Here is a 72,089-nt window from a genome sequence, read left to right as displayed (position 1 = left end):
ATTGAATTACTAGAGTGAGGTGGTTACTTACGAGAAGCAGTAGTTGGTGTCCAGGGCTCTCTTGCGTCTGCGGGATGAGGACTGGGCGTCTAGCCTGTGAGGAGGCAGCATCATGAGGATGAGGTGAGGGAAGAGCTGCTCCTTCTGCTTCTTCAGTCTGCTGCCCAGGTCCCAGCGGCTCTCATCGTAGTCACCCTCCACACCTACAGGAGGAAGATACAGGAACGTCAGGTGTTTCAGAGGTAAGTGTCATCAGTGGATGAAACGGTACATAGGCCAAGACCATTCCATTGCAATATTCCATATTCAAATTGGACAAAATTGGATAATTTGGTTAATTCAAGCTGAAGTGCAGTCCTAGTCCATTAGAAAACAAAGTTCAGTTCAAATGTTAACCCAAATATTTCAACAGAATTGTGCATGAATGTGTCTGATTGAGTCAGTTATACAGAATTTTTATTAATCACTGCTGTTTTAGTCATAGTACTTTCTGTAACGTTTTAAAAGCATTGTCTTCACTGGTGAGAGGCTGGACTTCAGACATCACCCACTCAACCCCACTCCTCCTCCACCTCCACCAGTCAGAGCTGGTCCCTCTGTCCTCCCCCTGGGTTAGTGTCTGCTCATCCAATCTGCCCCTGATAGCAAAAGCAGTAGAGATCTCAGGAGAGACGCTGCCGGTGGATACGGACGCCCCTCTTAATTCGGGGCCAAGCATCTGAGCGCCGTGGAAGCACATTCCTTGTGGCCAAGCCAGTCAGGGGAGCGTTCCCAGGACCAGGGGGCCCCAATGCTAAGTGAGATACCAGACCAATGGTATTCCCATGATATTTTCTGTCTCTCTCTCCCGCTCTCTCTCTCATAAAAAAAGTGCCAAATAACTATCAACCATTGAGGCCCACTGGATAAGACTTCAGAGGGTCTTTTCCTAAATCAGAGCTCGTACGGAAAGAAAGAGGGGCTGTGATGAGCAGTGGAAAAGGCCAAAATGATTTTCATACAAAATGAGGCACCTCGTGTCATCTTACCTTTGAACTTGACATCTAGCACCTCGTTGACGTTTTCGATAATGTCACCATTGGGGTTGAAGGTGTGGCAGGGACAGTGCACACTGATCTCCAGGCCGAGGTTGGTCTCTGAGGGGAAAAAGAGGAAGTGGTATTTAACTTGAGGCCATTTTTCTTTGTCCAAATGAACTTGAGCTTCAAAATACCCTTTGCTCATGCTTTGATATGCAACATATGGTATGAGACAGGGACCATTAGGGCTTTGGTCCACTCACCTCGGTACATGAGCCATTCCCTGACTGTGTCTGTGACATCGAAGGAGACCCACTCTGGCATTCCTTTGGTCAGGGCGTTCTTGCCCCCGATGTAGCGCTGCTTGGCTATGTGGTCGTCTGGCCGCAAGATCTACCAGCCAGAGGTAAGAGAGTGACCCAGCTGCATATGCTCACTCTCTCTCCCACACACACACACACACACACACACACACACCAGACGGCAACCCAGCCAGCGCTGCCTGAGCCAGACACTCCAGGATGCCCTGGGCCAAACGTCTTCTCCTCACGGAAAAAGTGACTCCCTGTGTTGATATCCCCATTTTGCAAGTTAATGCCTGTGTGTAGCCGTACTGCCAATGAGAACCTGGCTGTCCCTCCCATCTGCATTTCAAACAATTGGGCTCTCAACATTTTGGGTTTCCTAACACTGGTCTAGTCAGGATGAGGCACTGCATATGTTGCTAGAGACGCCATTGATTCAGATCTCTGAGCGTCTCTGAGTATGTGCTGTATACCAGCATGAAAGTGTACTTTACGTCTCAAACTGAGGCATAGGATGTAGAGATCCACACTTTAAACAACACCTAAGGTTTCTGTGAACAGGTAGAGGCCAGTGAAGTGGGGGGCTCAGCGCCACAGCAGCACCTAGCCCCACAGCAGGCTGGATAACCAGGTCCCTGAACATTGTCAGCATCTAATCTGGCTTCCTGTGGAAACAGGGGACCCAGCGAGAGAGGGCGGCCAGTGCCAGCCCCTGCCAATCAGCTCCCAGCTATGTGTGGGGGCACCGCTCCATTTAATCCCCCAGTCAATCTGAGCTGAGCTCGGCCCTGGCTTGAGCAGAGCCCGCCTCAGAGGCGGTATGCGGGCCGGAGGCGCTTGTCTCCCTGGCAGGAAATGTTGGCACCTGATCATGGCTCCCAGTCTCTCACTGGAGATTAATGAGGAAACCGAGCAAAGATCCATCCCCGCCACTCCACATACACCCCACAATCCATGGACACACACAAACCACTCAGAAACACACATCATATAAACACACAAATCCAGGTGCAGATGTCTGAATCCCCTGTTGAAAACATCTAACTGAACTTGAAAAAAGGGTGGTTGGACAAAAGTTCGGAGATTGACAGCTGTGAAAGGAGAGATTGCAAAACGGTAATCTAGAGTTTCTCAGAGTCTGCTGTAGCACGCTCTTAAATTTTTTTACAAATGTACTTATGTAGAATCCATTTGACTTCAGGCACATGGAATAATGATCATCACTTAAAAAGCGGAGAGAGGAATTTGGGGACCTATATAAATGTTTTCTTCTTTCCATGTAGACCAACACTATCCCATGTGCATTGAGCCATATGGGAGAATTGGATCACTACCCCCCCCTGCATGCTTGAGTACAGTGGGAATTAAATAGTACATTCACACACCTGGTAGAGCTCAATCCTCTGCTCGTTCCTCTTGGCACTAGAGTTGGGGACACGAAGGGCTCGGAACTCGGCTCTGAAGAGGTTGGTGGAGTTCTTCTCCATGGCCGAGACATTGAAGCGGAACACCTTGGAGGTGATGCCCTTGGGGCAGTAGGGAAGGTCATCTGCAGAGCAGGATACAGAGACAAGGTGAGCCACCTTAAAACACAACTCTAATGATGTAATCCTCCCTGCTTACACACAGCAGGACTGTGACTAAAGTCCTCACTCTGTACACAGCCTAAACTCTGTATTGAAATATCTATATCTTCTGCATTTCGTAGTGTTTGACACTATAAACAAATGTTCATCACAACAGAAAAAATACAGTTAACCATTCTCCAACCATTGCCAGTGAATAAAACTAAGCTTTGGGCCATCTGTTTATGCTTTGTGCAGTCCGAGTTAGCAACAAGTTGAAGTCAAAACCAAATACCCCATGTGTTGGTGGAACTGAACAGGCTGGTCTAAGATGGCAGGGTGCTCCTCCTCCCTCCCTCCTGATCCAGAGCTCAACAGGTGCTCAGAAAGCTAGGACAGAAGCCAAGCATTCTCTGGAACAACCAACCAACCAGCTCAGCTCACAACATGTGCAATCACATGCAGGTAAATACAGAACACGAGTTCAATTGATGTGTTGTAAGGGAGAGAGACAGTCCTTTGGTGACTGTTTGTCAGAGGGGCTGAGTGTATAACTGAGAGTAGCACCTTAATGTTCTCTTAGCCATCAATTGAGTAATGAATTGGAAGGGGAACAAGCCCTGTCAACCTGTGTGGTGTGGTTGTGTAAGGCAGACAGTGAACGCCGCTTCAGTAGTACAGTACAGTAGTTACAGTAACAGCCACAGAACACTTCTCGATGGCCCTCTTCTGAAATACTTCCTGTTGCACTGCCAGTCAAGGAAGCGTTTTCTTTTTTTCCAACCCAAAATACCATTGAATCGTTTATTATTTTAACAGGCCGAGCGCATGCAGTGTTGAGCAAAACTGTTGAGCAAAACAAGAACACGGCAAGCATTTTACGAGCAAAGTGGAAACACTCATTTACAGCCAAGCCATCGCTAAGTTATTACCCCAAGCCTGAGCTTTAATAGAGACCCTGTGATTCGCTGGTGGTGGTTAACAAGGACATTGCACCTTTGATCTGTTTATAACAATGGAGAAGGATGTTTGTGTATAATGGATTGTGAGCTTACACGTCTACCTAAACTTCCTATGACCCATAATCCTATTCCACTGTGGCTTTGCCATTATCCAATATTTCCATTGACTGTTTTTTTCAAGTGACCTTTTCAGTCTTGACTCTTCACCCCCAGCCAAATATCTGTCCTGTGCTTCCTCACAATCTATAAGGGCTGAGTACTCCCTTGGCCTGTCCCTTTCTCTCTCTTCTCCTGTGTCCCTCTGTCTCCCCCACAGAAGGTGGAAAGCCCCACTTTGAGAGGAGATTTGAAATTCTAATCAAGTCTTTGGTTTCCTTTTGGATGACCTAATTTTTCCCATTGCAGTGGTTTTAGGTGGATTTCACATTAAGTCTTATTTTTGCCAAGGGTCTGAAGGTAATATGTTCCATGGCTGTGAGTGCAGGGGATTGCTAGTATAATTAGAGTGAAATACACAGCAGGCTAATTGACAGTCTCTCTCCTCTCCATTATCAGATCTGGTTCAGCAGCATGAGGATGCTGATATCAGCGGAATCTTGACCTGAACTTTATCTGGAACAACCAAAACATGTCCCAAAGAGCTTCTCTGGGCCCTCAAAATAGATTATTTGTCAATGCGACAAACTTTTATTACATTGTAGCCCTCCCCATTTCTCAAGGTTGTTCACTGTTCTTTCGAGATTCATTGTGAAAATTGTGAAAATAGTAACTTTTGTCAGCTGACCAAATGTGTCTGTTTGCAAAAATAATATATGTAATAACACCTGTGTGTAATGACACAAACCACAAACAGGTATCACAGTTACATACTACAAACTAAGTACTATGTAGAATTGTGTATCTACACTGTAATCACCTGCCTATGTAACTACTATGTAAATATATGGTTTTCATGGCACTTAATATGAATCTACACTGTAATATGAATGGCACTTAATATGAACCGACAAGTATATCTACACTGTAATTATAGTGTAATCACCTGCCTATGTAACTACTATGTAAATACATGGTTTTCAAGGCACTTAACATGAAGTGGTACAAACACCTCTCCCACTTTTCTCAAGGGACTGAAACTGAGGTCCTGCTTTTTGTAACCTTTCTCTTTTCTGTGGCTGTGTGTCTGCAATGACTTCCATGGAGTCCAGACTGTGGAGCTGAGAAAGCTGACTTCTGAGGACCAGTTGGAAACCATCCACCAACACCTTGACAGAAGTGTGATGTAGTCAAAATGTTGAGCAGTTGACCATATATATTTATGTTCTAAGTCAGTGGTACTCAACTCTTACCCTACGAAGTCCGGAGCCTGCTGGTTTTCTGTTCTACCTGATAATGAATTGCACCTACCTGGTGTCCCAGGTCTAAATCAGTCCCTGATTAGGGGGGACAATGAAGAAATGCAGTGGAACTGGCTTAGAGGTCCAGAGTTGAGTTTGAGGGTTCTAGGTCAATAGAAGAGTATTAGGTAAGGGTTGCAACAGTAGTGAAACCCTCCACATATGAACGCCTAGGGCCAGACTTTGAATATCTCTGCTCTAAAGCTTCTCATAAAGCTTCCACCCCAGACAGACACTGCTCCCCCTACGCCCCCCTCCACCCTCCACCCTCACCCTTCTGCTTCCTGTGTCTGTGATGCCCCACCACGCTAGCTCCTCTCCTCTCCCTGCCCTGGTAGGTGACATCACACAGAAGCTCCCATCAAACAATCCCAGCAATCAGCCTGTTCCCAGTGCCGTGATGTCAGTCTCTCCAAAGCAGGGAGCTATGTGAAGGTAAACAAAGGAAATGGGGAGCATAGAAAGCAGGTGCTGGTCAGCTGCTGAGGAGTCTGGACCTCGTTTACCAGTGAAAAATGGCAACGGTGCTGCAAAAACGGGTATTCTAGTATATTTAAATGACCTATCAAACTAATCTTATAAGACTTATCTGGCTTATCCAGAAGGCCATAAATATTACTTAGCATTTTTTCAACTAACGTTTCCATCTTTAAAAAATAAGTAACCAATCATGCTTTCTAATCTGTCAATAAAATAATATAGCTACCTCCAGATGACTAAACTTAATAACTTGAGCAGTAAATTCCAATCCAAATCCAATTCTTGCAACTGAAGTACTGATCATGCCCATAAAAACATACTGTTTTGTCAAAGATTTGATCACCTGTGTGAGGTACTATCATTTAAACACAATGCTCTAGTGTGGACCAAGCCAATCCTCTCCATTTCAAGCCCTCCTGTCCTGAGTAAGTCTCTACACATGGATCCTTTGGCTGACTGGCTGACTGCGTTAGATGAGATAATGTGATGGAGTTCTCTGCTGAAGTAAGACAGCTTTTTTCCACTTGATCAAGGATGAAGAGGGGAAAATGGCTGGGGGGGACGACGACTCTGTGTCTGTTTGCCTGGGATGACATCACTTTTCTGCCATTCCATATATCAGAAACACTGCTGTCCTCAGCGCCGGTCCACATATTTCTCCTTTCCTCCCGACGTTGAATCAATGATTGCCATATGCCAGACCGACCACTCACTACAAGCTTTTCTTCTAAAGAAACCTGTCTCTGCCTAATTTTCAGCTATGAGAGCCAACAGGTGGTTTTCTTAGATGGTTCAATGGTTGTCTTTGGACAGACTTACTAGTCAAAAGCAAACATAAAGACAATGAATGAGTGCTAATATATGTGGAGGAGTGAGTACAACTGGAGTTCATTCCCCAAACCAAACCTAGGACTGAGTGTTGTGGATTATGGAGACGCTTGGCCCTTGTGTCATTAGTTTGGCTCCTCTACCAGTGTTTGCCAAATGGCTACCATCTGCACTTGTCATATCCACAGCTTTACTGTTTATAAACACTGTTTATATTCAGAGACACCTAACTAGCGGTACCATGAGTATTTTGGAAAATTATTCTAGCTATTAAAGCATATGAGTCTGGGAGGGAAAGTCTCTGCTTCGTCTTACACAGCCCTGTAACTGAATAATAAAAAGAGTGAAAAAGCACCAATCTGACTATAATCCAAGACATTCCCACCTTCCAAAGAGAGTGTATGTATACCCCATTAGATTATGGAAATGGATTTAAAATATGCCTTACTGTATTACCGTGGTTGCTCGTTCTAATATTTCTTAATTCCTTTCTTTTTTGGGGGGGGGGATTTGCATGTATTGTTTTGTATTGTTAGATATTACTGCACTGTTGGAGCTAGGAACATAATACGTGACCAATAAAATTTAATTTTGGTGACAGACATTACACTTCTTATGAAAATGACTTAATGGAAAGTGAAGGGAAGAGAAAAGTGGTTATTCGACAACACTGCAGGCCTTGTTAATGAGGGGACAAACATTCTCCCTCCCTTACAATCTACTCTAGAGGGTGTAGCTGGACATTAACAAAGAAAATGATTTTTTTTTTAAAACAGTACAAAAAGTGCATTGTAGGCTACATTTACGTAAGTGTATGAAAAATAATTAGTCTAGTTCCTTGGCCAATGAGTGACAACTGTGGCCTATAGGCCCTGTTTATTTACTTTGATCATGACTGACAGGGTGATGTGACTAGGGCTCCTGGCCATGACTGGTGCAGCCCACAGCCCACACATCAGACCTCTGTTTGTTTTGCGGACTCTGACCAAGGCAGTGGCGTAGCCAGAAATTTGTTGGTGGGTTGGCCTGCAGAAATGTGGGTGGGCTCCAAAAAGCAGCTATCTTCGTGGAATTGTACACATTTTGCCATGGGGCAAAGAGAAAATGTTGAAGTTTTATAGCTAATCTCATGCTATTCTACACATTTTGCCATGAGGCTGAGAGAAAATGTTGCTGTTTTAAAGCTAATTTCCTACAATTATACACATTTTGCCATGGGGCAGAGAGGAAAATGTGTAGTTTTATAGCTCATCTCATGCTATTTTACACATTTTGCCATGAGGCTGATATTTTTATTTTGCATTTTTAAAGCTAATTAAAGACAAAATATAGGTGAGTTGACTGTGATAAAGGCACTGGATTATGAGCTGTCTTGTTTGCTAAATGAACAAATTAAATAGGCAATGGCATGGTGTATATAGCCATAGAAGCACTGTGACATGCCTCAATGAAGTCATATTCGTGGCTTATTAGGGATGTGGCTTTCAGTTCGTTTTTTTTGGCAACCCATCCTGTGAGAGTGAATGTCATTCCAGGTCATCTGTTCTGTTATATATAAATCTGACTAACCCAGTGCATTGCTTGCTATGAATTTGATCTGATGGTGTTTGCTTGTTTAGATAAAAAGACAAATAATTGGAACACTGACAAGTAAAGAGCACCTGTCCCTACACCCCTAGACCAAGGTGGTTGTAGTAGTTATTATTTTGAGAGTCAGAAGCACTCGTGGGACCCAATAAACAGATTTGACACAGGGGCCTGAGCTGTTGCCAGAGGAAGCTCTGCTCTGTCTTTGAATAGCATGAAACACCTGCCATGTTGATCTTAAAGCAGTAACATGATGCAATGATCCAGCCCCTGAACAGTGAATAGGACTGCTTCCAAGTCTTCCACTTAGTAAACAATTCCCTTCCTGAGAAAATTCACTGCAATAGAGAGAGAAGCTTCCAATAAACTTCTCACTCTGATCAGACTGGAACAATCAGTTGTGGGCGGTTTATACAGGTAATTGGGATGAGCAATTTTGCTCTAGTGCACAAGCCAATCTGCAGCTGAATTAGCTGTGTTTGAACTTTTAAATAGTGCCAATAAAAAAAAAACGTTGTTTTATTATGTATTGTGCACACTTCAGCAATGTATCAACAAAGGTTTTGGAGAAATGTATATTTGGAGTTGGGAAAGAAAGGATAATTGGAGCAGTGGTTGGAGGAATGCTAAAATCGATGGAGTCCCTGAATTTTTTTTTTTTTTCCAATGGAATCTCAGACGGTCGTGTGCTGGGTCCGCTATTGGGAGTTCCCATGGCTTTTGAGTGAGGTATGAGGGAGGAATGGCGCTTATTCCAATTAGACTGTTTTCTTTGCCCTCTCCATTGCGCGTGGTCTTTCCACTGCTCAGACGCGACCATGCGTTTAAGTTGTGTTGGCCAATTCATCTCCGGCTGATGGAACGCACCCCAAGCGAAGGCGTTCTTGCGTTCTTTGATTAGTATAATTTGTTAACATTTCCTCTACATTTTTACAGTATTTAGCCTACGCTGCAGATCTACGGATGCTTTTATAATTTAATTCAGCTGGAATTAACATATGGCCAGTTGAAGGGAGCCAATGACAAATTCTATAAAATAAATCACAGACAAGTTGCATTGCACACAGACATGTATAACATACGAAAATAAACTGGACACGGGGCTTAACTCTGCAGGGGAGTCAGAATAATTATATTTTAAAGCGGAGTCAAAAATTGGCTTTATTGGCTTCTTCTACAGGAAATTATAAAAAAGTTGCTGTCTTATTTCAGTATTGGAGAGGTATGCTTAGTTTCAATCATTTTCATGGCAAACCACCATAAATTGATATTACATCCATGCGCTGCTCACCAGCTGTGACATTCAGATTAAGAAATTAAGCATCATCAGACCTGGACTGCTTAGACTTTCTACATGGAGAAATTGGCTATTTACATGTAATAATCAGGCTTTTGATCAGTAGGATACCTAACATAATAGAAGCCACGGTGGCAACACGATCAGCTGTTTGGTAGGATCATGATTTATTGACAAAACGAACAAAGGGCATGGATAGAAAAGTGGCCTTCATGCGTAAAACGCGTAAAATAGATACATGAACAGTACTTACTGTTTTCTGGTGGTCCATTAATCATATTGAACTTGTAAATCTCTTTGGCGTAATATTCAGTCTCCGTGTTATCCTGTCCACAACTTTGCTGTCTGTCTCTCCCCAACTCCTCGATCAGCTCCTTCGTACTGTTATAGAGCGCCAGCACCTGAAACGGTACCTGATTCGGACCCACTGTTTGCGGCGGGCTGGTTAGTCGAAGTTTACTGAGAATCTGTCCTCGGATTGCCTCTACTCTCTTTTTCTTTATGTGGTCTATGTCCACAGTGGTGCAAGTGGATAGTGACAAAGTCATTGTCACACAGTTCAACAGGAGGAAAAACAGAAGTGCTTTGCCCAAATGCATATTTCTATCTGCCCTTGCTTAGCTAATAAGATGCTTTTTATTTATTTTTGTAAGTATGGTAAAGGGTCAACAGAAAGACACCAAATAATTTGGACTAAATTCCAGGAGAAATGTTACCCTCTATCTCTTTGCATTCAAGTGGTCAATGAGTTCTTTCCCCCGAGGAATCCCATCTTGTCAAGATAGGGCTAGTGTCATCTGGGTGCTATCCGGCTGTGCATTCCAAGAATAGTCCAGATCATTCTTGAAAATGTATTCTATCTGAGACCCCTTTTGGTTCAACCTGTTGTCTTTCTGTTCTTCCTTCAAATGTCACACCCTTGACATCTTCAGTTTTCCCTCTTCATTAGTTAATCATGACAAAATTCATTTTCTCCATTCTTTATTTTTATTTTCCATCATCTGTTGCTGGTATTAACTCAGTGCCGGTCTCCCTCACGTTCCTGCCCGCTTTGAACAACCAGAGTCTCGTACTCAATGGGCGCGCTGTGCTTTCACTGATATTTTATAGTAAACGGTAGTTGTGACGTTTGAGAAGGAGGGACTGCAGATTTTCACTGCACAGGGACATTTCGGGGAGAAGCATTTCACACTATATGATCATATCTTTCTATCTGGAGGCCATGTGCCAAGTATTACAGATAAATAAACAACTTGTATTGTTTGCAATTGGACTTTGTACTATTTATCCAATTTAAACAAACAATTGCCTAGGCGTGCACGTCAGGTCACAAAATAGTTCGGGTCACACAAGAGCTGTGGACATTTTCAAGAAGTGAGAGTATGCCCCCTAGTGGATATGCGAAGCTAATGTGGAAAACATTTTACATTTTAGTCATTTAGCAGACGCTCTTATCCAGAGCGACTTACAGTAGTGAGTGCATACATTTTCTTATTTGTTCGTACTGGTCCCCTGTCGGAATCGAACCCACAACCCTGGCGTTGCAAGTGCCATGCTCTACCAACTGAGCCACTCGGAACCATTGAAAATGAGATCCTGGCCTCAATTGGGATTCTCTGTATAAATAAAATACAAGTTTGAGATATTGGGTCTGAGACATAATAAATGTCCAACAAGTGCCTATGTCCTTCAATTTTGCTAAAGTTATTTATCCAATGATTTACACAATATGTCAGCAATGTCGCTTTTAGTGTAAAACTATACTCAGCATGCTTCCCTAGGAACTGCATTATATTTTCCATTGAAGACATTATGGAAAATGTATTGAGATGTAGCATGATATTTTTTTAGGTCATGAATGACATGAACATAGTGGTATGAAGTCACTGGTGTAGTTGCAGGGAGAGGTTCCATATCAGTATCTCTATATATGGAACTCCAAGGGGCTTAAATCAACATCCACTGGAAATAATATAGTAAACAATACTGAACCTCCAGTTGCTGGCATGCACCCAACTATCCATTGACTAACAAAAATAAACTCTGCGGTTCGGATGCCATAAACTCAAATGAGCTATACCAAAACGTTTACAGCGATGCCAGACTACAGGGTATGTAAGGCTAAGGATAACAAAGCTAATTCAGGCTCTTTAACGGACTGATGTTTGGCTCAAATTATGACGATGAAAAAGACAATGCAAGCCTACATAGCATGTTTCCATATTATTTCCCCTGTAACTGGGCTAGTTAGCTGACGTTAACTAGCTAGTTACATTTCATTTGGATGCTAGCTTGCTAGCTACATAACTTGCTGTCCGACATTGTATTGTTGCTAGGTAACCTTAGCTAGTGTTTATAGACCTTTTCAACTGTTAAAACAATAACACGTTCTAATGCAAGCGCAACCAAGACGTTCCCCAGTCTACATCCTGTGCTGCAGCGCGCCATAATTTCTAACTAGCTAGTTAGTTGGCTAGCTAGCACAAAATGATAAATTCGTATTTCTTGATCCAACCAAAACAATTAACAAATTAATTATATACACACTTGTTGCTACCAGATCCACTAAACAAAATCATCAGACAACGTTTATTTCCCGTGTATTATCAGTTTGCTCTGGTGGTGTTACATTTGGCTAGCACAGCAAATAACCACAGTCGAGCTAGCATAATGTGAAGAAGTAGAGAAATATTATTTGACCTTGATAGCCAGCTAGACTCATTTCTCTCACGACAGCCAATATAACTAAACTAAACGTAGCTACCATACGAGTCCAATGTTTGACGGCCATATTGTTTACGTCAAAGTTAGCTAGCAGCAGTAATTACCCCACTATCAACCTCTCTCCCCCCTCACTAATCTGTCTCTCCTAGCTCTTCGTCTGCTTCCTCCAAAACACAACTATATTTTACCCAGGTTTATTGCCCACTTGGCTAGTTTCAATTAAGAAACATACTGTCGTATGAACCACTAGCTTGTGCTAGGCATTTATTATTGACCTTACGTTATGAGACCAAGCTAGTGGTTTGTTAACATGTAGTATAACAAACGCTAGTGCCGACACCTTGTGGTCGTAATGTTGAACTGCATATTAATTATACCAGGATGATACATTTTACATTACATTTTCGTCATTTAGCAGACGCTCTTATCCAGAGCGACTTACAAATTGGTGCATTCACCTTATGATAGCCAGTTTTAATTTTAATTTTATATCATACAAAGAACGCCTATGTAAATGGTTAGTGGGTTAAGACATTCATCTTACTCCAAAACAAGAGATGATTGAATAGTTAAATGAATAGTGTCTAATACAAATACTAAGGAGAATGTCAGGGCTGGAAGAGAAACCTGCATAACCATTAGCTAGATCTCTAGAAGCAAGGTTCACCATGCATGTTCTAGGTCTATGTATTGTTACTTGTGACATTATTTTTGTAGTCCTACAACCAATTCTAACAGTAAACCAGTAGCATATAACCCACTGGCAATATACCCTTCAGCAGTGGCGCAACTTTGTTTTTTTATCCAGTCGGATAAACACTCCAAACAGCCTACCCGAACGCTCGGAGGCGTCCGCATGGTCCTAAAGCACAGCGTTGCCTCGTTTTGTATCACATTCCAATGATAAAACTGGGGGGGATAAAAATGCAATTTCAGAATGTGGGGGGGACATGTCCGTCCGTCCCCTCCCAGTGAAGGTTCTGCCCCTGCCCTTAAGTCTCTCCAGGACTTGGGACTTTCTTTGGGACCTTCATCCACAGAGGGTTTAGCAGCTTTCACAAGTCTCTGTATCTGAGATTAGAAGCATAGAAATTAGACCAGGACTTGCTTCATTAGCTAGTTCGCTTAGCTACTAGCTAGGTAGCTAACTTGTCATTTTTAGCAGATCAAGCTAACATTTGTGTCATAAAAAAAACAACATTGGATGGCTGTCAATCCTATTTATATGTAGCTAGCTAGCTACCTGACATTACCTAGAATAGATTATTAACTTGATAAACACATCATGATGCTACACATCATCCTGGCACCGCCACCTCCTCTGCTGCTAACGTTACTATCCATACAGGCAATTCAGGCCGCTGCGATGCTTCTTTGGGAAATCTAGCTATACCTTTTAATTTTCCCAGGACGTAAGGACAATCCCACCCGCGAATACTATGGTCAAAAATGCTAATTCTGACTGTTAGCTTAGCAATCTAGCTGTTTACAGCCGCAACGGAAACTGCTCTTTTTTCAAACGCACCGGAAGTTCTTTGGGGTTCCAGGGTTCACTTAAGCTCCTCCAAAAAAGCTGTTAAAAAGGTCTATATGAGAAATGTTAATAATTTGCAGAAAACCAACACCAGAGCTGTTTATCCAGCCAAGTTCGTTTGCTCTATCTAGCTAGCACCCCTCATGTTGCAGTGATGGGATTCAGGCCAGGCAGGTTTTGATTTACAGTGGGGGGAAAAAAAGTATTTAGTCAGCCACCAATTGTGCAAGTTCTCCCACTTAAAAAGATGAGAGAGGCCTGTAATTTTCATCATAGGTACACTTCAACTATGTCAGACAAAATGAGAGAAAAAAAATCCAGAAAATCACATTGTAGGATTTTAAATTAATTAATTTGCAAATTATGGTGGAAAATAAGTATTTGGTCAATAACAAAAGTTTCTCAATACTTTGTTATATACCCTTTGTTGGCAATGACACAGGTCAAACGTTTTCTGTAAGTCTTCACAAGGTTTTCACACACTGTTGCTGGTATTTTGGCCCATTCCTCCATGCAGATCTCCTCTAGAGCAATGATGTTTTGGGGCTGTCGCTGGGCAACACGGACTTTCAACTCCCTCCAAAGATTTTCTATGGGGTTGAGATCTGGAGACTGGCTAGGCCACTCCAGTACCTTGAAATGCTTCTTACGAAGCCACTCCTTCGTTGCCCGGGCGGTGTGTTTGGGATCATTGTCATGCTGAAAGACCCAGCCACGTTTCATCTTCAATGCCCTTGCTGATGGAAGGAGGTTTTCACTAAAAATCTCACAATACATGGCCCCATTCATTCTTTCCTTTACACGGATCAGTCGTCCTGGTCCCTTTGCAGAAAAACAGCCCCAAAGCATGATGTTTCCACCCCCATGCTTCCCAGTAGGTATGGTGTTCTTTGGATGCAACTCAGCATTCTTTGTCCTCCAAACACGACGAGTTGAGTTTTTACCAAAAAGTTATATTTTGGTTTCATCTGACCATATGACATTCTCCCAATCCTCTTCTGGATCATCCAAATGCACTCTAGCAAACTTCAGACGGGCCTGGACATGTACTGGCTTAAGCAGGGGGACACGTCTGGCACTGCAGGATTTGAGTCCCTGGCGGCGTAGTGTGTTACTGATGGTAGGCTTTGTTACTTTGGTCCCAGCTCTCTGCAGGTCATTTACTAGGTCCCCCGTGTGGTTCTGGGATTTTTGCTCACCGTTCTTGTGATCATTTTGACCCCACGGGGTGAGATCTTGCGTGGAGCCCCAGATCGAGGGAGATTATCAGTGGTCTTGTATGTCTTCCATTTCCTAATAATTGCTCCCACAGTTGATTTCTTCAAACCAAGCTGCTTACCTATTGCAGATTCAGTCTTCCCAGCCTGGTGCAGGTCTACAATTTTGTTTCTGGTGTCCTTTGACAGCTCTTTGGTCTTGGCCATAGTGGAGTTTGGAGTGTGACTGTTTGAGGTTGTGGACAGGTGTCTTTTATACTGATAACAAGTTCAAACAGGTGCCATTAATACAGGTAACGAGTGGAGGACAGAGGAGCCTCTTAAAGAAGAAGTTACAGGTCTATGAGAGCCAGAAATCTTGCTTGTTTGTAGGTGACCAAATACTTATTTTCCACCATAATTTGCAAATAAATTCATTAAAAATCCTACAATGTGATTTTCTGGATTTTTTTTCTCAATTTGTCTGTCATAGTTGACGTTTTTTTTTACAGGCCTCTCTCATCTTTTTAAGTGGGAGAACTTGCACAATTGGTGGCTGACTAAATACTTTTTTTCCCCACTGTAGGTGCCCAGCCATGTAGCTACATGTATCTGTGTTAAATCTAGCTACTGCACACAGCTTTAACTAGCTATCATTTCCCATTTGCATTTAAAATGTATACTGAAGAAAAATATAAACACAACATGCAACAATTTCAAAGATTTTACTGAGTTACAGCTCATATAAGGAAATCAGTCAATTTAAATAAATTCATTAGACTCTAATCTATGCATTTCACATGACTGGGCAGGGGTGCAGCCATGGCCGGACCTCTGGGGAGCCAGGCCCAGCTAATCACCACCACATGGTCTGCGGTTGTGAGGCCAGTTGGACTTACTGCCAAATTCTCTAAAACGATGTTAGAGGTGGCTTATGGTAGAGAAATAACATTAAATTCTCTGGCAACAGCTCTGGTGGACATTCCTGCAGTCAGCATGCCAATTACACGCTCCCTCAAAACTTGAGACATCTGTGGCATTGTGTTGTGTGACAAAGCTGCACATTTTAAAGTGGCCTTTTATTGTCCCCAGCACAAGGTGCACCTGTGTAATGATATGCCACACCTGTCAGGTGGATGGATTATCTTGGTGAAAGAGAAATGCTCACTAACAGGGATGTAAACAAATTTGTGCACAAATTTAGGGATTTTATATTTCAGCTCATGAAACATGGGACCAACACTACATGTTACGTTTATATTTTTGTTCAATGTAGTTAATTGTTGATGATTAGCTGAATGGCATAGATAACGTTCAACCCCTTATTGCTCCTCACAGAAGTTTTTCAACAGACTGCTCCCTGCAAGTGCTGCAGAATTGTCAGGGTTTTCAGTCCTTTCCTCAACCTGCAAAACTGCCAGCCTCACTGGCAGATACCAGGTCTGGGCAAGCAACGTGGATGAGGAAATGAGGATAATCCGACAGATAATTCAAAGCTACAACTTCATTGCCATGGTAATCTATCTTCCTAAATATGCCTTATTGCTAACTGTTTTCATTGATTCTTAGTAGATCTGTGAAGGTTTTGATATTCATTGCATCAAGACTTTATTTTGTCATTAATGATGTCTTACTTGTTCCAACAGGACACAGACTTTTTTGGAGTGGTGGTTCGACCCATTGGCGAGTTTTGCAGCACGGTAGACTAACAGTACCAGCTCTTGAGGTGCAACGTGGACCTTCTGAAAACCATCCAACTGGGACTGTCATTTATGAACGAGGATGGAGACACTCCCACTGGAACGACGACATGGAAGTTCAATTTCTAATTTAATTTAAAGTGGGTGTTAATCCTTCCCAATAGGCACAGCTCGGTTGTAAAGATGTCATAATGACGTCTTTTCCCGATGTCGTATGGCGGTCAGATTTTGGTTGAATTTGAAAGGTTTTTAGACATCTTTTTTAGACGTCAATATGACGTCTTCTAGGAGACGTCTAAAACGTGTTCATATACAACCAGAATCTGACCAGAATCCAACCTGTCTAAGATGTCTTATTTCTGAAGTCCTTATAAATCAAATCCAACCAAAATATGACCAGTTTATGACCTCCAAATATTAATAATGTAATGCTGTGCTCATGCATCTCACAGCAGCAATGGCCACTGCAAATCAATCCATATGAATGGTACTTTACCACTATATCATAATATCCAGCTACTATGACAATGGTGAGATGATCTACAAATATGAAATAGGCTTTTTAAAATAGCTAACATATCCTAGGGTCTCATTAACAATAACTGTTGAACATTTATTTTTACCACCATATAAAATCACATCAGTAACATAAATAACATGTATTTATTAACTGGGGGAGATAATATACTTTCTAAATGAACACAACCAAACAATAACTAATGTTTGTGGCCATCCTCCACTCCAGCGTCTGTCCGGTGCATACTTTAGCACGAGTCCGAGGTCCCTTTACACCTGCACCTCCAGAGGGGTCGGGTCTCTTTGCCATCCGGCGGAGGAAATCAGTCATTTTGGTTCCGACCTGTCTATTAGAGAATATGTTTATATGTGCGTATACACACACACAAAATGTACCTTTTCTATTTCTCAGAACATGCTATACTCATTAGTCTATTACTGTGTGCAGGATGTTCATCTGCATGGTGTTGAGTCTCTGCCACTTTGTCCGTGGTTTACAGTTTAAGACATACACTACATTACCAAAAGTATGTGGACACCTGCTCGTTGAACATCTCATTCCAAAATCATGGGCATTAATATGGAGATGGTCCCCCCTTTGCTGCTATAACAGCCTCCAATCTTCTGGGAAGGCTTTCCACTAGATGTTGGAACATTGCTGCGGGGAATTGCTTCCATTCAGCCACACGAGCATTAGTGAGGTCGGGCACTGATGTTGGGCGATTAGGCCTGGCTCGCAGTCTGCGTTCCAATTCATCCCAAAGGTCAGTCAAGCTCTTCCACACCGATCTCGACAAACCATTTCTGTATGGACCTCACTTTGTGCACGGGGGCATTGTCATGCTGAAACAGGAAAGGGCCTTCCCCAAACTGTTGCCACAAAGTTGGAAGCACAGAATCGTCTAGAATGCCATTGTATGCGGTAGCGTTAAGATTTCCCTTCACTGGAACTAAGGGACCTAGTCTGAACCGTTTAAAAAAACAGCCCCAGACCATTATTCCTCCTCCACCAAACTACAGTTGGCACTATGCATTAGGGCAGGTAGCTTTCTCCTGGCATCCGCTAAACCCAGATTCGCCCATTGGACTGCCAGATGGTGAATCGTGATTCATCACTCCAGAGAACGCGTTTCCACTGCTCCAGAGTCCAATGGCGGCGAGCTTTAGACCACTCCAACCGACGCTTGGCATTGCGCATGGTGATCTTAGGCTTGTGTGCGCCTGCTCGGCCATGGAAACCAATTTCATGAAGCTCCCAACGAACAGTTCTTGTGCTGACGTTGCTTCCTGTCACGCCCTGGCTCTGGGGACTCTTATATGTTGAGCCAGGGTGTGTAGGGTCTATGTTTTGTGTTCTATGTTCAGTTTCTAGTTCATGTGTTTTGTAGGTTGGCCGGGGTGGTTCTCAATCAGAGGCAACGAGAATCAGCTGTAGCTTGTTGTCTCTGATTGGGAACCATACTTAGGCAGCCTGTTGTGCACTTGTGTTTTGTGGGATCTGTTCCGTGTTGGTTTGTGTTCATGACCGAGGACTTCACGTTTCGTTTTGTTGTTTTGTATTTTTAAATCGTGTTGCTAGTACACTATTAAAGAGATGTACGCATATCACGCTGCGCCTTGGTCCGCTTCTTACGACGATCGTGACAGAAGATCCCACCAAAACAGGACCAAGCAGCGTGTCCAGGAGCAGACAGCCTGGACTTGGGAGGAGATCTTGGACGGGCAGGGGTCCTGGACTTGGGAGGAAATCCAGGCCGGTATGGATCGCCGTCCGTGGGAGGAGACGGTGGAGGCGCGCCATAGAGAGGAGCAGCGGCGCCAACCGGGCCGACGTCGGACACGCAAGAGGCAACCCCAAGACATTTTTTGGGGGGGGCACACGGCATGGACGACGGGGCTGCTGGAGGCAGCTACTGGGCGAGTTTGTGGATTAGGAGAGGAGGCCACCAGGTTTGGGGGGCTGGAAGGGAGGTTGGCGGAGCCTAGAGGTAGAGCAGAGCCAACTCCCCGTACTCAGGCTAGGCAGCGTGAGACTGGGCAGGTTCCGAGGTATGCGGAGCTGCGTACTGTGCCGCGAGTGGTCCGGCACAGTCCGGTACGTCCTGTGCGAGCACCACGCACGTGTCGTGCTAAGGTGGGCATGCAGCCAGGACGGAGTGTGCCGGCTCAACGCTCGTGGCCTCCAGTACCCCTCCTCGGTCCCGGATATCCTGCGCCAGTGTCACGTGCTGTAGTGCCAATACGAGTACACAGCCCTGTACGTCCTGTGCTGATGCCGCACACAGTGTGTGTAAAAATAGGCATTCAGCCAGGACAGGTTGTGTCAGCTCTTCGCTCCAGACCTCCAGTCCGTCTCGCCAGCCCGGCCCGGCCTGTTCCTTCTCCCCGTACCAAGCCTATGGTGCGCGTCGCCAGCCCGGCCCGGCCTGTGCCTGCTCCCCGCACCAAGCCTGTGGTGCGCGTCGCCAGCCCGGCCCGGCCTGTTCCTGCCCCTCGCACCAAGCCAATGGTGCGCGTCGCCAGCCCGGCCCGGCCTGTTCCTGCCCCTCGCACCAAGCCAATGGTGCGCGTCGCCAGCCCGGCCCCGCCTGTTCCTGCCCCTCGCACCAAGCCAATGGTGCGCGTCGCCAGCCCGGCCCGGCCTGTTCCTGCTCCCCGCACCAAGCCTGTGGTGCGCGTCGTCAGCCCGGCCCCGCCTGTTCCTGCCCCTCGCACCAAGCCAATGGTGCGCGTCGCCAGCCCGGCCCGGCCTGTTCCTGCTCCCCGCACCAAGCCTGTGGTGCGCGTCGCCAGCCCTGCCCGGCCTGTTCCTGCTCCCCGCACCAAGCCTGTGGTGCGCGTCGTCAGCCCGGTCCGGCCCGTTCCTGCTCCCCGCACCAAGCCAGTGGTGCGCGACGTCAGCCCGGTCCGGCCCGTTCCTGCTCCCCGCACCAAGCCAGTGGTGCGCGACGTCAGCCCGGTCCGGCCCGTTCCTGCTTCCGGCACCAAGCCTGTGGTGCGCGTCGCCAGCACGGTCCGGCCCGTACCTGCTCCCCGCACCAAGCCTGCGGTCAGCTGCTCCACACCGGAGCCTAAGCAATCCGCTCCACCGATGTCCAGTCCAGCTCCAGCCAGCGGGGCCAGACCAGACCAGGGGCGCTACGGGGGGGTTGTTAAAGGGTGGTGGTCACGCCCGGAGCCGGATCCGCCTCCGAGGCGGAATGCCCACCCGGCCCCTCCCCTGTTGGGTTTATGTTGGGGGGGGTACTGTCACGCCCTGGCTCTGGGGACTCTTATATGTTGAGCCAGGGTGTGTAGGGTCTATGTTTTGTGTTCTATGTTCAGTTTCTAGTTCGTGTTTTTTCTAGGTTGGCCGGGGTGCTTCTCAATCAGAGGCAACGAGAATCAGCTGTTGCTTGTTGTCTCTGATTGGGAACCATACTTAGGCAGCCTGTTGTGCACTTGTGTTTTGTGGGATCTGTTCCGTGTTGGTTTGTGTTCATGACCGAGGACTTCACGTTTCGTTTTGTTGTTTTGTATTTTTGTATCGTGTTGCTAGTACACTATTAAAGAGATGTACGCATATCACGCTGCGCCTTGGTCCGCTTCTTACGACGATCGTGACACTTCCAGAGGCAGCTTGGAACTTGGTAGTGAGTGTTGCAACCGAGGACAGACGATTTTTACGTCCTACCTGTTTCAGATTTTTCAAATACATTGAGGAACTATTGTCAGACTTCGGCTAGATATGTAGGTCTGGCCGTCCTGGCAGAAAGGTAGGTCCGTATTCTAAAATTGATTAAATACACTTTTTTAATCTACACACAACACCCCATAATGACAAAGCGAAAACTGGTTTTTAGACATTTCTGCACATTTATTAAAAAGTAAAAACAGAAATACCTTATTTACATAAGTATTCAGACCCTTTGCTATGAGACTCGAAATTGAGCTCAGGTGCATCCTGTTTCCATTGATCATCCTTGAGATGTTTCTACAACTTGATTGGAGTCCACCTGTGGTAAGTTCAATTGATTTGACATGATTTGAAAAAGGCACACACCTGTTTATATAAGGTCCCACAGTTGGCAATGCATATCAGAGCAAAACCCAAGCCATGAGGTCGAAGGAATTGTCCGTAGAGCTCCGAGACAGGATTGGGTCGAGGCACAGACCTGGGGAAGGGTACCAACACATTTCTACAGCATTGAAGGTCCCCAAGAACACAGTGGCCTCCATCATTCTTAAATGGAAGAAGTATGGAACCACCAAGACACTTCCTAGAGCTGGCCGCCTGGCCAAACTGAGCAATCGGGGGAGAAGGGCCTTGGTCAGGGAGGTGACCAAGAACCCGATGATCACTCTGAAAGAGCTCCAGAGTTCCTCTGTGGAGATGGGAGAACCTTCCAGGAGGACAACCATCTCTGCAGCACTCCACCAATCAGGCCTTTATGGTAGAGTGGCCAGACGGAAGCCAGCTTGGAGTTTGCCAAAAGGCACCTAAAGGACTCTCAGACCATGAGAAACAAGATTCTCTACTTTGATGAAACCAAGATTGAAGTCTTTGGCCTGAATACCAAGCGTCACGTCTGGAGGAAACCTGGCACCATCTCTACGGTGAAGCATGGGGGTGGCAGCATCATGCTGTTTTTCAGCGGCAGGGACTGGGAGACTAGTCAGGATCGAGGGAAAGATGAACAGAGCAAAGTAAAGAGAGATACTTGATGAAACACTCAGGACCTCAGACTGGGGTGAAGGTTCACCTTCCAACAGGACAACGACCCTAAGCACACAGCCAAGACAACGCAGGAGTGGCTTCGGGACAAGTCTCTGAATGTCCTTGAGTGACCCAGCCACAGCCTGGACTTGAATCCGATCGAACATCTCTGGAGACACCTGAAAATAGCTTTGCAGCGACGCTCCCCATCCAACCTGACAGAGCCTGCAGAGAAGAATGGGAGAAACTCCCCAAATACAGGTGTGCCAAGCCTGTAGCATCATACCCAAGAAGACTTGAGGCTGTAACCACTGCCAAAGGTGCTTCAACAAAGTACTGAGTAAAGCGTCTGAATAGTTATGTAAATGTGGTATTTCAGTGTTTTATTTTATTTAAATTTGCAAAGATTTAATAAATTTTAGAATAAGGTTGTAATGTAACAAAATGTGGAAAAAGTCAAGGGGTCTGAATACTTTCCGAATGCACTGTAGGTAGCTAGGTCCGGCCTGCCAGATAGGTAGCTAGGTCCGGCCAGCCCGATAGCTTGGTCCCGCCAGCCAGATAGTTAGTTCCAGCCAGATAGCTTGGTCCCACCAGCCGGCCGGCCAGATAGTTAGTTTCATCTGGCCAAATAGGTAGGTCCGGCCAGCCAGATAGGTAGGTACAGCTGGCCAGATACTTTAGGTAGGTCTGACCAGATACTGTAGGTAGGTCCCGCCAGCCAGCCAGACTGACAGCTAGGTCCGGCCTGACAGATGGGTCCGGCAGGCCGGCCAGATATGTCCGGCAGGCCGGCCAGATAGCTAGGTCCATCCGGCCAGATAGATGGGTAGGTCCGGCCGTCCGGCCAGATAGGTAGGTAGGTTTGGCCAGCCGGCCAGCCAGATAGGTAGGTCCGGCCGGCCAGATAGGTAGGTAGGTCTGGCCAGATAGGTAGGTAGGTAGGTAGGTCCGGCCAGATAGCTTAGTTCCATCCGGCCAAATAGGTACATAGGTAGGTCCGGCCAGATAGGTAGGTCCGGCCGGCCAGATAGGTAGGTCCGGCCAGCCAGATAGGTAGGTAGATAGACCAGATAGGTTAGTTCCATCCGGCCAAATAGGTACATAGGTAGGTCCAGCCAGATAGGTAGGTAGGTAGGTAGGTCGGTCCGGCCGGCCGGCCAGCCAGATGGGTAGGTCCGTCCGTCCGGCCAGATACGTAGGTAGGTAGGTCCGGCCAGATAGGTAGGTAGGTCCGGAAGGCCAGATAGCTAGGTCCGGCCGGCCAGCCAGATAGGTAGGTAGATAGACCAGAAAGGTAGGTAGGCCGGCAGATAGGTAGGTAGGTCCAGCCAGATACATAGGTAGATAGCTTAGTTCCATCCGGCCAGATAGGTAGGTAGGTCCGGCCAGAAACGTAGGTATCTGGCCCGTGTAGCTCAGTTGGTAGAGCATGGCGCTTGCAACGCCAGGGTTGTGGGTTCGTTTCCAGTATGAAAAAATTTATGCACTCACTAACTGTAAGTCGCTCTGGATAAGAGCGTCTGCTAAATGACTAAAATGTCAATGTAAAAATGTAGATAAACCAGATAGCTTAGTTCCATCCGGCCAGATAGCTAGGTCCAGCCGGCCAGATAGGTAGGTAGGTAGACCAGATAGCTTAGTTCCATCCGGCCAAATAGGTACATAGGTAGGTCCGGCCGGCCGGCCAGATAGATAGGTAGGTAGGTCCGGCCGGCCAGCCAGCCAGATAGGTAGGTAGGTCCGGCCAGATATGTAGGTAGATAGCTTAGTTCCATCCGGCCAGATAGTTAGGTAGGTCTGGCCGGCCGGCCGGCCAGCCAGATAGGTAGGTCCGGCCAGATAGCTTGTAGGTAGGTCCGGCTGGCCAGATAGCTATGTAGGTGGGTAGGTCCGGCTGGCCAGATAGGTAGGTTTGACAGGCCGGCCAGATACTGTAGCTAGGTCCGGCCAACAGTCCAGCCAGACAGGTAGGTCCGGCCATCCAGGTAGGTCCGGCCAGTGACCTGAAGGCTGCATTACACAAAAATTAGACAGCCCTGAATATTATGTTGCTATTTTACATTTTAGTCATTTTATCCAGAGCAACTTACAGTTAGTGCATACCTTTTTTTTTTTATACACTATCACTCTCAGTCTTTAGTTTTTCTCGCTAGGGACTGGAACTGGAGAATATTTTCATAATGTCTTCCCACAAAGGTACCTGCCCTATCCAGAATAGCCTACTCTCCCTTCTCTGACAGCTGGAACTGCTAGCTAATCCTTTCACCCTCTTCCATGGTTTTTAGCTAGCTACCTACCTACTGTAGCTAAAATGTATTTAGTTACAATGATAAATACATCAAGATAGCTAGCTAACTATCTAATATGAAGTTTGCAAGCTGGTGATATTTAATTCAATTAGCTAACTATACAGTATGCCGTTACAAAAATATACCATCGTAGTACAATGAAAAAAGTACCATGTTTTTTTTGGTCACTACCATGGCAGGAAAATACCATGGTACTGGTGCAAATACCATGGTATTTTTCTGCCATGGTAGTGACCAAAAAAAACATGATATTTGTTTCATTTTATTAGCTACCATGGTACACAAATGAACCATGGTAGTACAAAAAAAAATAAAAACATGTTTTGTACTAGCAGCATGTAGTGAAACATGAAAGCATGGTAGTTTACAATGTATTATGATGGTCTGTCTCCCACCGCTTTTTGGGTAAAGTGACCAAAAACATAGTAATTTACGGTACTCACATAATGCAACATTGACTACTCGCTCTGCAATGGCAAAGCATAGAGTGGCGCAGCGGTCTAAGGCACTGCATCTCAGTGCTTGAGGCGTCACTACAGACCCCCTGGTTTGATTCCAAGCTGTATCACAACTGGCCGTGATTGGGAGTCCCGTAAGGCGGCGAACAATTGGCCCAGCATCGTCCGGGTTTGGCCGGTGTAGGCCATCATTGTAGATAAGAATTTGTTCTTAACTGACTTGCCTAGTTAAATAAAGGTAAAACAAAAATAAAAATATAGGCCTAGTACCCTCTTAAACCCCTTTAGCTCATAGTGAAAAACCACAACACACATGGTCTAGTAGTGTACTGTACCCTCTTAAACCTTGGGACCTGGATAGAGTATGGTGAAAAGGGAGTCAAACCTTGAAGACTTAAAATAGTTAGTTTATCTGGTGCGCCTCTCTTCAATACAGTTTTCAATTGTCTCTCTCTCATTCAACTGACTTGGCTACTCTTATACAATTCAAAATAGCCAACATACTAAAAAAAACGATTTGTAAAAAGGTATTAATTATCATCTTATTGATACATTTTCATAATGTAATTCTCAACATATCCCTAAAAACAGCAAGTTACCACGTTTCCCTTTGTTTACACTCTGTGTGAACGTTCGTTGGTCTTGTTGCCATGACTACGACAGGCTAGCTTGACTGGAGCTAACTTTAGCCCACGTTAGCTTCTATGCAAACAGAACTTTTATAAATGAATTTAACTATCAAAACATCATTAAAAAATTGTCACGCCCTGACTCAGGGGACGGTTATTTGTTGAGTCAGGGTGTGTATATTTCGTGTTGTGTTTATTTCTATGTTTAGTTTCTAGATCGTTTAGATCTATGTTGGCCAGGGTGGTTCCCAATCAGAGGCAGCTGTAGCTCGTTGTCTCTGATTGGGCACCATACTTAGGCAGCCTTTTGGCACCAGTCAGTTGTGGGATCTTGTTCCGTATTAGGTATGTTATTAGTCGACCTTGGACTTCACGTATCGTTTGTTTGTTGTTTTGTTCGTGTTAAGTACTTTAATAAATATGTACGCTTATCACGCTGCGCCTTGGTCCGTCTCATCCGTTAACGATCGTGACAGAAGATCCCACCAATCCTGGATCAAGCAGCGTGATGAGGAGAGAGGATGGACTTGGGAGGAGATGAGCGAGAGTCTGGCAAGAGGGATGGAGGCCATGATCACGGGGGAGAGACAAGCCCCAAAAATTTTTAGGGGGGGGCTCACGCCGTGGATGACGAGGCAGCAGGAGGCCGCGATAGAGCGGTCCAGCCGTTTAGCAGAGGAGGCCGCCAGATTAAGGGGGTCATTGGTGCAGAGGGAGCAGAAGGAAAGTGTAGAGGCACGGCGAGAGGAGCTGGTTAGGCAGCAGAAGGAGCGGGGGTTAATGAAGGAACCCAGTCCCGCTCCTCGCACCAATCGAGTGGTGCGTGTCGCCAGTCCGGTCCGGCCCGTTCCTGATTCCCGCACTAAGCCAGTGGTGGGTGTTCCCAGTATAGTTCGGCCCGTTCCTGCTCCTCGCATCAAGCCAGTGGTGCGCATCGCCAGCCCGGTCCGGCCTGTTCCTGTCCCTCGCACCCAGCCAGTGGTGCGCGTCGCCAGCCCGGCCCGGCCTGTTCCTGCTCCCCGCACCAGGCCAGTGGTGCGCGTCGCCAGTCCGGTACGGCCCGTTCCTGCTCCCCGCACCAAGCCAGTGGTGTGCGTCGTCAGCCCAGTCCGGCCCGTTCCTGCTCCCCGCACCAGGCCAGTGGTGCGCGTCGCCAGTCCGGTACGGCCCGTTCCTGCTCCCCACACCAAGCCAGTGGTGCGCGTTGTCAGCCCAGGCCGGCCCGTGCCTGCTCCCCGCACCAAGCCAGGGGTGCGCGTCGTCAGCCCAGTCCGGCCCGTTCCTGCTCCCCGCACCAAGCCAGTGGTGCGTGTGTCCAGTCCGGCACGGCCCGTGCCTGTTCCACCGGTGCCTGGTCCGGCACCGGTCAGCTGCTCCACTCCGGAGCCAGAGCAATCCGCTCCACCGGGGTCCAGTCCAGCTCCGGTCAGCGGCTCCACTCCGGAGCCAGAGCAGTCCGCTCCACCGGTGCCTGATCCAGTTCCGGTCAGCGGCTCCACTCCGGAGCCAGATTAGTCCGCTCCACCGGTGCCTGATCCAGTTCCGGTCAGCGGCTCCACCCCGGAGCCAGAGCAGTTCGATCCACCGTCGTCGGGTCCAGCTCCAGTCTGCGGTTCCAGTCCAGACCCAGACGTCAGCCCCTCTCCAGGTTCGGGGTCTCCCACACCAGGGTCCAGACAGGGCGTGGTACTTCGTGGGAGGAAGGAGAGAGGAAGCAGCGCGCCAAGGTCCAGACCAGACCAGGGGAGCAACGGGGAGGTGGAGAGTAAGTGGTGGTTACACCCGGAGCTGGATCCGCCTCCGAGGCGGAATGCCCACCCGGCCCCTACCCTGTTAGGTTTATGTGGCGCGGTCGGAGTCCGCACCTTTGGGGGGGGTACTGTCACGCCCTGACTCAGGGGACGGTTATTTGTTGAGTCAGGGTGTGTATATTTCGTGTTGTGTTTATTTCTATGTTTAGTTTCTAGATCGTTTAGATCTATGTTGGCCAGGGTGGTTCCCAATCAGAGGCAGCTGTAGCTCGTTGTCTCTGATTGGGCACCATACTTAGGCAGCCTTTTGGCACCAGTCAGTTGTGGGATCTTGTTCCGTATTAGGTATGTTATTAGTCGACCTTGGACTTCACGTATCGTTTGTTTGTTGTTTTGTTCGTGTTAAGTACTTTAATAAATATGTACGCTTATCACGCTCCGCCTTGGTCCGTCTCATCCGTTAACGATCGTGACAAAAATATTCGCTGTGTTACTGGAATCTGGTTCAATGGACAGGAAATCCATGCAGACAAGATCCAAAGGTCCATCACTATGTATATGAGACAAAGGAGCAACTCTCTTGGGTAGAGTCTTTATCTGGATACAGCGAACACAGAACTTGCAGTAGTCTTCGACCTCCGGTTTCATACATGGCCAGTAGAAACGGTCTCTTACTAATCCATAAGTCTTGTCAAATCCCAGATGACCTGAGTCATCGTGTAGTGACTTCAACACCACTTCTCTAAACATCTCTGTAAGAAGTAGCTGAGTGCAACAAGGTCTATGCGGAGGATTGATAATCCTGTATAGCACTCAGTCTTCAATCTTTAATTTCTCCCATTCTCTCAGGAGTAGAGAGATTGCTGGATGTCCCATCTTCATTACTCTTGTGACATCACCCTTTGCTAGAGCAGACCACACCTCACCAATGCAGGGATCTTCTTGTTGAGCAGCTGACAGCTCAGATGGACTCAACCTTGGCAGCTGATGAGCACTCAACTTAGTCAGGTTGCAGTATAATTGAGGAACGGCATGCATAGAAGCACCTAATTGGTCAATCACTCTGTCTTGAGATGATCGATGAGTCAGTCTGATCACTGCGGACATCTGGCACATGGCTCTCACACCTGATGCAGGAATGTTTCTTCAATCTGGTTTCATTTCAGATTTCTCATGCGGACGACGGGATAGGGAGTCAGCATCAATGTTCTGTTTTCCCGGCCTGTACTTAAGACTAAAGTGATAGGTAGACAATGCAGCAAGCCAACGATGACCAGTAGCATCCAGTTTTGCTGAGGTCAAGACATACAGTACCAGTCAAAAGTTTGGACACACCTACTCATTCCAGGGTTTTTCTTTGTTTCTACAATTATCTTCATTGTAGAATATTATTGAAGACATCAAAACTCTGAAATAACACATATGGAATCATGTAGTAACCAAAAAAGTGTTAAATATATTTTATATTTGAGATTCTTCAAATAGCCACCCTTTGCCATGATGACAGCTATGCACACTATTGGCATTCTCTCAACCAGCTTCATGAGGTAGTCACCTGGAATGCATTTCAATTAACAGGTGTGCCATGTTAAAAGTTAATTTGTGGAATTTCTTTCCTTCTTAATGCGTTTGAGCCAATCAGTTGTGCTGTGACAAGGTAGAGGTGGTATACAGAAGATAGCCCTATCTGGTAAAAGACCAAGTCTATATTATGGCAAGAACAGCTCAAATAAGCAAAGAGAAACGACAGACATCATTACTTTAAGACATGAAGGTCAGTCAATCCAGAACATTTCAAGAACTTTGAACGTTTCTTCAAGTGCAGTCGCAAAAACCATCAAGTGCTATGATGAAACTGGCTCTCATAAGGACCACCACAGGAAAGGAAGACCCAGAGTTACCTCTGCTGGAGAGGATAAGTTCACTAGAGTTAACTGCACCTCAGATTGCAGCCCAAATAAATGCTTCACAGAGTTCAAGTAACAGGCACATCAACATCAACTGTTCAGAGGAGGCTGCGTGAATCAGGCCTTCATGGTCGAATTGCTAAAAAGAAACCACTACTAAAGGACACCAATAAGAAGAAGAGACTTGCTTGGGCCAAGAAACACGAGCAATGGACATTAGACCGGTGGAAATCTGTCCTTTGGTCTGATGAGTCCAAATGTGTGATTTTTGGTTCCAACCGCTGTGTCTTTGTGGTTCCCACCGTGAAGCATGGAGGAGGTGGTGTGATGGTGTGGGGGTGCTTTGCTGGTGACACTGTCTGTGATTTATTTAGAATTCAAGGCAATATGCCATACCATCTGGTTTGCACTTAGTGGGACATTATTATTTTTTTCAACAGGACAATTACCCAAAACACACCTCCAGGCTGTGTAAGGGCTATTTGAACAAGGAGAGTGATGGAGTGCTGCATCAGATGACCTGGCCTCCACAATCACCTGACCTCAACCCAATTGAGATGGTTTGGGATGAGTTGGACCGCATAGTGAAGGAAAAGCAGCACAAGTGCTCAGCATATGTGGGAACTCCTTTAAGACGGTTGGAAAAGCATTCCAGGTGAAGCTGGTTGAGAGAATGCCAAGAGTGTACAAAGCTGTCATCAAGGCAAAGGGTGAATATTTGAAGAATCTCAAATATAAAATATATTTTTATTTGTTTAACACTTTTTTGTTTACTACATGATTCCATATGTGTTATTTCATAGTTTTTAAGTCTTCACAATTATTCTACAATGTAGAAAATTGTAAAAATAAAGAAAAACCCTGGAATGAGTAGTTGTGTCCGAACTTTTGACTGGTACTGTATGTCAGCGTATTGTTGTCTGTACTCACCTCGAACTTTGCTCCGTACAGGTAATCGTGCAGTTTGTCAACGACAGCCCACTTTAATGCTAGATATTCTAACTTATGAGCAGGGTAATTGCACTCAGACGGGGATAAACTTCGACTGACGAATGCAACTGGACGAAGATGTTGATCCTTGTCTTCTTGGTACAATACTCCACCTAACCCTTCACCACTTGCATCAACATGTAGTACGTATGGCTTTTGAGGGTTTGCAAAAGCCAGCACCGGGGCTTTAGTGAGGGTTTCCTTCAGTTTCTCTAAGGCCATTTCACATTTCTCATCCCACCTAGATCCGAAGGGTTGGGGGCTTGAAGTAGGCCTACACTTTGTCTGTTTTTTTGTTGGTCTTTCTTCCCTTCTTCGCTGAGGGAAACGAACCATGCAGGAGTTGATTCAAAGGGTTATTCACTTTTCAGTAGTCTTTCACAAATCGTCTATAATACCCACGGAATCCAAGAAAAGAACGGAGAGCAGACACAGTGTCTGATCTCGGCCATGTGGTTACTGCTTCGAACTTCGATGGATCTTTAGCCACTCCATCCTGGGATACTATGTGTCCAACATAGTTAACTGACGTTCGGCAGAATTGACACTTGACCAAAGACAACTTCAGTCCTTCTTCTTTCAATCGATCCAACACTTTGTGAAGCCTCTCTTCATGTTCTTCCAGTGTTTTTCCGAACACTATCAGATTGTCTAAGTACACTAGAACTTCGAGCAGGTTCATGTCTCCAACGGTCTGATACATAACACATTGAAAAGTTGCTGGTGCTCCTGACACACACTGCCGCATCCTCTCAAACTGATAGAATCCAGCCGGACATATGAAAGCAGTCTTCTCTCTTTGTCAACTTCACTCATCGGAATTTGATAATATCCACTTCTGAGATCCAACACACTGAACCATTTGCTTCCATTCAAACTGGTCAGGGCATCTTCAATTCGTGGAACTGTGTATTGGTCAGGAACTGTACGTCTGTTGAGCGTTCTGTAGTCCACACACATCCGTATGTTTCCGTTCTTCTTCCTCACTACTACAATCGGCGACACATAGGGGCTTCTCGACGGAGAGATGATTTCAGCATCTTTCAGATGTTTCCTTACATCTTCCACATCCGCTGGGAACAGCCGTCGAGACCTCTCCCTAAACGGTGTATCATCATTGACTCGGATGTTATGGCGAATACTCTTGAAACAACCAACATCAAACTCAAGAGTTGAGAAAACGTATTTTTGTTCCATCTTGTCAGTTTACCTCCTCTTCCATTCTTCAGATAAAGGTGAGTCACCGAAGTTGAATGAAGAAGAAATCAGCTTCTCAGGTAAGTTGTGCTTACTCCCCTCAGGGCCAGCAGGAACAGGAGCTACATCTACAGGAAACAGGTAAGCAATGGGCATGCCACGTATTAAGGTTATCTCCCATGACGATACATTCCTGACTGTAACTGTTGTTCTTCTAGACGACACAGCTGTAGACGTCTGAATTTCATGTCTCACAAGAAGTTTCTCTGGAAACCGGGAATTTTCTGGACACTGGGATTCTTCAGGCCTATCTACCAAAATGGTCTGAGCACAAGGTGATCCAGGAAACTTCGGAATCCCGGTGACTCTTGCTAGTCCACCAGGGGGCAATGTTACAGGTTTTGTCTGTGAAAACCATACGGTCCTCTTTTCCGGTCATCAACATCAGTTGGGATCTTCTCATAAGCCTCTTTGATAGAAGGATGAACTCCTAGTGTGCTCAGGAAGCCTTCACCTCCTTTCTCTTCGCAGGCCATCATCAGCCTTTTCACCACAGAAGTGTTTGTACCAACCAGGATAGAGACTTCACCTTTCATGGCCGGGTCTGGACAAACCAACACAAGTGCTTCCATGGTCTCCGCTATACCTACTACTGATCCTGAAAACTCCAACTTCAACGACAAATAGCCATAATAGGGGTATTGCTCTGAGCTAAGGACCCAAATCTCCAAGTGTTCAATGGGCTTTAATGGCAGTGTCAAGTACTTGTTGTAAAAGGATCTGTAGAGTAGGGTAATCTGAGACCCGCTATCTAGTAAAGCTTTAGATGCCTTCAATCTGTACGGGAACAAAAGCACTAGGGCCCACTAAGCCGGTAGGTAGTTTGTCTTTTGCTTCTTCTCATTTCTTGTTGCACTTGGTGGAACTTATCTTCACCAGGACGTCAGGCCGCTCCTTTACTGGGACCCGCTGTAGTTTCCCATTTACCGTTTCTGGCTAATGAGACGCTTGTTGACTTTCCTCAGATTTTCTTCGCCCTCACAGTCTCGTTTGAAGTGTCCATCCTCTCCACATTTATAGCAGAAGATACCAGGTCGGCCTTCATCCTTAGTGGGACTTTGAGATGGATCAGCGTTCTTCCTTCTGACTTTGAATGCGGAATCTGTCTTCCGAGTGAGCGTGTCAGGCTTACCTGTGGTGACAGCAGCAGACCTAAGACGAGTCATCTCAGTTTACAAACCATTCAGTTCTTTACTCAGCAGCTCCATGTCACTGCTGACTTCTGTGGGTGCAGCAACAACTGGAGTGACAGCTGAACACTTGTGGGAACAGTCCTGTCTTGAATCATATCTTCCTCCTCCCTTACCTCGTGAAGCAGCTCAGAGAAGGTAGGTGGATCACGCAGCTTGTAGGTCATCCGTATGCGAAGAGCAACCATGTCATGTAACAGTGCACCTCTCACAACCTGTTCAATTTGTTTATATTCTTCTCAGACAGTTCAATTCCACCTTTGTGAAACACACTCATTCTGGAACGTGTTTCTGAACCTTGCCATCAGATCAGATGCAGTAGCAGTAGTTGTGGGATTTCCAATCTTCAAAAACCTCAGCAGCAGAACCTTTTAGACTTTCAACTATTCTCTGCTTCTTCACATTAATCACTACATTGCCATTCATCCAGCAGATCTGCTCAGCCCAAGTATCATACTCCTCTTCTCCACTGGGAGTAGGCTTCACACCAGACAACATGCGTAGCTTGCGGTAACCTTGCATCTCAGTAGGCGCACAGTGACGTTGCTCCACCAATGAACTAATGGCACTAACCAACGCAGTGTCTAGATCAACAGAAGGGGAGGGACTTATCAGACCTGTAACATCTGCAACAGTCTTCCCTTCATTCCTCAGAAATGACAGCAGCTTAGACTGAAAATCTTCACCCTCAGCAGGAGATGCAACAATGACATGCACAGGCCAGGGACCAACATCTCCAGGTATCCCTACAACATCTGGTACCATCCTGTGACATCTCAACCAAGACATAGCGCTTTTTACCAGATGCATACAAGCATCGATTGCCCACCAAAACCTTCCCAAAAGGTTTGACATGACTGAGGGCTTCATTCAGTTCTTCATCTGTTACTTCAACAGAAACATTACTCAGTACAACAGCATTGTGTGTAGCTACCTTCTGCACAGTGCACCAAGCTACAATCTCATCAACCTCCATGTTGCATACTTAATTAAGCAGGGAGGATTAGAAAAACACAGCAAAACAACAAGCAGCTTAGTACAGTGACTCAGCGTAAAAGCTTATCATTCAAGGAAAACAAATAAAATAATATCCCGGACGAGCCCCCAAAATGTAACCCGCTCACCAAAGGCTCAGATAAATCAATACAGTAAGTATGGTGAAAGGGACCTCTCGGTACATAATAAACCTGGTATAACTTAACTTTCTAGGGAAAAACCAAAGAGACCAGGGTTCTTACCTACAGAGAATGAGAAATAATGAATGATGAATGATACACTTGCAAACAATCTGCAATACACATGATACAATACAATTTTAAGATAGCCTAAACCTAAACCCGGGAGATAAACTGAAAATGTTTGTTGGCGCCGTTGGAGCTCAAAAAAACATTAGGCTAACCCCACAGTTACTCACGGTTTCGTAGAAACCCCTTGAAACTAACAGTTCCAAGGCCGCTGCCTATTTATAATCAAATTGGCAGAAAGTGCCCTGCATGCATCCGAAAAACCATGTCCAGCTTCAACAAAGCCCTCAAATCAAACCGTCCTCTCCAGCTCCCGATCTAACGAACCCAAGCTAGCTCCCAAAGTGACTGGAACCTTCGTCAATCCAGCCAGCAGCAAGCGAATTGAGACGACTCAATCGCTAAAATATTAAACTAGAAATCTTATTTTGTTAAGCTAAGTAAAGTAGGGTGCAGTTAAAACCAATTCGGAAAAAACTATTTTTAGTACACAAAATGTTTTCCCACCTCACAAGAGCATCTCTCCCCTTTTTTCTCTCCTCAGTATCAATGAATAAAAAATAAAAAAAACTCTGTACACCACCCATTGTCCAACTTGATTGGCCCAAACAGGCACACACCCTTCACATGAACATACACTATCCCAACATATTTAAAGTAACAGTACATAATAATTTAACCAACATAGGCCAAACAGCGAAGGCTGTAGTAAAACAGATTTGATTAAATGTATACAGGGTATATAAAAATATACATTCACATATTATTATTACTTAAACCATAGTTCTAAATACATGTTTTAACAGGGTATTACCCCTTTTTCATAGCAACTATTTCCCTTTTTCTTTGATGTTACAGACAAACTAGGTCCAACAATAGTAGCCTGCCTTTATCAGAAACTTGCCCATACTGGTATATAAATTCATCAATATAATAACAACCAACCTCTTTTGATAATCTGTCTGATGTGTCTGTGTCTATTGGCCACTTCTACCCAATAATGGGTATCCTCTGCATCTACCAGACCAGAGTTTTTGAAAGGTTTGGCTCTAGCTCCCTACTACTCGAGCGTGGACCACTTACGCCACTCCCCCTTATTGGTGTCACCATGGAGATGGTCGCGGTGTGACGCTCCTGGTCTCCAGGAAGGAACTCCATCTGTAAACGCAAGGGAAAATGGACGATAATCTTCAACTCGGAGACAGTGGAGTTGTAAAGAATGTAAGTGATTTACGATTTCAACTTGTACACAAACAGAGTCTTTACAGAAGAAGTAACGTTAGCAATGTTTAGAATGTCATGGCAAACCTTGAACTTGAATTGTGGTTTCTCTCTTGTCAAGGCAGCCTTTCCAGGCAGCTAGCTAACGTTAGCTAGCTAACCTTAGCATTGCCATCCAGCTACCTTAACACCGTTTTACAGCAATTGTGTGATAAAAAAGTCAATCTTTAACGAATGCTTTAGAGTTACGACCGTGTTCGTGTCATTTTAAGATAACTTTTAGTGACTCGAATTATGATATTCGCTCAGGTTGCAAAGTTAGGTCGACGGGCTCGCCAGGCTGCAGAGCAAACGTCATCACTGGAAGAGTCTCGACACGTCAGAAAATCCTCTTCTTCTACGTCGATGGGAGAGGTAGCTATGATTTATGATTGACTATCAGTGCTGCTTGTAATGCCTTTTTATTTACCTAAAACCAAATATCATATATTACTTGTCATGGCCATTAACTTCACTGCATACACTCCACCTAAATACATGTGAATCATTTCTTATGCATGAACCAAGGAAGAGGAAGAGGTATTGTATGAGGGCGCTTAAGTAATGATATGGCATGGCTTGGCAGTATTCCTTTTCTAACCCTACAGAGTAACTTTATACCACAATAACATATACTGTACCCTCATAGATTGTACAGTAAAGACTACAGTATCCTCAAATCCATACACATTACATATGATTTGAATGTAGACATTCTACATACTAACTCAGCTATCATTGAGTACCTCACACTGTGGTATAAAGTTACTTCATTTTGTGTTCAAGGGATGCACTGCTCTATTCTGCTTTATAGATGTAGGCATATTACAGTACAGTTGTTCCTTTGGATGCTGCTACTTTTATGTAAAATTATTTTGAAGTGGATCCTGCACAGTGGTGTAGTGTTATTATTTTTTTTAGGCGAGGGAGCGCAAAAAAAAAGTAAGTGATGTCATAATTTCCTCAAAGTTTGTACCGACAGATGTAGCCAATTGAATAGCCTATCATTATAGAATATGCATAAAATGGATCCTCCAATTGCAACGTCTGCCTGTGCCCACACATATTGTCTAAATAAAAAAATCCTGAATGATAATTCTTCACGTTTTACCGGTGAAACGTCCAAACTGCATCTCCATGCCAATAATTTGATTGAGCTCAATCAGTTTCATGGGAATATGCATTTAGATCTTCTTGAATTACTGTTTCGTGAGCGAATTAGAGCAGGTGGTGTTAACAAACAATTAGCCCTTCTTGTATTTAGTTTCAATCAAAACATATATCCTGCCTAGTGGCACGCTCTGTTGAGTTTTGGCGTATTATCTTTTTTTTTTTTACCATTCAGCTTCAGCTAACCATCCTAAAAGTGTTTTTATTGTTTACAGTAATGTTATAGGCCTACTATGCTATGGTATTATATTCGGTTCTGTTATGTGAAACGCAAATTAATCATTATTATGTGATCTTGCAAGACATTGAATCAGCTTTGATTTACTAAACAAGCACCATTGTGAGAAGTGATAATATTCTATTTGTAATAATAATAATAAGTGATGAGTATGACTATTAGGCGTAGGCAACAGATCTTTGATGAGATGTCATTTTAAGCGATTGGAACGCCCTTCGTGGTGCTGAAAGGACAGCGCCAGGATCGCGCAATGATGCTAAAGAAGTTGAACCAACTTGTGGTGCTGAAGGATAGCTCTGCCATTCGGCCAGTTCAGGAAAAAACAATAATTAGCAGTAGGCCTATAGCCTAATAGGCCAACGGCTACGTGGTATAGCTATTTGTAGGCTATAGCCTAATGTAAATACAAATACATATAGCTTAATATCATTGCACTGTTTGCGAAGAGAGCTTTATTGCGAGTAGGTATTTCATTGTATTGTGTAGCTTATACGCTGTATCATAAATACACTTTGATTTGATTAGCTTGAACACATGGTTACAATATACCCTATTATAGAGTAAAAGAAAACAGAGAGGGGAACTATCAATTCATAGAAGTAGTGAACATAAATCATCACTACGTAGAATAGTAGGTCATTTGTTTTAAAACAGGCCATAAAATCAATATTTTAGTGTGGTGTATTCATACATCACAATAAACGTTAAACTAAATGCATTATTACCTCCAACTTGGCCCAGTTCACATTTCCAATTGCCCACCCTGACATACCAAGCTAGAACGGGCCCTGCGGCTCAACCAAAAGCCAATGTAGGCTAAATATCCCAAGCAGGGCTACAGCAACTTACAGAGCGGGTCAGGCTCCTTGGGTTTGCAGTGGCCACTCTGGTTTGGGTGTCCTCGGCATAACGGTGTCGCCGTAACCAAGTGGTCACATATTGTTCTGGGTTCCACTGCACAACGGTTCCTTGGAGTTTGCCCGTTTATTTAATTTTTTTAACATTCTGATTGGCAAAAGTGGTCAAGCCTCTGACGGGCCTCCGCAGTGCACATAGCCTATAATTCTTCATCATTCTCGCTACCGCCAGAGAGAAGACAGGGAAGAAACCACCATTTACCTACCTCTAGGCTGCTATACATATTTATTTGGTTTGTCCATCTATTGTTTTTCATAGAATTGTAGTGGTAATTAAATATAATTTAGAATTTATTTGAATACATTTTCCAGAAATAGTTTTACCAGCTCCGTGTATTCTCAAATTGAAAAAAGTGAGGGAGCACCACTCCTCCGTCCACCGGCAGCACTACACCCCTGATCCTGCAGTTTCTTTGACTTAAAAGTTGTCCTACGTACCTGGTGGTCTTGAGTGGCTTTTTTTGGGGCAAAGCCCACCTACCCAGTTCCATAAGATATGAAATTGAAGGAATAGGAACTAGTGGTGCTTTTCAATTGAGACTTACCCCCATACCAGGGGATCATCAACTTGATTCAGCCGCGGTTCGATTTTTTTCTTGAGCGGATGGTCAGGGGGCCGGAACATAATTACAAATAATTTGTAGACTGCAAATTGACCGCAAGAAGCACAGACATATATCATAATTATTTGACTAAAACATAACCATTTCAAACCTTGCTTACATTTGTATACGGTCAATTATATCTCTATAATGTGTGGTTTGTGGGAATACTTTGGAACAGATTTCCAAATGTAAAATCACTTGGAGCTGATTTGCTGGTGTTTTTACAAGAAAAAATGTTTTGCTCAGAAAACTTGGGGGGCCAAATAAAATCACCCGCGGGCTGCCAGTTGGGGAACCCTGCTCTACTGTAATTGTGTTTCCATCAGGAGTGTGACAGTAAAGACTTGGAGCGAGCAGAATCAACAACCTCTGCATCATTCGGCAGTTGCTTTGTGAGAAGGTGTTAAAGTTCACAGTTAGCCATTGTTATGTAAACGCTGGCTGAAAAGTACCCAGCGCCTGGCCTTGGCCTCAAGTCAGGGCAGGTCCGCTGAAGCCATGGCCCAGTGAGACACGGGGGGCCGGTCCACATAGATGCAAACAGAAAAGTCATGAGCCTTTTTGGTAAAACACCAGAGTAAATCCTCAGTGGAAACTCGCCATAGATGTTATTTTGGTACATTGTTGCCTGTTCTATAACTTTGGCTGTTATGAAGAGAGAGGATAGTTTTGAGTTAGTCTGATTTTTGTTCAGTGCTGTGTACTAATCCATGCTAATTCATACCTGCCCTTGCTCCTGGACCCTCATCTCCCACAGTCACACAGAAAATGATTACAGGCATAATTGCTTTCAAAGTCAAATTGGAAATGACATAACAAAGTCAACCACAACTCCACAGCATTGGCATTCATGGTATGGACGTCTTACTTGTCCCTAGTAGTGGCAAATTGTAAGACAGCCAGCATTCCCTGATGAGGAATTCCAGCAATGCTTTTGCACTAATCTTCCCAAATTAGGGCAATTTCCCTAATTTAGAATTACAATTCTCGGGCCCCTAGTGACCTGCCATGCACATGAAATGCATTTTCTCCGGTGGCGTGCGACTGTCAGGTTTATTTATCAGCGCTGGTCTGTTTTTCAAATAAATACCCACTGAGTGGTTACATTCTTGACATCCTTTTAAACAAAGGCTGAACTGCATTCATGGGCTGTTAGTCTGAGTTTGACAAGCACAAGGGCATACTGCTTAGACTAGGGGTACTCGAATACTATTTGTAAAGGTCCAGTCACACAAATTCCAGCGTAGTAACAAACCCCAACTTCACCCACTCACCAAGCTGTGCCACGTCTATTTTTATTTGGCACAAGCACTGTCTATTACACAAATTGTTCACAACCCTCTTGTTGGCGGAGAGAACACTTTTCATAATTTTCTGCAATTCTATACATTTTGCCATGGGGTTGTTGTGGAAAACTCGATTCTGCCACCACATGGTGGAGGGAACATTTAGAACATAGGGCAGCAGTAGCCTTGCGGTTAGAGCATTGGGCCAGTAATCGAAAGGTCGCTAGTTTGAATCCATAAACCGACAAGGTGAAAAATCTGTCAGTGCCCTTGAGCAAGGCGCTTAACCCTAATTGCTCCAGGGTTAACCCTTTCTGGGTCCAGTATTGCTGGCTGAGACTTTCAGAAAAGCCTTAATTAGAAAATATGTAGCCTAACTCTTCAGTATGACAACCTAATTGCCTAAATAAACTCCACTGCCACTATTCTACTGTGACTGTAAAGTTCATATATGGTCATACAGTCTTGTGGAAGTAACTAACTTCTTCAATCAACCTCCCTCTTTGGGTGAGGATGAAAAAATGTCATTACGTCATTGGTATGTTAATGAGTTTATTTGTAGTTATTTTTCATGTTCAAATAACTCATCATAAGCTAAAGATAGGTCTTCATCTTCTAAGATCAACTGCTTTTGTATCGTCTTTGTCAACAGTATTTACCCTCATGAATTCATAGTTACATAGAGCACTCTGTGTTCTTTTTGGTAGCAGACTGTAAAAGCAGAGTTTATTGATAAGTTGCCACATTTGTCATTAATTTAGCCTCCCTTGTTCTTGTTGAAATCAAATATTTTACTAATTGCATAAAATGACTTGTTCAGCCTCAACCTCCCAGCTTAATACCAGCAGCCAGACTCCCCTTCCTCTCTAGACGCTGACATTCTCATTTATAAATGGGTTTGGTGAAGGAACCAACTATTGGCATGTCGAAAGTAAGAAATTCCTCCTGACCAATATGTCATTTGCAGACCCAATTTGGTAATGAGAATGTTGTGCTTTTTTTCCTAATTCATTTGTCTGCTGCCTACCCTTGTGTGCTCTGAGGAATTCATTCATTCAAGTGCTGCTCCCCAACTCCCCGGGCCCCGGTCTCAGGACCACAATACAAATTCAATTCACTATTTTCAGTACTATTTTCAGAATCAAAGAATGAGAGGGAGAGGGGATTATTTTTCCTGTAAAGCTATTTTAGGTCAGACTTGAAGCCCGCCCGGGCAGTCCTCTGTGTAGCAGTTCCCACACTCTGCTCCATATGTTCAGGCTCTGTTATTGGACAGGAGTTAAAACCATAATAAACAACACAATGGTTTGCATATAGATGGCAATACGTTGTGCATGCAAGTATTTTGTATGTGTGCTTAGTGAGAAGGCATGTCATCTTTGCCAGAAACGTGCAGCTATCTTTGGATGGTATAGTGCAGTAAACAAATTACAGAACACTGAAGAGAAGAGTGGATAAAACAGAATTAGAATACTAGAATGATAGAATTAGAAAACTAGAATGGCCATGAACCTTCTTATGATGGTATAAAGGTCAGCCATTTTGGTCAGGGAATTGGTCAACCATGGTTTGCCAGTGCTGTGATAAGATATTGTATAAAATAATGACTTTGAAGAATGTTTGTTAGCTAGCTAGCCAGCCAGTTTTAGAGGAATGGTTCCATTAAGTTTTCAAATGAACTGCCAATATGCCAACATTCCATTCAAACAATGCAGTCAATCGCTGGCTGTAATCAGTTGATGATAGGACTAAGAAAAGTTGTAAATGCAACAAGTACTGATATTATATCGTATAATAGTACTCATAGCTTTACAAGAAAACAAAAATGTTGACATTTATGGCCTGTTCACATATAGTTAGAGGCTATTTATACAGAAAATGTGTATAAAACCCATATAAACTATTTATAATTGTATGACAGTATTTTAGGTTGACAATAATTCTATTACACAATTTCTTGCTTTTATTTTCCTGCACAAAATCAGATTACGCCTCTACTGCCATTTATTCCAATTGACCCTTCGCTAAGCCCCACCCACCTTGGTTACTGTTGCAACCTTGGACAAACATTTTCCGGGAAGCCCATTCCCCCTTCTAACCACTGGCGAAATCCCCTCACAATTATATCAAACTGTGTTTTTAATACACTATGAAATGAATACCAGACTACCCCTGGCTAATCAGGAACATATTGGGTATGTTGTGGTGGACTGTCATTACAATTGCTTCACAGGAACCAGGTAAAATGATGTTGGTAGTGTGGCTAGCCACTTAATGGCTCTGAATAGACTGTGCACGCAGTCAAAGCTACAAACCACTTTTGGAGCTAATCGTTTGCTGATGTTGACAGAGTTATATTCCTAATATAGCCGATTTAGCTAAGCTAACATACATTTCAAGAAAACATGTTATATTAAGGGGCTAGCTAGCTAGCGTTATCAACATTTGGTGGTCAATGAATGAGACTGAGAGCTAGCTAGCTAACCAGTTGAGCTAGCAAACAATGTAACAAAAGTATATAATTTCGGATTACAAAAATACTCCAACTAGCAAACAATGTAACAAAAGTATAATTTCCGATTAGAAAAATAGACTGCATTTCAGGAATCACAGTGGCAAGTACCCCTGGTGCACTGTAAAATGATTTAGCCATTTAAACAATTTATTATTTAAAGAAAACTCAGTTTTTCCCACTGCCCTCACTGGCTTTCATGCGTTTCAAACATGAGCTTGTCCAAGGTGTCGGACTCGAAAACAGTTGCTATCCATTGGAGTGCTGCGATTGATTGTCCAAAATCCTGGGGTGGGGCTTAGCGAAGGGTCAATTAGACTGGTGTGAATTTCACCCTGACCAATATGTCTGCCATTTTCACCCATTCTGGAACTTTTAGGGTTTATGACATAGCCCCTCTAGTAATTTAATAAGAGCTCTATGAGATAATATAGGCTCTCCCCAGTTATATGGGATACCAAGGGTTACTTGGTCTGTTGTAATAGCCTACACCTCAAGAATACAGTTCCAGGAGTGGTTTATGTTTTTAAAGATAAGAGGGCCGGCCCTCTGTTGAGTCGTCTCAAAATGTATTAGGGTCTGCTCAGTTTTGGAAGTATGCTTTTACTTTTATTTATTTACCTGATTTAAGCTTGACAGAAAGCAATATTTTGCTATTTTGGACTCAAATTCCAATTTTCCTTCTTCTGTATGTTTTCAACCTAAGTGTAGAGTTTAGCCTAATAGTTTAAAGGAGTTGTCTGTTATGCCTGTCATTAAGGATCTCTCTCACCTCAGGGACCCCCTCCTAAACCAGCTCGCAGGCAGGGCGGCTGGGCTGAGGAGACTTCTGGATCTGGATCAGCCAAGTGAGTATCTCCTTCTCTCTACTCACCTCCAGTCTCTAGTCTAGGTAACTCCACCTCACAGTCTCCAAAATGCGTGTCTCTGGCATGGGTTTGAGATTGGGAGCAATGTTCTTTTGTTACTAGTGATGTCTCATGCTGAGACAGAGAATAGGTTATTTATTTATCAATGCATATTCTTTCCACTTTGGGCTCTGAATCAACAACGTTCCAGGGAGCCTATCTGAGCAGTGAACCCCACAAATTCTCTTCAGCTGAGCGGGAGGCGGTAAATGACATGGTTCATGTATCAGCCACAGGAGGGCACTGTTAGTCAGCTATCCACTTCATCACAGGGGTTAGGCCACTTTATTACCTCTTACGATGGCTGTCTAACCAATGCATGCTCACCCTTAAAGGCACATGTATTAATATTTCCTACCACAGACACATGGAATGTCTTGAACAAAAAATAATGTATCTGTAAAACAACACATTTACGCTCATTTACGAGTGTTCCTCGTTGGGGGAGTGGCATTCAAACAGAGCCACTAGTGGTAGGGAGAGCTAAATTAGGGAATGGGACATCACTACATCACTCGCACACATCAGAAACTGCCAACGGATACCACGCAATTCATTGGCGACGAGCCTTGTGTTTTCACAATGCCCGTGCTGGCGGCAGTAACAGCTTTCCTTATATTTCTCATGCAACAAATGCGTACTTACTACTTACCATATGAGCAACAACTGAGAACAGCAGAACAACAATGTGGCCGTAATGTACCCATCCTCTGGCTGTGGTTCAATATGGGGTAGTACTGAAGCAGGACTTTCATTCCATAGCAGTTTGACATGTAACAGTTGCATTTCCTTTACTCAGTCATTACTAGTGGAAGCATTCTAGAACAATTAAAACCACTTCTGAACTAATAATTATACCAAATGTTTTAGGGTCCATACACAGGTAGGCTACATAGCTACACATCCATAGCATACGGGTCTTTTTATCCTCCACTACACAATAAGCAAGAAAAGAGTTAGCTACTGCTACGTACCTGCAATGGCAAATATGTTCTATCTCTAACGCTAACGTTACGTTACTTACTACAATAAAGAACATTGACAAGTGATTGACTTTGAAATATTTTTTCATGAACAGCAAGGCAAGCTTGCAATATTGTACTCTCACGAACCGGCTCAAAGTTCGTAACAAAAGGGAGACAACGTGGAGACAAGGAATACCAAAATATATATTTATTAACTAAAGTAAACTAAGTATAATTAACAATGGTGTGTGTAATCAGTAGTGTGAGTGTTTTGCATGCATACATGTAATAATGCAAGGTGTTGAAAGGTGCCAAAGCAAACAACCAAAAAGCCACAAAAATACCACAACAAAAATCAATCAAGGTGTCTGCATGGAGAGAGTCTCCTCAATGAATGTGGAAGAGGTCCATTTATCCTGGGACACACCCAAGCCCAGGTGTTTCCCATGTAGCTGACGACCCTCCCAACTCCGCCCACCGGCATCCTAATAAGGAAACAAGAGCAAAGAGAGAGAATACGGCAGACAGAGTGGGAGGGTCGTCAGGAGCAGCCAGCACCGGAGTTGAGGTAAGCAACCTCTTTGCATCTTCAAAAGCCTGTTGACAACGAGAAGACCATACGTAAACAGCCTTAGCTTCCAGCAAATCTGTCAAAGGAGCGACCACAGTAGAGAAGTTCCTACAAAAACCACGATAATACCCAATCATTCCCAAGAAACGCATCAGTTCCTTTTTAGTAGTTGGTGGTGGAAAAGCATCAATAGCTACCACTTTAGCCCGAAGAGGACGGACTTCACCCTGCCCAACTACCTTTCCAAGGTATGTAACAGTCGCCTGAGCAAACTCACATTTAGCCAAATTTATCGTGAGGCGACCCGCAGCCAGACGTTCGAACGAGGCTTGAATACGGGACAGATGTTCCTCCCAAGTATCTGCATATATCACTACATCGTCCAGATAAACAGCGCACCCGGCCAGACCAGAGACAACCCTGTTCATAAGTCGCTGAAAAGTGGCAGGTGCATTACGCAGGCCGAAACTCATAACCGAATACGAGTACAGACCAAAAGGTGTAATAAAGGCAGAGATTTCACGTGCCCTACTCGTCAGTGGCACCTGCCAATAGCCCTTTAACAGGTAAAATTTGCTCACAAACTTAGCTGCGCCAACTTGATCAACGCAGTCCTCCATCCGAGGAAGAGGAAATGAATCTGGCTTAGTGACATCGTTTACCTTACGGTAGTCCGTACAAAATCTGTTTGTTCCATCTGATTTACTGACCAAGATACAGGGAGAAGCCCAACTGGAGAAAGAAGGCTCTGCTATTTTACTCTCCAGCATGTACCTGACCTCAACATCCAGACAACGCAGTTTCTCTGAAGAAACTCTATAGAACCGTTGACGAATGGGGTCAGCATCTCCAATGTCAATATCATGTTCTATTAAGTTTGTACGTGTAGGTGTATTAGAAAACAAACCTGGAAATCTCCAAATCAGACCAACCATCTCTTTCCGCCCATCAACAGGTAGATGAGTAAGAAGGCTATCTAAAATCTCCAGTGTCTCTGAATTTGTCAATATACCCTGCAGTATGCAATCGTCGGGACCAGGAACATCTTCCTCCTCATGCACAGACCTAGCGTGACCAGAACCCAGGGAAATAACAGTATCAGCCAAAATAACAGTTTTACCGTCCTCTGTAGACTCCCACTGTTCAGTCTCAGAGGAACGTGCATAATAGGGTTTTAACAAATTTACATGGAACAGTTGGTGTGCTTTCCTCCGTTCTGGAGTGGCAACTAGATAATTTTGCTCAGTGTACTGGGGCACCACTGTATATGGACCTTGAAACTTGGCTTGAAAAGGAGAACCAACAATTGGCAGCAGAGCCAGAACCTGATCACCTGGACTAAAGTGACGAGGCTCAGCTCGGCGATCAAATATGCTCTTCATCCTGTCCTGTGAAGATGATAGCTTTTCTTTAGCCATTTCACCAGCGGCATACAAGCGTCGCCGAAAATCACACATATGATAACAGGGACTGAGGAGGCTCGGGAGACTTCCAGTCATCCTGGAGAACAGATAAAAGCCCACGCACCCTATGTCCAAACACAAGGTTATTTGAACTAAAACCCGTGCTCTCCTGTGAAACCTCCCTAGCGGCTAACAGTAACCAAGGCAACCCCTCCTCCCAATCCTTATCCATCTCAGTACAATAAGCTCTCAACAAAGACTTAAGTGTTTGATGGAAACGTTCCAGTGCTCCTTGACTTTGCGCATGATAGGCGCTAGACAAGTTGTGTTTTTAATATGGAGCTGTTGGAGAACCTGACCAAAGAGATTAGAGGTGAAATTAGATCCTTGATCACTTTGAATGACCTTAGGGATTCCAAACAGTGAGAGAAACTGAGTCAAAGCTTTTAACACAGACTTAGTCGTGATAGACCGGAGAGGATAGGTAGCAGGAAACCTAGTGGTCTGACACATCATAGTCAACAAATAATTACTACCCTTTTTAGAACGAGGCAAAAGGACCAACACAGTCAATAATCAGATACTCAAAAGGTTTACTGAGTACAGGAATAGGAAACAGTGGTACCGGCTTAATAGCTTGATTAGGTTTACCAGTTAATTGACAGGTGTGACAAGTTTTGATGAAATCAGAAACATCCCTCTTTAATCTAGGTCAAAAGAAATGTCTTAATATGCGATTGTAGGTTTTCCTCACACCCATATGTCCAGCAACGTTGTTGTGAGAAGTTGTCAACACCAACTCACGAAGCTTAACTGGTACCACAACCTGACTAATCGCCTCCCCCAGAAAACTACCATGAGACATCCACTTTCTCATCAGGATCTCCCAACTGTTCCACAGGCACAATTTGGTCCCGCAACTCTTCTAATGTGGGGTCAGTCCGTTGCGCCTCGATTAAATCGGAGCGGGATACAGATAACAGGGAAAACAGTAACAGACTTCTTTGTGGTATTCTCGTTAGCCAGTTCCGTGACCAGGTTGTCATGGATCATAGAACGCGTCACTGCACACGCAGAGAACACCTCTGGGAAATTCTGCGCACTCTCATCAGGAATCCCTACAATTAACGGCTTAGTGGAAACCACTAAAGATGGAAACACGATAGGCCACACACGCTCCCCAGCCAAGTTATTCCCAATGATCACGTCAATACCCTCAATAGGCAATGAAGGACGCACCCCCACAACAACCTCACTTTCACCAGTCCACAATCCAACATCAGTTTATGCAATGGAACTGTGTTAATGCAATGGAGTGTTCAAACCTATTCCCCGAATCAGTCTCCGCAGAGAAGGGTAACACAGATTCCAACACACACGATTCAGAGGCACCTGTGTCTCTTAGGATCTTCACTGGCACTAGGTTCTTACTTCCTAACATAGACACAAAACCCTCCGTAATGAAAGGTAAATAGTCTGGATCAATATGGCCTTTCACATGCCCCTGGGCATGAGACAATGTGTCAGGAGTGAACTGATGTGGAACAGGCGCAGCTAACGCTGTAGGCTTAGATTTAACATAAGCACCTGTACTGAATTTACCCCTAGACCTGAGAACCAGACATTCGTTTTTCCAATGACCTAAGTCTTGACAGTAGTGACACTCTTGACCAAAGTCAGTTTTACCACGGAAATCGGGCTCAACCCTAGTTGAATGAAACTCTGCCCGTGAACCGAAGTATCTCGGTGAGCAAGGCCCAAATCTCTGCGAACGCCCCCACTCACTCCGAATACGGGGTTCTGCAAAAACATTTGTGAGTCAAAACATATTCATCCGCCAAAACCGCAGCTTCAGCGACAGTCTTTATTTTTCGTTCGTTAACGTACATCACTATACGATCAGGGATTGTGTCCTTAAATTGCTCTAACATAATCAGATCACACAGCCCTTGGAAAGTCATAACTGCAGAGGCGGAACACCAGCGATTAAACTGTGAAGATAATTCTCGCGCAAACTCAACATGCGTCTGCTGATCATCCCTTTTTAAAGTTCTAAATCGTTGGCGGTAAGCCTCAGGGACCAATTCGTAACTCTGTAACACAGCCGTTTTAACCTTATCATAACTGACACTGTCGGCTACACTAAGAGCTGCGCTTTACCAGTCAGCACACACTGCAACATCAAAGTGCGGTCAGAATCATGCCAACTCCTAGCGTCAGCAACACGCTCAAACAACGAAAAGAATGTCTCAGGGTCCTTTTCATTAAACTGAGACAACAACCGTAAGTTCCCAACAATATCAAATGTGTCTGGGTCACGACCAAAAGAGGAACGACCCCTAGGTAACTCTGGGTCACCTTCCCAGAGCAAACTCTCCCCTGAGAGCTTTCCTTCCCTAACCAACTCTAGTCGCTCTTGTTGCAGCTTGATTTTAGCATATTTAAATTCCAATTCCCTTTCATATTTTACATGATCATGCCCTAGCTGTAACAGAAGTAGTTATTTCTGCTGTTCAAAAAGAACACTACTCTGACTAACCGATGGAGCGGTCATTGTAACATATCGGGGAAACAACGAGTCCTCAGCAGAGGCTGCCCCAGTGGTAACTTCAAGAATACAACTCTCCATCAAATTGGCCTTCAATATTAACCTAATAGAATTTTAGACGTTTATCACTAATTTCAACCTTGTAGTGTTCAGCAACCTTCAACAGCTGTTCTTTAGTACATAATTCTAACAGTTCCTCTCATGGAAAGCGAATGAACTTGTCTACATTAGACGCCATAATCAAGATAAAAAAAATAAAATATTATAATAATCTCACTTAACCCCTCTGCTGAGCACACCAGACAACACGAGAAATTACAATCACACCGAGCACCACAGAAGAGAGATGGGATATGGAGCTTCCCCAAAACCTACAATAACTCAACCCTAGTCTTCGTGCGGATTCGCGGTGGGTAATTACGCACTGTAGCCCGCTGGCAAGGAAATAAACCCCCCAGCACGCTGGTAGATTCCACCAAGCCACGGATGTGCCCCCGAGACAACTGCTCAGTCCACAGACACCACACAAAAATAAAACATTTAACCCTGCCCAACGTATTCTAAAACATAACACGTCACTAAGCCTATCAGGGGAAAAGGCTATAGCTCCGGGTAGCAAATGTCACTACCCTATCCAAATCTCCCACTGAGGTACACAGCCGATTGTACTCACCTCCTCAGACCGATGTCCCAACAGCGAGTAAAGCAAGAGTTTCCAGGCTGGGCAGGGCCTGGAAACTAACCAATGTACTCTCTCCAACGCAGTACACAAACCAAAAAACCAAAGGCAACCAATACTGGGCCTATCAAACAAACTAACAAACTATACAAACAAAGCACCTACATAATTTAACATTAACTCCACGTTTTCTCCCAAACACAACACGTTCAAGATCCCGGACGAGCCCCCACTTGTCACGAACCGGCTCAAAGTTCGTAACAAAAGGGAGACAACGTGGAGACAAGGAATACCAAAATATATATTTATTAACTAAAGTAAACTAAGTATAATTAACAATGGTGTGTGTAATCAGTAGTGTGAGTGTTTTGCTTGCATAAATGTAATAATGCAAGGTGTTGAAAGGTGCCAAAGCAAACAACCAAAAAGCCACAAAAATACCACAACAAAAATCAATCAAGGTGTCTGCATGGAGAGAGTCTCCTCAATGAATGTGGAAGAGGTCCATTTATCCTGGGACACATCCAAGCCTAGGTGTTTCCCATGTAGCTGACGACCCTCCCAACTCCGCCCACCGGCATCCTAATAAGGAAACAAGAGCAAAGAGAGAGAATACGGCAGACAGAGTGGGAGGGTCGTCACAGTACATTCAATTTGCACTAAACGCTTTCTAGCTAACTAGCTAGATTATTTACATCCACTGGGTTTCACATATGACAGCCTGGTTTGCTGGTTTGCTCAGAAGTCCCTAAAACATTAAACAACACAATTTACAATTAATACAAATGTCAAACGGCCATATAGCAAGCTAAATGTATAGCTAGTTGGCTAATGTTAGCGAGTCAGCTAGCTTGTTAAATAGCGATTTTGGTAAATTAACTTTATGACAAAAAAATATACATAATCGTTTGTCTCTACATTAAGCAACATATTCCTCTTAACTGTCAATTTTTTTTCATTATTTGATTTGCTTCGTTTGGAAGGCCAATTATAGTGCTGAAAAGGCACTACCCATTGCTCAAAGTTGAATTGGAACACCACCTCGACTCGATGCGGCTCGCGGAATCGCCCAAAACGGTGTGGGGGGGGTATTGGGATTGAGCCTTACATTACTGTACGTCTCCCTACAGTGGGGAGAACAAGTATTTGATACACTGCCGATTTTGCAGGTTTTCCTACTTACAAAGCATGTAGAGGTCTGTCATTTTTATCATAGGTACACTTCAACTGTGAGAGACGGAATCTAAAACAAAAATCCAGAAAATCACATTGTATGATTTTTAAGTAATGAATTTGCATTTTATTGCATGACATAAGTATTTGATCACCTACCAACCAGTAAGAATTCCGGCTCTCACAGACCTGTTAGTTTTTCTTTAAGAAGCCCTCCTGTTCTCCACTCATTACCTATATTAACTGCACCTGTTTGAACTCGTTACCTGTGTAAAAGACACCTGTCCACACACTCAATCAAACAGACTCCAACCTCTCCACAATGGCCAAGATCAGAGAGCTGTGTAAGGACATCAGGGATAAAATTGTAGACCTGCACAAGGCTGGGATGGGCTACAGGACAATAGGCAAGCAGCTTGGTGAGAAGGCAACAACTGTTGGCGCAATTATTAGAAAATTGAAGAAGTTCAAGATGACGGTCAATCACACTCGGTCTGGGGCTCCATGCAAGATCTCACCATGTGGGGCATCAATGATCATGAGGAAGGTGAGGGATCAGCCCAGAACTACACGGCAGGACCTGGTCAATGACCTGAAGAGAGCTGGGACCACAGTCTCAAAGAAAACCATTAGTAACACACTACGCCGTCATGGATTAAAATCCTGCAGCGCACGCAAGGTCCCCCTGCTCAAGCCAGCGCATGTCCAGGCCCGTCTGCAGCTTGCCAATGACCATCTGGATGATCCAGAGGAGGAATGGGAGAAGGTCATGTGGTCTGATGAGACAAAAATAGAGCTTTTTGGTCTAAACTCCACTCGCCATGTTTGGAGGAAGAAGAAGGATGAGTACAACTGCAAGAACACCATCCCAACCGTGAAGCATGGAGCTGGAAACATCATTCTTTGGGGATGCTTTTCTGCAAAGGGGACAGGACGACTGCACCGTATTGAGGGGAGGATGGATGGGGCCATGTATCGCGAGATCTTGGCCAACAACCTCCTTCCCTCAGTAAGAGCATTGAAGATGGGTCGTGGCTGGGTCTTCCAGCAAGACAACGAATCGAAACACACAGCCAGGGCAACTAAGGAGTGGCTCCGTAAGAAGCATCTCAAGGTCCTGGAGTGGCCTAGCCAGTCTCCAGACCTGAACCCAATAGAAAATCTTTGGAGGGAGCTGAAAGTCTGTATTGCCCAGCGACAGACCCGAAACCTGAAGGATCTGGAGAAGGTCTGTATGGAGGAGTGGGCCAAAATCCCTGCTGCAGTGTGTGCAAACCTGGTCAAGACCTACAGGAAACGTATGATCTCTGTAATTGCAAACAAAGGTTTCTGTACCAAATATTAAGTTCTGCTTTTCTGATGTATCAAATACTTATGTCATGCAATAAAATGCAAATGAATTACTTAAAAATCATACAATGTGATTTTCTGGATTTTTGTTTTAGATTCCGCCTCTCACTGTTGAAGTGTACCTATGATAAAAATTACAGACCTCTACATGCTTTGTAAGTAGGAAAACCTGCAAAATCGGCAGTGTATCAAATACTTGTTCTCCCCACTGTATGTGCTGTCAGTGTGACTGTAGTCAGACTATGGAACTGGCTCTGCACTCTTCCAGATGTCTCCATCCATCACTCTACTCCAGTCTATGTGGGGAGGAGAGCCGGGGAGATGCATACATCTATACATTGAAGTGAACAAGCTGATTCAATTGGGTTTATTTGCATGGTTATTATTTATTCGCAGAGCCAGTTCTAAGTAAAGACAACCGCAAACTCCATATATCTTTCTCACTCTGGGAAGGTCAGAGTATCGCTTCCTTGCGTTAGAGTATCTAGTCTTGATTCCTGCGTTCAGAGAGATTGGAATACCGGAGGTGTTAAGGGTTTCTCACGTGCATTGATCCTCTCTGAAACAAAGTAAGTAATGGGCCCCCCTGGAACCGGCAAGGACTTTTCCCTTCAATGTCAACCCTCATGCTCAATCACCTCCTCCCACTAATCCCATCCCAGAAATCCCAGGATTTGTCGATCTATCACTCCTAATTGACACTAAATGATCTGTCAGTTTATTGATGAACCTTTGAAGCCGGGTTGTCACAATATATTTTATCCCTAACAACTTTTTCCAGACAGTTTTACCATGTCTATCGCTTCAGCCTACATGAGTCTTAATCAAGGGGCCTGTAATGTGTCTTAAGCGTCGCCAGCCCCACCCCCGGCGCCAGGCACACAGGACAGGACACAGTCCAAGGGCAGCAAGGTGGGGTCCCTCAGCCCTGCCCTCTCTGATCTCTCTGACCATCAGGGCAGACTCCAGAGTTGATCACGTTGCTTCTGTTGCTATTGTTGTCGGATAGACAGGGTGGGTTATGGTGGGTCGGACTGAGGTATTTTTTTTTATTTGTCTCAACAAAAAGATCAACGAAGGCTGTATAAATAAATTGTACATTTACATTTTAGTCATTTAGCAGACGCTCTTATCCAGAGCGACTTACAGTTAGTGAGTGCATACATGTTTTTGTTTTTTTCATAAACAAAGGCTAAATAAACAAATGCATAATACAGCAGAGATCAGGTCCCACAGCAGTGAAGTGTCCCTAGCGTAGTTGGTTGTGGTGTAGACTAGAGGGTGGATGAGGACCAAGTGTGAAGCTCTGCTGAGTCTGTTTCCGCTCCCCTCCAGGCGAGGCCCTAAGGCAAGGGGGTCCAGGGGGTTGGCTCGGGGGCATGTCTGCTTTGTTTCTGCCTCCCCTGAGCTCTGTCTGGACCCTGGCCAGTGTCTGCCATCTACACCACTGGTCCCCTGCTCCTCGACGGAGGAGCCCTTAACACTCCTATGGCCCTGTGGTGGCTTCAACCCCTATTTTAGAGAGGGGAGCCTCCAGAGATTAGTGAATGGATTATTCATAAAGTACAATTTACAAACATACATAATGTCATTTAATTGTCTTATTCAGGTTATTGATACACACTAATAAGGAATAATAAGACATATTTGTAGGGCAACATTCTCTTGCCATAAATAGCTATTTTCAGTCCAGAGAAAATTACAGTATGTGTTTTCTTCAAAACCAGTAGGGGGCACTCCTCAACCAATAGAACCTATTTAAAAAAAAAGTTGTCTTCATAGCCAAAAATCCACAGACTGTCTTGATCTAAAATGTAAAGATTCTGAAAATAGCCAGCAGGAGAGGAACAACAGAGAATACATTTTACATTTACATTTTAGTCATTTAGTAGACACTCTTATCCAGAGCGACTTACAGTTAGTGAGTGCATACATTATTTTTTTCTTTCCCCCCGTGGGAATCGAACCCACAACCCTGGCGTTGCAAACGCCATGCTCTACCAACTGAGCTACATCCCTGCCGGCCATTCCCTCCCCTACCCGACGCTGGGCCAATTGTGCGCCGCCCCATGGGTCTCCCGGTCGCGACCGGCTACGACAGAGCCTGGATTCGAACCAGGATCTCTAGTGGCACAGCTTAGACCACTGCGCCACTCGGGAGGTACAACCTAGGACAGGGATGGGCAACTTTGATGGGGGTTGGGGACACAAAAAATCTGAACTCATCATGAGGGGCCGCAGTGGCTCGCGGGGCTGCGTACCCACATCTACAGTGAGGGAAAAAAGTATTTGATCCCCTGCTGATTTTGTACGTTTGCCCACTGACAAAGAAATGATCAGTCTATAATTTTAATGGTAGGTTTATTTGAACAGTGAGAGACAGAATAACAACAAATAAATCCAGAAAAACGCATGTCAAAAATGTTATAAATTGATTTGCATTTTAATGAGGGGAATAAGTATTTGACCCCTCTGCAAAACATTACTTAGTACTTGGTGGCAAAACCCTTGTTGGCAATCACAGAGGTCAGACGTTTCTTGTAGTTGGCCACCAGGTTTGCACACATCTCAGGAGGGATTTTGTCCCACTCCTCTTTGCAGATCTTCTCCAAGTCATTAAGGTTTCGAGGCTGACGTTTGGAACTCGAACCTTTAGCTCCCTCCACAGATTTTCTATGGGATTAAGGTCTGGAGACTGGCTAGGCCACTCCAGGACCTTAATGTGCTTCTTCTTGAGCCACTCCTTTGTTGCCTTGGCTGTGTGTTTTGGATCATTGTCATGCTGGAATACCCATCCATGACCCATTTTCAATGCCCTGGCTGAGGGAAGGTTCTCACCCAAGATTTGACGGTACATGGCTCCGTCCATCGTCCCTTTAATGCGGTGAAGTTGTGCTGTCCCCTTAGCAGAAAAACACCCACAAAGCATAATGGTTCCACCTCCATGTTTGACGTTGGGGATGGTGTTCTTGGGGTCATAGGCAGCATTCCTCCTCCTCCAAACACGGCGAGTTGAGTTGATGCCAAAGAGCTCCATTTTGGTCTCATCTGACCACAACACTTTCACCCAGTTCTCCTCTGAATCATTCAGATGTTCATTGGCAAACTTCAGACGTATATGTGCTTTCTTGAGCAGGGGGACCTTGCAGGCGCTGCAGGATTTCAGTCCTTCACGGCGTAGTGTGTTACCAATTGTTTTCTTGGTGACTATGGTCCCAGCTGCCTTGAGATCATTGACAAGATCCTCCCGTGTAGTTCTGGGCTGATTCCTCACCATTCTCATGATCATTGCAACTCCACGAGGTGAGATCTTGCATGGAGCCCCAGGCCGAGAGAGATTGACAGTTCTTTTGTGTTTCTTCCATTTGCGAATAATCGCTCCAACTGTTGGCACCTTCTCACCAAGCTGCTTGGCGATGGTCTTGTAGCCCATTCCAGCCTTGTGTAGGTCTACAGTCTTGTCCCTGACATCCTTGGAGATCTCTTTGGTCTTGGCCACGGTGGAGAGTTTGGAATCTGATTGATTTATTGCTTCTGTGGACAGGTGTCTTTTATACAGGTAACAAGCTGAGATTAGGAGCACTCCCTTTAAGAGTGTGCTCCTAATCTCAGCTCGTTACCTGTATAAAAGACACCTGGGAGCCAGAAATCTTTCTGATTGAGAGGTGGTCAAATACTTATTTCCCTCATTAAAATGCAAATCAATTTATAACATTTTTGACATGTGTTTTTCTGGATTTTTGTTGTTGTTATTCTGTCTCTCACTGTTCAAATAAACCTACCATTAAAATTATAGACTGATCATTTCTTTGTCAGTGGGCAAACGTACAATATCAGCAGGGGATCAAATACTTTTTTCCCTCACTGTATACTTACACATGCAGTTAGAGCTCTAGCCTTTTAGGAGCCCTAAGTGAAATTTGATTTGCATTCCTGATAATACACTGGTGTCCCCCGTGGAACGGCTCGTACATAAAGCATCCTCCATTCTGGCTGCGAAGGCATCATTTTCCACCTTAACTAGCCTTGACTGAACGCGGTGTGAACTATCCGAAGTTATCTGAAAATTGTTTTATTAAGACAGTACTCATATTTTCCATGTTTCCATAAAGTTGTGCCTTTGCAGCCTGAATCTGCCTAGGCTGATTTTTGTTTAAATGTTTTATTTTTGGGAAATTGATCCGCGGGCCTACGAAAGAGGGGCTGCCAGTTGCCCATCCCTCACCTAGGCCTTAGGAGGCTCAAATCTGACAGAGCAACTAGCCTACATCAGAAACCATTAGTGCTTTAAAGATTAATCTTTCAAATAGAAATAGAACAACTGTTCAATAAGAGAATTGGTCATTGGTTTGTCTGTTAAATTTTAATAGATTTTAGTCATTTTATTTATGTGGCACAAAAGTATTTTGTCTGTGTTCCTTTGTTGCATAGTCTATCAACTATGTTCACTTTTCGTTCCTTAGGTCTGGAAGAAGACCTGACATGGTGGAGGACGTGGAAGAGTAAGTTCACATAGTCTCGTCTTTTCACTCTGAATTATTTCCCTCAGTTGTTGATTAAATGAAATAACTATTTTGTTTAAAAAATACAGGAATTGAAATTGGGCCAATTTAAATGTTTGTTTGTGCCCGATGCTCTGATTTGGAAATTGCTGTACTTGGTTGCAACTAATCCTCGCCTTCCAAGAACAATCACTTGACATGATTAAAAGCCAGTGTGACTGAGTTGTCATCACTTTTATTGTTGTTGGGAGCCAAGTTAGCCTGTTATTTTAGTTCTTCCATGTTGCCAACTTTCATATTATTTATTGAATAGACAGTAGTGAGATGGAAGGAGACTAGAGGACATGGTGTGTTTTACTCATCACAGCTGGAGCCCCATGCTTAAATAGCAGTGTTGAGACACAGGCTTTGAAAGAAACACAGGCAGCGCTACAAAATAGTCCCTTGATCTATGCTCTTTTCACCAACAGCCCATCTCAGTTCCATTTAAATGTATTTACTGCCTCCGTTGTGTTTTTGATTAATTCTTAGAGGGATACTGTTGAGTTCACTGAAGCCCTGGGCTGCTCACAGAGACAGTCAGGCAGGCAGTCCCACTGATGCTGCTGTGTCTGTGGAGCCTTTCGGCAGTGTATTGATGCTGCTGTATTGTAGAAACAGTCCCAGTCAGCCTGTAGCAGACAGACAGAGGCAGAGCAAGCCTCCTATCAGGCTGATCTAGAACCTCACTCAGCCCACAGAAAGAGGCCCATCATCAAAGCACAACAGCACAGTCTAAGTCTGGCTCCCTGTGATGACCTCACTGCTGAAAGCCTTCAATAATTCATACTCTTCCACTTCCTGTTTCTGCAGCCGACGCCTTCGACCACAAACCCCCCAGGGCTCGGATGATGAAGGAGGTGAGAGCACCCTTGTATCCCAGTCCCACGTCTCCTCTGGCGGGCAGAGCCAAGTCCTCCAGTCCCTCCACAGCACATTCATCCAAAATAGAGCAGATAAGCAGCCTTTCGGCTCATCCCTTTCTCTGACACTCCCAACATATTTATTCTCAGTGCTAGTGAGGAGTCATCTGTAGCAACTCTGCTTCTGACCACCTACTGTGAGACACCCATAACTAACCAGAGCACACAATTGTTTATAGATGAAAGTGAAAGGTGAAAATGTTCATTTGGTAAGTTTAGAGAACTGTAGCTGATCACTGGTTATCCCCTCATTCAATCACATCACATCACACACCGTTCATAACAGACCTCAAATACAGTATTCACGAAATTAATTATCCTATTCATTGGCTGAAGTGTGGCAGGATTTAAGTGGCTCTTCCCTTTGAGCGTTTCACACACACACACACACACACACACACACACACATCTACATGCCGGGGCAGGTGCTGCAGAGCGTTGATCCAGCAGGAACACTCAACGCTAGCCTCTTTGACTCGGTCACCTCAGGGCCTGGCACGCCGCATCACAAACAATGTCAGAGTAGAGGGAGGACATTTCAACAAAGCACAGCCTGGGATAATTGTTCCATTTTTCTGAGCAAAGCACCAGGGGAAATAAGGATGAAATTGCCTTAGCAAAGATAGGAGTGGTGAGCCCCTGATTATTTAAGGAGTTATATTATATACATGCCAATGACAATGGCTGGGCTGGCTGGCGTTGTATAAGGACATATTCTTTGAGGTATTAAGCTGACATATTGATGAGGAACAGAAGCACTGTGTCTGCAGCTGTAGTTACTACTGCCATACTTGATGAAACACCTACCCACCATTGTAGCCCTCTTCTGTGGATTTATATGCTTAGAATCCTAATCAAAGTCTATTTATACGTTTCATCTTCTAGATGTTGTACGTTTAGATATTATGAACTTCATTACTGGAATTAGATTTACAAAATAATGTAAACATTCTACATCTTCTTTTAGTTTTATAGCCACTTTGTTTTTACAAAGTCTTTTTAATTTTTCATTGTTCTTCTGTTTTGTTTTTACGATTATAACAAATGGTAATAAACGTACATCCTGTTTTTGACAATGCTTTTAAGTTGCTCACAATATAACACACACACAGTCATAATCACATTCTTACACACACACTAGCTGAAAGGGTCAGTTGTGTGGAGACCCCAGTGGTACAGTTCTTACCCAGCAAATGCAGCTGGAAAGATTATTCCTCAGTGGAGGGAGACCTCTTAATACAGTGCCGGCGGCTGAGGCAGTGGAAATTGCAGTGCTGAGGGTTAGTGAGATAGCCCCTCCGATCTTGATTGTGTCCCCTACCCTATCCCTTATGTCCAATGGCTAGAAGCAGAGAGAGAGAGAGAGGGCTAGCCCTTTCCCCCCTCTCCCCCTTGGCTGGCCTTCAGTCCCCTGCCAGTCACATTACAAAGAACTCCCATTACAAACACACTAATCTGTTCTCAATCTGTTTCTTCTCTCTCTCTCTCGCTCTCTCTCGCTCTCTCTCTCTTTCTCTCTCTCTCTCTCTCTCTCTCTCTCTCTCTCTCTCTCTCTCTCTCTCTCTCTCTCTCTCTCTCTCTCTCTCTCTCTCTCTCTCTCTCTCTCTCTCTCTCTCTCTCTCTCTCTCTCTCTCTCTCTCTCTCTCTCTCTCTCTCTCTCTCTCTCTCTCTCTCTCTCTCTCTCTTTTTCTCTCTCTGTCAGTGATCTCCTGAATATTGTCCCATAAGCTTTTCAAATGTAGTCTGTGCCTAGGTAATCATCCCATAGCCTCCCTGCTTAGATTATAGCAGCCGTGCCTGGTGATGTGTGGAGGTGTCCCCAAAGTCGCTGACTGCGGCATGCCTGCTGGGAGTATGTCTACATTCACAGCAAATTATCCCCTTTTGATATTTACATGCTTCAGTGAGGAAACTCGCCATGACCGTGTAATAAGGATACGCTTTGCCCAGTCGCCGCTAGACAAAGCAACCTTGATAGATGTCCAGGCTGGTATGGGGAAGGGAGGAAATGTATCAGGTAATGTGTGCCAGCAGTGCTGGGAACAGACAGCTCCTTCTGATGGAGTTGTCCTTTCCTTCAGAAAAACACCAGCTTGTTTACAGCTCCTATTAATACCCTCTTGACCTCCAGTAATAGGTTGAATTAGAAGCTCATTTTAAAATGTTGTAAACTTTTTCAGTTAATAATGGAGTTTGGGTAACAGCCAGCGTCATAACACGTTATGACACGATCATAAACATGTCATAACAGCTGACATAATTTGTCATAACCTATTATAATATAGTCATAACACTGTCATGACACATATATTTAGACCTGTTTTGACATATATTGCTTTATTTTATGGTTGGTTTTCTGACACTTATGTAAGAGTGTAAAAGCCCACAAAAGTTACAACGGTAGTTATTTTATGGCTGGTTATGACACCTACATAAGAGTGTCAAAACCTATCACACAAGGCAAAACATTCCATTACACCATAGCCTTTGTGTCAACAATATGTTTATGTTATAAGTCGCTCTGGATAAGAGCGTCTGCTAAATGACGTAAATGTAAATGTAAATATTTTTTATTGACCATATTCAATTATCATTGTAATTGTGCACATATTGATGTCAAACATGCACCTGCCCCAATGCTCTGTTGCTGATGACTGGGATGAATGCAGGAGCAGATTTCAGGAGCAGGACAAGACACCCTCTTATTGACTGATGACTGATATAAGAGCATGTATGTGGTAGGCCTATCTCACTTATATGATTATGATGGTCATAATGCTTCTTGACAGTGTCATAAAGTGTATTTTCTTAGTCAAAGTAAAGTGACAAAGGATGGTCATAATGCTTCTTGATAGTGTCATAAAACTTATTTTCTACAAGTCATTTGAAATATGATGAAAAAAACATGACTAAAGAATTAAATACAACAATAACAAAGGATTTAAGAAATACACTTTCAAACGAAAGCAAACTTCTTGACAGGGAAAAAACAAATTTGAAAATACTCTTATGTAGGTGTCATAACCAGCCATAAAATAACGCAATATATGTAACAACAGGTGTAGATATATGGGTCATGACTGTGTTATGACCGTATTATGACAGGTTATGACAAGTTATGTCAGCTGTTATGACATTCTGACATGGTTAGGACTGTGTCATAACGTGTTATGACACTGGGTGTCAAGTAAAGTGCTACCAGAGTTTGCATATAGAGAACCTACCCCTCGCTGGTTCACGTTGAACTCTCGTAGAATAGTGTTGTTAGTGCATTATTGGCCGAGATGGAGTGGGAAACAACCCAGGAAGCTATTTGCAAAGAGCTGGACAGCGAGGCTTTTTGATGTCATTGCGCTAAGACCATTAAATTTGATTGGGGGTCCGGGGGGGACGGATTCTGCTGAACGCTGTGCTTTGTAAATGAGAGGACAAAGTGTCACCGGGGCCTCATGAATATGAAATACCCGCGCATGCATTTATTTGGATATCAGAAACACAGATGAATCTTGTCAGCAGCTAAACGAGTGTGGCATTTTAAATTTGGTTTAATTAAAAAAGAGAACGGAATGAGCTATCAACTGATGATGATGTTTGTTATCTGTGCAAAGTTGCTGGGATTTGACCAGGTTCTTTTCTGTTTCCTTCAACTGAAGAATCCTTTAATAACCTTAATCATTTAGCTCATTCTATGAACATAAATAACTTCCTTTTTGAGTATTTTTATTTTGTCTTTGCTGAAATATTTGCTATTTGCTTAACCGTAATGAGAATAGTAGAGACTAACCCTCTGAGAACATCTTTATTTTGCAACCACCAGTGTATTTTCTGAGAAGTATTTTGAAGGTATAGTGACACAGATCTACAGATATGTCCTCCAATCAGATCGTGCCTCCCATCTCCTGGCCTCTATCTTGCTCCTCTATTGACTTTCCCCTCAGGGTGCAGCGCTGTGTTCAGAGATTACTGACATTCCTGCTCTCGCTCTCCCTCCCACTCCCCTGCTCTCTCCCAGCCTCTCCACTGACACCTAGCACACTGTCTGTCTGGAGGAAGTCAGAAGGAAATGTAGCTGCACTTTTCAATTGCCTTCAACCAAAACCAGTATCGAAAAAAGAAGCAAAACAACAGAAAATCAGACCTCCTCTGAGTGCACGTGGGTTTTTTGCTCATTTAGAGTTGTTACATGGAAACAAGGATTAGATAGATTTCTGTGACTTTGATGATGACAGGCAAAGCTCTTAATTGCAAAGTTTACACAGGTATGAATTTATCGTTTTCAGTTGTGTAAGTAGGGGAGACCTACCTTCCCTCAAAGATGATGTAATATACTTGTAGTTCATCTATTTCATATGTTGTCATGTTTGTTTCTAACATGGCATAATGAATGTATTAATTTCATATGAATTATACAGGTACATTTAAGTGTCTTCAACATTTCCTCACAGTCTGTCTGTCTGACTCCCCCCTCCCTTCTCCCACTCTAACAAAAGTCCATCTGAAATGCTGTAAAAGTTCGCCCTGTCCTTCTTGGGAGCGGAGCCATCCTCTGTCCTGTTGCGTTTTGCCAATTAAAGTGAGTTCCCACTGTTTGAGCAGCGGGCTGGCGGCTCCTGGCACCGCAGCCCCTGCCAGGCCGCACCGTGACTTCCGACCCCACACAGATGGGCCCGACAGCAAATACTCTTGCAAAAGGCTGGATGCCGCCCCGGTCCGAGTGGCAGAGTGGTCACGGAGGTCGGCCTGCCGGCCACCACGGGTCCTGGGGGTGGGCGGCACTGACAGGGCCCAAATGCTGGGGTAGCGGGGGGTGCTTTCCGGGGAGCCCCTGGCCAGCGCCCCTCTCGCAGCAGGAAGAGCTGCTGCCTGGCCTCCTGAATATTCATGGCCGCCTGGCTATTGTGACAGGGCAGCTCTACGGAGGATGTAGGGAGAGAGAGGGAGAGGGAGGGGATGAATCAGGTGCCAATTTACTCTCAGGGACACTCACACATACACATACACATACACACACAAACACACACAAACTGTCATACCAAACACAAAGCAGACTGTATCTTTGAAATGAGTGTTTCTGTAATATATGTCCAATTTTTAATGTGATTGTCCACTATTGCATCTCAGTTAACACTTTAGATGTAGAGATTGAGTGACTAAATAATGGAGAGGGTGACATTGATGAGATATTGATATGTCCTGGATGTATGTTGTGTTTTAGATATACCAGTGATCCCAGACCTTGAGGAAGTACAAGAGGAAGACCTTACCATGCAAGTTGCTGCTCCTCCAAGGTACTGTAAACAACATCACACTCCCCTTTAGTTGACCCCAGTTACTCTAACTGGCATCCCATCACTCCATTTTCAGAGTTGATGAAGTGTATCCTTTTGGTCTGTCTTGTGAATACAGACATGCCTGCTCACCCTCACACACACTGTCTCTGGCTGCATAACTGTTCATGTCTCTGAAGTGACCTAATAGGACCTGACAGCTGAGTTGAGATACCTCTGGAGGGTTACAGACACAGCCCATCCTCAGAGCCATGTACATTACCTGGCCTACATTTTAACATCAAGGAGAGTTAAAGATAATAATACACCGGTCTTAGATGGTGACTTGACTGTTACCTTGCCTCCTCTCATCATGGTATTGAAGGTATCGTCTTGGCATATTGGGCCGTTATGCAAAATAACAGTTGAGGTGTGATTTATGCACGGCTGTTAGCGGGGCCCTTACTAACGGGGCCTTTTGATTTACAGGGCGGTGAGAGACACGCCGACATGTATCCGCTATGTAGTGCGGCTATGACAGCGGCGGGGGGTTATTAGGCTGGGGCCCGCTCTCTGTGTGAGATAATATCCACATTGAACTTCTTGAGGGGGCAATGTAGCGTGTAATGTGCAGTAAGTAGGACTGGCATGCACTGCTAGGTCCTGGTCACTTTCAGAGCCCTCCTCTTAATTCCGACTACAGATAAGCAGCTGGGTTTCAATTTGAGGCGGTTACCACTTGGAGCCCATCTCCTGATCTCTCTGTTCTTTAATGAACTCTCCGTGCCCTGTGAGCACTACCCTAAACTTCTGAGAAGCTATCTGTCTCACAGAGTGATACTTGCAAGTTGTACTGTACTATTATACAGTTTGTCGATTGGTCTGGTGATATCTAACTGATGCAGGTATTGACTACTGTATTTGAATAGACAGCCTCTAATCAGGCTAATGAGGAAAAGCATGTCAACATTTAGTATAGCAAATCTACTATGGGATTTTTGTTTACTTAGTGTTTGTCCTTCTCCCCAGCATCCAGGTGAACCGGGTAATGACATACAGAGATCTGGACAACGACCTCATGAAGTACTCTGCCTTCCAGACCCTGGTAAGACAACTCATATGGGCCCCACACACACAGCCAGGTTTCAACTGTTCTTTTTTTTTTTTTGTAATAGATTACCTAGCCTCCCTTTTAAGGAGGTCATTTTAGGATACATCCAATATCAATCCCCTCTGTCTGAGGAGTGTGTTTCTGCAAGCTCAGGGTGTTCTCATAAGGTATCTGCCTCTCCCTAGGATGGGGAGATTGACTTGAAGATCCTCACCAAGGTTTTAGCTCCGGAGCAGGAGGTGAGGGAGGTGAGTGAGTTTTTCGTAAATATAGCTGCTGTGTTCCCTGTGAGGGGGTGTCCAGCTGTTTCTGAAGCACCAGGGGAGGTCGCCTCCCAGCCTCCCAGCTAATCAAGATTTATGATGTGTGCATTAACACGCTGTACTATCGTTCTCTCACCTTCCCTGGGATGTTCGCTCTGTGTTGCTCTCCTTCTCCCCCTCAATTATTTTCCTCTATTTCTTCTTTCTCTCTCTTCTTCTACATCTGCTCTTCCTCCCTCTTTTCCCCTCTTATCGCTCTCTCTCTCTCTCTCTCTCTCTCTCTCTCTCTCTCCTCAGGAGGACGTGGGTTGGGACTGGGATCATCTGTTTACAGAGGTGTCCTCAGAGCTGCTGACGGAATGGGATCAAGGAGAGAAGGAGGAGCAGGTTCCGCTGTCTGTGTTATGATGACGAGCCTCCCTAGGATGGGATAGGGTGGACCAGGACACCCCCTCTGGGACCTGGGTGGGTGCATGTCAATGCTCCGTCGAAACATAGGGACCATCAAATATACGTAGCTTGCCTCATATTGTTGTTCATATTCCAAATTCAGTGCAAAATGTATTTATTTTTTCTAATAAATTTAAACAAACCAAATGTTTTGGTATATTTATTGTGAAATGAATTGCTGTAATTTTTATAGTAGGTTGCAAATTAATTATCTCCTCTAAGACATAGTAAGACATAGAAGTTTAACGACGTGTGTGGTTTTTCACTGCAGTGCCATCTGTTTGAATCTACCAAAACTGCTAAAAGACAACTCACTTTTGTTTAAAAATGCTGAATGCCTAAATTATCTGATACAGATCAAAATGCCCTCTCGTCTTCCGCCTGCATTATCTACCCCCCTACAACCTCAGTCAGATACAAGTCCAAGGTTGATAATCACCTAAGCTGAAATCCACTTCATTGTGGTCAAATTAACATTCTTCATTAAAGCCCACAACCTTATTGTTATTGACTCTGCCATTGACTTTATCTTCCAGCTCTTCGACAAATGCGGCCCCCTTCTTCACTATTATCTCAAATGCATTTAACACACTTCCTATTTACACCTGGGGGATTAGCATACATTATATAAGGAAGAAATCTTCCTCCTTGGCAGATGGCTGGAGGTGTCCAGGTACATGCTCTCTCCAAACTTACATAACAACCATGCATCAAACCCAAACAACAGGGCCTTAGGAGAGGCGGTAATACTATATATGCCTATGGGCATGAACATGAGTCCAATTCAACATAATACAGATTATTGGTAGCGAAGAAGCCATCAGTGGAGTATGTCCTCTGCTCTTTACCTTTTTATATGTAAAGATGGAATCATTTATAGCTAATATCCTCTCACTGTCATAGTTTGCACACAAATGTTTAGTATGTATCAGTGTGTGTTTATGCCTTATCTCCACTTAGATTAGTCTTTGGTTCATGTGTGTGAATAAAGACGCAGGCCTCCAAAGCCACACGGAGGCTATTGGGAAAACAGGTTTAACATTTACAGACTATGATTAGGTTTATTTCTCCCTGAAGCAGAGCGAGGTCTCGTGACAGTTCGGGATACACGCCAACGGCCTGGAGGACACACAATCTACGCAGCTCACAGCTCAATTATCTCCAGTCACACATAGATAACCATTCAGCCAGTCATTTGGTAGGCCTCAAATCAGTCTTCATGGGTATTACAGATGGAGGGGATGTTCAGAATGACTGTAACGAGTGGTCAGCCTTCCTCCCTCTTCCATCCCTCTCTTCTATCTCGCTCTCTCTTTCCCTCACTCTCTCTCTCTCCAACACTTACACACACTTACAGTCTCTCCACAATTGGCTTATTTAGCCAGCCTTAATGAATTCTGCCCATATGCCCCGAGCAGCTGCCGCGTTGCCCCTTCCTCCCACCCCCGCGGAGCTGCGAAGTGCCCAGCCATGTAGAGACAACCTCTAGCTGTCTCTCTGGAGATGGCCGCGCCTGCCAGTCCTCTGCTGGCGCCGGGCCGCTGGCGTTTGAGGTGGACGGCTTACGGGCGGAGGACCCAGATTAGGGCGCAGTGATCACAGGTTGTGGCCTGTCTCAGACGATTGGCCGGAACACCAGTGGATCATAGTGGGGATTAGAGAGGGAGAGGAGACACTGTTTGGCATGTGCCTGCATTCAGCTCCTCAAAGTGACCTCTCTCTGTCCCTCATCCTCTCCTCTTTCCGCTCTCGTGCTCCCCCTCCCTCTCTCTTTCTCTCCATCTCTCTTCCGCTCTCTTATATCCTGATGCTGCAGCAAGGCTCAGAATGACCTCTCAGTAGCTGGGCGCACTGAATTTAATCACGTCAAACCAACTGTAACACATACGTTATTTCTACGAAGAGAGATGGCCCTTGCTCCTAGAGCTCCTCACAGTGTAGATGTATTTAGCTACAGATGAACACTGTGTCACGGAGAGGTGAGCAGAGACTTCTTTGTGTGCCTCTGATCGAACGTAGGGAGCTATTTTAGGAGGATTAGGTCTCATTTGGGTTGAGGTCATCTTTTGGTAACAGTGATTTATTTTGTAGTGGGATCCTCTGACCTCATTAGTACAGAAAAAAATACAGTATTTAATGTGGAATATGATATCCTTATTCAGCTGAGTGGAATAAATAACTGTTTATTTTTTTATTTTTTTTGGGGGGGGTAAATAAAGAACTGTTAGTTTGAACTCACTGTCAGGATCCCATATAAAATGTAAATATGCATCAGTTTTTATGTAAAAGTGACGTTCTCATCCGGTATTTATTTAGTAGACTTGCTTCTCATGTGAATTATTACTGGTTATTTTTTATGGACGTTTTCTCATATTTGAAGTCCATCTAGAACCTTGAGAGTCCAATCTGGGCCAGCGGACTAAGACCAGTTCTCAGGCCGCTGAGTTTACTGCGTCCTTTATATGGGTTATTATTGGATCCCTGTGTGGAAATGACTTTTCAGAAACAAACGGGGGAAGTAATACCATTTTAATAAAACCGGACCAAGGCCTCCTAAAAAATGTATTTTCCTGCTCTGGGTTGATGGGCTTGTCTTAATGTATTTTGATACAGGGCGCTAATTGGAAGAAGGAATAGAGGTAATAGGCTTCCAACTCCCCCTAATATGCTGTGGTGTTGACTGAAGTTTATACATCTTATCTGGTCTCAATATCTGCCTTCCATATGGCCCAAAAGCAATATGTTGATGTGTAATTAAAGTGTTAAGAAAATGAGGAGATGTGAAGATAGCCAGGGCCTTCAGCCAGGGCCCCTCACACACAGAGTGACGGGTGAGGACAGACATGCCAAAGCTCACGGGATATTAAGACCTGACCTGCTCGTTCCACCAGGGGCCAGGCGCCTGGCCTGTCACAGGTCTTCAGTCAGTCACTGGCCTGATCAGGGCTTTACAAGCTGAGTCAGGTGCCATGAACCAAGCCAAGCCTGGATGTCCAGCATCTCTGATGAGTGATCTGGTTTGATTATTCCAGAGATGCAGTAAATAAATCATCAGACCCTGGGTCTGTTCATTATTAAGCTTTGTAGGCTTCTCTATGTAGGATGAAACATTAGCAATGTTTTAACTCTAGGGCAAATGTCCACCACACTACATACGTTCTGTTTACATGGGCAAGCTGAATTTATATTTTATATGGTTGAAATAAATGCATGTGCAAACATATTCAAATGGTTTCAGTGCACTTTGAAAATGACTTGAAAAAGGAGAGCTGTTTAGCCCATGTATTAATTTGCCACAAAGACTGGATGATATTTCAAGTTTGAAAGAGAAATCCCTGTCATAGAACTGAGGCAGGCAGATCAATATCATTCTTTGATCAAAAGGGGATTTGCATTTGAAAGTAATAGATTAAACAGATGTTTTATTTTCCATGAGATATGCTGCACCTTTATCCTGCGGAACCACAGGGGCCTGTTGGGGGGAGGGGCTCTCCTGACCACATTAGAGACAAAGGCTTTACATTTAAGAGTCCAAAGTTGTCTGAGTTGGTGTTTTCAGTTTCGACAGTGATGTTTTTTCCCTGCTTTTGTTAATATTCTATCGCTCTTGGTCCTTTTTTGTTTACCCCAGGTGGGCTTGGACATTAAATGACTGGGACGGTGGCAGCTTGGAATGCCCCTGGGCATTTTACAGGTGTCATGTTGTCAAAGGGCTTGGGAGTCGGGAGTGGGAGGGGGAGTGAGAGGGGCGGGTGGCGTTTATGGGAGGTTTTTTTTCAAGTACAAACCAAACGAGAAAAAAGCCGCTGTCCTTTTTGTAACGCGGAGATTGGCTGAATTCATTATGGTTATTTTCTCTTTCTCCTCATATTTTTGGGGAATGGGTTGGAGGGGAGGTTGGGGTTGGATAATGGGTTGGGGTTGGAGGGGAGGTTGGGGAATGGGTTGGAGTTGGAGGGGAGGTTGGGGTTGGGGAATGGGTTGAGGTTGGGGAATGGGTTGGGGTTGGGGAATGGGTTGGGGTTGGAGGGGAGGTTGGGGAATGGGTTGGAGTTGGAGGGGAGGTTGGGGTTGGGGAATGGGTTGAGGTTGGGGAATGGGTTGGGGTTGGGGAATGGGTTGGGGTTGGAGGAGGTTGGGGAATGGGTTGGAGTTGGAGGGAGGTTGGGGTTGGGGGAATGGGTTGAGGTTGGGGAATGGGTTGGGGTTGGAGGGGAGGTTGGGGCTGGGGTTGGAGAATGGGTTGGGGTTGGAGTGGAGGTTGGGGTTGGGGAATGGGTTGGGGTTGGAGAATGGGTTGGGGTTGGAGGGGAGGTTGGGGTTGGGGGTGGGGAATGGGTTGGGGTTGGAGGGGAGGTTGGGGTTGGAGTTGGAGGAGGTTGGGGTTGGGGAATGGGTTGGGGAATGGGTTGGAGGAGGTTGGGGTTGGGGAATGAGTTGGGGTTGGAGGAGGTTGGGGTTGGGGTTGCTGTTGGGGATTGGGTTGGGGTTAGAGGGGAGGTTGGGGTTGGGGAATGGGTTGGGGGTTGGGGAATGGGTTGGGGTTGGGGAATGGGTTGGGGTTGGAGGGGGGTTGGGGTTGGAGTTGGGGTTGGGGTTGGAGGAGGTTGGGGTTGGGGAACGGGTTGGGGTTGGAGGGGGTTGGGGAATGTGTTGGGGTTGGAGGGGAGGTTGGAGTTGGGGTTGGAGGGTGGGTTGGGGAATGGGTTGGGGTTGGAGGGAGGTTGGGGAATGGGTTGGAGGGGAGGTTGGGGTTGGGGATTGGGTTGGGGTTAGATAGGAGGTTGGGGTTGGGGTTGGGGATTGGGTTGGGGTTAGAGAGGAGGTTGGGGTTGGGGAATGGGTTGGGGTTGGAGGGAGGTTGGGGTTGGGGAATGGGTTGGAGGAGGTTGGGGTTGGGGATTGGGTTGGGGTTAGAGAGGAGGTTGGGGTTGGGGATTGGGTTGGGGTTAGAGAGGAGGTTGGGGTTGGGGTTGGGGATTGGGTTGGGGTTAGAGAGGATGTTGGGGTTGGGGATTGGGATTGGGTTGGGGTTAGAGAGGAGGTTGGGGTTGGGGAATGGGTTGGGGTTGGAGGGGAACATCAATTACAGTCAGGGTCCACATTTGTCATGTATTTTATTATTTCCTCTCTTCTCCTCTCAGTCCAGGACATGAGGCCCTTCATTTTTCACATGAGTGGTTTTCTTATCATTGTGGGCCCTCTCTACTGGCCTACGAGTGACTTAAAGGCAATAAAACACAAAACATTCTGTAAAACACGGGCGACACTCGTTGTGGAGGCCCCACAATGCCTCTCTGGGAAATTATGATAATAACTCAGCGGCGGTCAGAGAGGCCGGGGCGCTGGGGGGACCGGGGGGCAGGGGACAGGGTTCACTGAGGCCTTGTAGACAGGGACAGGTCAAGGTGGGCGACTCAGCCGCGTGGTTCGACGGCACCCCCCTATAAACCCTCTCCATCACTGAGAACACTGGCTGCAGCCATGTGTGACCTGCAGCAGAACCTGTTTGTCTTGTAGCTGTTGGCGATAAAGAAGGGGCTGATGGAAGGGAGAGTGGTAGTGTGGGCTGGGCCCCGTGGTGGTGGCGAGGTCAGCTAGAGAGCTTATCATCACCAGCAGTGGAAAACACCTGAGTCAACAGGCAGACAGTTTGCCCTCAAAGGGGCAAAACATTTTTTGGGGGTTATTGTACTTTGATCTTGGTACTTCATATTATTTGCCATACCTCATGCTTCATGTGTTATATCCAATTCAGTCCTCAGTCAGAGTCATCTGTCAGTAACCTCTCTTCTTTCATTGTCAGGGGCGGACTGGCCATCTGGCATATCTGGCAAATGCCAGAAGGGCTGGTCCATTCTTTGCCTAGTGGGCCTGTCTAACATGGGTTTTTTTTTGCACAAAAGTGTCATTATCTGGCTAAAAATGGGGGCCTCAAGGAATAAAATGGGCTGGTGTGGGGGCCTCAAAGGGAAAAAATTAGCCAGAGCCAATTTCTGGTCCCAGTCCGCTCCCGTTCACGATAAAGCCTGCTTTGTCAGAAAATCTGGATCTAAAGAGATGTGAAATGTACTGTAGTGTAGTGGACATGTCTTTGGTTAGCGAGGGGGAGGATGTGGTCCTGTTACCTCAGCACAGACGGTGTCTAAGTGAGGAGGAGCAAGGACAGGAAGAGAGTGCAGAGTGTGGGCTCCACCACTGAGGTGCTGACAGGGGGGAGAGAGTGGGGCTGAGATCACACCTGCTGCAGCCCAGCACCTCCCCAGCAGGGCTCCACTGGAGGCCCAGGCTTCTTCTGGCATTTGTGACGGGGGTTAGTTAGGATAGTGCTAGCCCCATTCTCCTTGCCTTTCTGTGGAAGAGAGGAGAGAGAGGAGAGCTGGAGGCTCCATCTGCTGAGAGCCTATGGTGGTCTCAGCGGCCCGTCGTGGGAGGGGGGCACCAGGCCTCAGTGATTCTGCCGTGGGGGTCTCACAGTGGCAGACCACACCGCGCTGCACCCCATGCCACATGCCAGCTGGCCAGGACGTTTCCTTTTACCTTTTATACAGAGACTAATGACCACCACACACACATACACAGCCTCAGTCCACACACACTACTAGGTAAAGCATGAAGGAGAGAGAGAGAGTTTGGGGGGAATTAGTTGGTTCAAAGTTAAGGGAGACACACATGCCAAAGAGTCAAGTGGTTATAGTATGATGAGGACTGTGTTCTGCTGTGTGATTTGGACAGTAAAGGCAGCTCACACAATCATCATGTTAAGGTATGCGAGGGACATCTGAATATGCACAGCCCTCCAGCTACACCCTGTTGGGGGCTACTGTACTGTCTGTCTCTGAGGTGGTACCTACAATCCAGAGGTTACTTCACAGACCCCTCTGAGAGCCCACTGGGCATGCTCAAATCCACCGTACTGGCAGAAGCCGTTTGAGCCCAATAACCAGGCTCAGAATCACAGTGGGAGACCGCTGACTCCACTTTGTAGGATGGGGTTCAGAGTCTGACGGTTCCCTCTAAGTCTGTCACGTCATAGACCTCCTGCCTGCTCCTCAAGCCCCTGGAGCTCAACCCAGTACACCCCACATAGCCTGTGAAGCTCAATGATATACAGAACACAACTATCTGTGAACATAGCACATGATCACTGTGTGGAAATACTGAAGACCTTATTGTAATCCTTGGCACAGGAGGTCTTTTTACTACGACGAAGCTACTTCATCTCAGTCCACTTAATTAATTAGGCTGTTATACCCTTGTGCTGAGATCTGGGGCTAACATACTGTATATAGATGTCTGCTGGGAGTCTCTGGAATGTTGTATGAACTGACAGTGTCAAGGTGCCACACCCCCTCCCAACCAACCTGAGTCTCCTTGTTCCTGAACATGAACATTTATCATATTTGTTAAATTACAGATACTGGACTAAAGCAGTGGCTTTGAGTTTGGTGTCTCCACATTCAAGGACAATATCAAGGTAACTGTTTGTCCTCTTGTATCCCATCCGTCCCCTTCATTCTATATCTCATTGTCTATGCCAGCCGCCAGTGCTGTCTTTCTACCAAGCTTACATTTCTCAGGATCTCCTCTTTCGATCAAATCACAAATATTTTTAGCATCCAGCACTAGATCATTTCAAATGCCTCGCTATCTCATTTGATGTCTACCCCCTAACATCCACAGCAACACATGCATTTATATATATTAAATAAATAAATATATAAAAGCAGGAGAGGCGTAATGTGACATTGACCGTTATTCCTTTGTCCCACGCAGAAAGATCTAACAGGTCATGCAGTGACGCAGAGCCATTGGTAGCCCAGCCCTCGCTGGTCCACTGGAATGACTTAGCTTCATCTACAAACTCGCAATAAATATCTTGCCGTCATTTATTTTAATTCACTCCTTTCTTGCTCAGACGGAATGGATTCTTAACCTTGTAGGACAAGGACACCCGCATGCTGGCTGCATTGCCTTAGCTGCTAAATTATTCTTTATTCTTCTGGGGGAATAAAATAGGAGTCCAGCAGAGTAGCTCAAACTGTCAGCTCCAATGAAAAGCTTGCTTGAAAACGTTCGCTGTACCCCTGGACAAGGTAAAGAGGGGGAGACAGTGAAAGACATAGTGGGAGAGGTGGGGGAATGATAGAGGGAGGGAGAGAGAGAGAGAGAGAGAGAGAAGCCCCCAGAGTGATTTATTTGCCAAATCAGGACACAATGAGTCGATTATGAGTCCTCTAATAAGAGAGAGTGTTTGGGGACCCACTAATTGGGCATGATTGAGTTGCAGTCTGGGAGCCGGTCGAAAAGGGAACCTGGTCGGCGGCTGTCATGCAATCATCAGCTAATCAGAGCTTTGAAATTAAAACTGTGTGTTTGGGGTAGAGGAGGGGATAATGGCAGGC

At 44.9% G+C, this 72,089-nt stretch overlaps 2 protein-coding genes and 1 long non-coding RNA gene across 4 annotated transcripts in view; 2 read left to right on the top strand and 1 right to left on the bottom strand.

The window, feature by feature from the left end:
• Nucleotides 1-10,504, bottom strand: part of LOC121544909 (transforming growth factor beta-3 proprotein) — a 12,570-nt gene extending 2,066 nt beyond the window's left edge. Inside the window, exons 1-5 of the mRNA XM_041855149.2 lie at nt 9,694-10,504; nt 2,710-2,873; nt 1,283-1,412; nt 1,029-1,136; nt 32-203 (exon numbers count right to left, since the gene is read on the bottom strand). Of these exons, the coding sequence (XP_041711083.1) occupies nt 32-203; nt 1,029-1,136; nt 1,283-1,412; nt 2,710-2,873; nt 9,694-10,039 (920 nt within the window). The 5' untranslated portion in view covers nt 10,040-10,504. The remainder of the gene's footprint in view (nt 1-31; nt 204-1,028; nt 1,137-1,282; nt 1,413-2,709; nt 2,874-9,693) is intronic.
• A 920-nt stretch (nt 10,505-11,424) lies between these two features.
• LOC121544447 lies at nt 11,425-16,927 on the top strand. The gene is made up of 3 exons (XR_005996117.2): nt 11,425-11,551; nt 16,233-16,409; nt 16,541-16,927. It is a non-coding gene; the product is annotated as an uncharacterized LOC121544447 (long non-coding RNA).
• A 17,730-nt stretch (nt 16,928-34,657) lies between these two features.
• Nucleotides 34,658-63,827, top strand: LOC121544910 (intraflagellar transport protein 43 homolog A). Of its 2 annotated transcripts, XM_041855151.1 has the most exons (10): nt 34,658-34,765; nt 35,075-35,179; nt 35,333-35,344; nt 42,310-42,380; nt 55,593-55,631; nt 56,484-56,530; nt 61,809-61,881; nt 62,890-62,965; nt 63,157-63,219; nt 63,532-63,827. In XM_041855151.1, the coding sequence occupies exons 1-10, from the start codon at nt 34,721-34,723 to the stop codon at nt 63,640-63,642; spliced, it is 642 nt and encodes a 213-aa protein (XP_041711085.1). In that variant the 5' UTR covers nt 34,658-34,720; the 3' UTR covers nt 63,643-63,827. The 2 variants fall into 2 exon arrangements, with proteins under 2 accessions (XP_041711085.1, XP_041711086.1); XM_041855152.1 differs by lacking the exon at nt 35,333-35,344.
• The last annotated feature ends 8,262 nt before the right edge of the window (nt 63,828-72,089 follow it).

Source organism: Coregonus clupeaformis, unplaced genomic scaffold (genome assembly GCF_020615455.1).
Source record: "Coregonus clupeaformis isolate EN_2021a unplaced genomic scaffold, ASM2061545v1 scaf1638, whole genome shotgun sequence".
Lineage (NCBI taxonomy): Eukaryota > Metazoa > Chordata > Actinopteri > Salmoniformes > Salmonidae > Coregonus > Coregonus clupeaformis.
Note: the sequence above shows the minus strand (reverse complement) of the source record. Positions and strands in the feature narration are given on the sequence as shown.

Bases quoted from the DNA above. Each gene is read 5' to 3' on its own strand.
- LOC121544910 (XM_041855151.1), top strand. From the start codon at position 34,721: ATGGACGATAATCTTCAACTCGGAGACAGTGGAGTTGTAAAGAAT. The intron at 34,766-35,074 runs GTAAGTGATTTA...ATATTCGCTCAG, and splicing joins ACAGTGGAGTTGTAAAGAAT to GTTGCAAAGTTAGGTCGACG. The intron at 42,381-55,592 runs GTGAGTATCTCC...TTCGTTCCTTAG, and splicing joins TCTGGATCTGGATCAGCCAA to GTCTGGAAGAAGACCTGACA.